Genomic DNA, 56741 nt, shown 5'->3' with positions numbered 1-56741 from the left:
GTTGGAACCGTGCATTCAATCATTCATGATGTGCTGAATTATTGCAAAACATGTTCAAGATGGGTATCAAGACAGTTTGATTCAAGCTCATAAAGACACCCAGATTTATATTTGTTCTGCGCTCAAAGAACGGTTTGAAGCAGAAGATAACTTTTTACATAAGAAACATGGATATATCATTTCGAGCCCAAATCCAAATGGCAAATGCTTGAGCAGAAATATCCGGATTTACCCACCAAAAACCAATTCAAAACTCATACATCAGCCGGTAAAATGATGTTGACGGTCTTCTGGAACTCGCAAGGCCCAATCTTTAGTGAATACTTAGAAGAATAACGAACCATGAATAGTGAGTACTATTCTAACATGCTCCAACAGAGAGTGGGACCTGCGATAAGGCACAAATATCAGGGCACTCTCTCAAAAGGTGATTCTCTTGCATGACAACTCACATCCCCACATCACTCAGAGAACAGGAGAAATGCTCAAGAAGTTGAGTTGGGAGATGTTGCCACATCCTCCTTACAGCTGAGACCTCGCCCCACACAATTATCAAAGACTTTTTATGTGGTAAGAAGTTTGATGACAACGAAGCGGTCAAAAAAGCTGAATGCGAGTGGTTCAAACAGTAAGGTAATAGACTTCTATGCTGCGGGAATCAGAAAGCTCACAGAACGGTGAGATAAGTGTCTAAATTTTGCTGGAGACTATGTTGAAAAGTAGTGTAAATTTTATTGTCACTGAATAAATGTACAACAATTTGTCTCGTTAATTATTGAATGTCCCTTGTATAAAACTTGCACCTGGTTTATTATCATGTTTATGTTTTGAAAATATCATATCTTTTTATAATATAAATAAAGTGTAAAACTAATAATTAGTGGTTTTGTAAAAAAATAAATAAATAAAAGAATAGTTTGCAACAGGTAAGAAATATACAAATATATAAAAACCATTATTTTCGATTCAATATAGTTCTTAATTCACATGATAATTTTCCCACAATTTGCTTTTATTTAATATTAATTAAGAATAATGTCATTATTAATGTAAATAATAAATTCATTGTAAAAGTGCAAAACTGCCATTTTTCTCATGGTTGAATAATATTAAAAAACTTAACAGGTTAAAAAGCACCTACACATAAAAAAACAATTCTGAACCCTCACCAAATTATTGGAAAACAACAATCCATTTTATAATGATGTACACTGATGCAAACATTTTGTAAAAGAAAAAAATAAAGTTTTCTTTCTCTTTCATCACACTATATATTAAAACTACAAAATACTATTTACACTAAAAACTTCGGCCAAAATTTCTAAGCAATTACAATTATCATCATCATCATCATATACAAAATATCATCATACTGCACATACATTCATATAAATGCTTGAATTATAATTATACTGCAAATTACAACTTACTATGTATAATTATAACAATAATTTAGTGTAAAAATAAAAGCATTAATATTAGTTCTTTTTGTTTTCATACATTAAAAATACACTAAATACGCTAATTTACAAATTATTTCCTTGATATCCATGCACTACTTAAAAAACTTATTATTAATAAAGCATAATTTTTAAAGCATACACAATTTTTTTACAACCTAAGTATAATATAAAAAATTAAGCACCGTACTTTTATTTTTACAAAACTAAACCGTTACAATACAAACAATAAGGTAATGAATTAAAATTTTAACATACAATATGCCTGAATAAAAAAAAGTAATAATATGATCTTTATACAAATCAAGTTATAAAATAACTGAAGAATAAAAAACAGTAAATAAACACAAAATTATACTTCATTATCTTAAAATTCTGCAATTCAGTTAAAGTACAAAACAAAAAATACCAATTACTTTATAACCCAATATTACATTACATAAAATTTTGAATAACTTCTAATTTAAATAATCCAATGATACCATACAATACAGCAAATTACATCCTTACAACCTTATATTTCTACAGTTGCCTGTTATATCTGAGGAAGTTTCGTCTTAAAGACAAGTAGACAAGAAGTAAAGCAAGAATTATACATTTGAAAATCGGTATATAGCTAGTATTAATATTACAAGTTAATTTGCACGAGATAAACAAGAAACTTCATTCAGATGAATAAAATTGTTTAGGATGATGTGTGGACTTAATTCAAAGAACAGTTCCTTTCATAAAAATGACATAGCTCATACAAAGACATCAGAATAACTTCTTCTTTACAGCAATGTACACAAGGAATTATATGTAATTAAAGCACCACAGACAACTTTATATTACATCCCGATGTCAAAGAATTTGATAGTTGAGTACTATGACAAAAGAAGTTAACTAACATAAATAAAAAAACAACAAAAAGAAGGTAAAAATCTACCTAAAATAAAAATGAATTGTACAATTTTTTTTTTCTTTCAATAAGTGTTTTCCAGGACAACCGACAGTACTTGAGTAAATTAATCACAGTAATGAATAGTACCTTAAAAAAGAGCCAAAACTGATTTCACAGAACTTAGTCTATAAATAAATAATGGCGTGTATGTGTGTGCATATATTATTTTGAACTTTACCTGAGTAAGCAGAAATAATAAAATAATGTTTACAATGTATGAATTAATTATTTGATGATGTAAAACTATAATTTAAGGATTTTAAAATTTTTTATAATATTTTATTTAAAAAAATGAAAACAAAAAAATATACAATTTTTTTCCCCTTTTTTACAGTCCAATAATTGTAAAAATGTTGTAATCGACTGTATTAAACACATTTATGATATATTGCTAATTAGATTCTTCACATAATAAACAAAAATAGTAAAAGATTACTAAAAGCAATTTTTTGTATTTTTACTTTTTGTAAAATACTAATAACACTAATTTGTTTTTTTTTCAGTTATATTACTTCTGGAATCACATGTAAATAACACATTTAACATTATATGATAAAGCACTGTTTAAAAACACATCTTTTTTCTACTACAGAATAAAAAAAGAAGGTAATTCCACCAATTATTTATTTACTTTTTGAATCCTATGCATATTTTGTAATGAATATAATTTATTTATTTATACATAAGTCTTCACACTGCAAAGGCACATTAGAACGAACTGGTAGGTGTGTATTTCCTTCAAATATTATATCAACAATACATAATTTAACTTCATTGGAATGCATGACACATAAATATTTATTATATTTCTCAAAAACTAAATCAGTAAATAAAAAAAAAATAAAAAAAACAATAACAACAGAAGCAATAAGTATATAAAGCGAATATACATGCTACTTTTAAAAAACAAATATACACAGATGAGAATAATATAAAAATACAACAATCAATGTCACATTCAACTGTCTTCAGCTGAATGCTGCTAAAATAAAACAAAAAAATTACAAAAAAAACAAAACAGATAAATTATACAAGCAAACAATACATTAAACAAACAGGCACAGAGTAAAAAAGAACTACTTCATTAATTGGTGAATTTCAACAGAAAAAAGATTTATATACAAACTAAAATCTTACATTTAATAAACCCTTTTACTATAGAATTCTTGGAATAAAAATTGAGAAATTAAACAGATTACTTTAATCTTTGAAATAACTGTTATTATTCTACTACCCACTTTTGGTACTAGAAATAAGCAATGCCCATATTAAGAAAAAAATACTATATAATTGTTTTTAAGCTGCTGACATAAAAATTGTTTTTAAGCTGCTGACATATTTGCATTCATGTATAATTGTTGACCAGTTTCTATTTAATCTGCAATTTACCAAATTGCAATACACATTCTGCAAATGTGTACTGTAAAAAAATTCCTTCAATTTTAAGTTACAAGACATTTATTATAGTAGTGATTTTAATAAAAAAATTATAATAAAAAAAGCTTAATTTATTTAGACAAATTTATAATAGGTGTCACGGTTACAACTTACTACAAATAGACCCACTAGAGTATTATAGTGTAAAATTGAAATAAAACAATTTTTTTTTTTAGTGCCTATAATGAAAAAAGATAAAAGCAAATCAATTAAAAAAAAAGAAGATTTATTTCATGTCATACTTAGAACAGATTATTAATATTATTCTTAATTTATTTACGGAAAAAAGCTTATAAAATTTATGATGATAATTAAATATAAATATATGATACTTCTTAAAGGTGGTTGCATACAAGAAAAGCAACAAAGCGTACTATAAACTTACAAATAACTAACAGAAAAAAATACAGAAAGGGTTCTAGTTCTATGTCCAACAACATCATAAATTTAATGTTAATGAGATAGACAAAAAAATATAAAAACATTGAATTAATTTCAATAGAAAATTTAAAAATAATCTACAGCATGAAAACCTTATCATGTGATTCACTTTAAACTGTAAAGATAAGAGTAAAATAACTACATTTCAAAATGTTAAAAATTTTGAAGTCAATTTAAACACTATAAAACCTCTCTTACAAATACATAAATAATTTGAGACAAGAATTATTTATTAAGTAAAAGGGTTTAAATATTTTTATAATACAAATTAGAAATATATGATTAACTATAAAAAAATTAAAAAAACAGTAATATAAAAAATAATAATAAATAACATAATTTAAAAACAACTTATCACACAATAAATGGCAAGAATAAGAAGACATTACACAATTTTAATAATTGAACAATTTCACTGAGAAATAAAATAGGCACATAAAATAAACAATATAAATTATTTTTAAAAGTAAACATATACCTATAAAAACATATAAATGCAAAAAAATCAATATAATAACTATAGAAAATTTAAATAAAAATATAACAGAGATAAAATTAATATCATAAAAAATAACAGTATTAAAAATACTAGAGTATAAATAACTAAAATTCAGCAACATGATAAAAAATGAATAAAAAAAGCACATAATTTATAGATGAAAATAAACCTATGAAAAAATATTAATAAAAATTTTATTACATCGATAATAAAATAAAATCTACAATTTACTGTTATAAAGAATTCTAATTAACTGTTAACTCCTTATTAGACTATCAAACATTAAAAATTATTTCCTTTGATCTGAAGCTAAAAGTTAAAGCAAAAGTCATATAATATACAGTCAAGATCACTTTCTGAACTAGTCCTAGTAAAAATCCAGTTAATTATAGTACTTTAAACTAGATTTGACTGCCTGTGATATCAGTGTACTCTGCTTATTCACGATAAGAGTCCACTTAAAGGGATTGTTTTAAGAATGATCATTTAAAAGTGAATAAAACTGTCTTTAAGTTACAGTCTGTTGTGAGGCAGCTTTATTATTAATAATTTGATCTCTACTGTGTAGCCTACTTCTGAGTGAAAGGAATAATCTCTATAAAATTTCTCTATCCATTTCTCTATAAAATTTGTCTCAATACACATCATCGATAGTTCCCAAGGTTTAAAAAATAGACAAGGATGAAACCAACATAGAGGCAGAAAACTTAATTCAATAAAAAATTACAAAGAATCACAGATTTGTAATTACATGAATGAAGTCTGTATTAAGAAAAAAAAAACTTCATGAGGGGATAGCTTTGGAAGCATAATTTCATCCATTACGTGAAGAAAAAATTCTGTTCCATTTAGAAGTTTTAATTCTGATCATTAATAACACCGAATGATCACTATAAAATCAATAGCAGATATTGTGCCAGCTGGGTGAAGAATCATAATAAATAGAACTACATTAAACGTTTCTAGATCTTTTAAATGGTTATATACGTAGCAGTTAATAGTTTATTCATCTTATCACTGGCAAGTTCGAACAATTTTTTTCTAACAATTAATGAAACAAGTGTTTACCACAGGTTAAATACTAAATCGATGAACCACTAAGATTAAATATCAATCAAAGTAAAGCAGAATTAAAAGAATGTGCTGATAATATTATACCTTTCATAATTAAATTAATAAAAATAGTAAAAAAACAAAAAGAAAGTAAAATAAATTTTTATCGCTGATAAAAGTGTAAAATATATATTACTTCATAACTCAAACACAGAAGTTTTATAAAACAACTTTCACAGAAAATCATGGACTTGAAACATCTTTCACTATAAAGACTACCTCTAGCCATTCTGTAATCCATTTTTGCATTGGTCCTTTTTCCTTTAAGCCAAGATTACTAGAAATATGATGGGATAAATAGATATTTCCCAAAATATCTTTCGGGGTTCATTAACTTTTAAAAGTAGAAAAACCTATAGCTTCACAAGAAACAAACTAATCGACAAATATCCTGAAAATTTGTTATATCACTGGGCAATGTAAAATATATAGTTCTAAACTGAAAAATTGCAATTATCTAAAAAAAAGTCAACATTTAGTTTAACATAAAATAGCTACAGTAATGATATTTTATAGATTGCACTATTATTTACATATTTATTAAATAAAAGAGCAAGTATGTCAAATAACAAATCTTTACAACAGTAAATTAGAGTATAAAAAAATTAAGAATATCTAAATTAACTTTAAGAATAATAAAATAAACCATACTAAACACTTCAGCTGCTACGTAAAAAAAAATAAAAAATAAAAATAAATGAGCGATTTTCAAAAAGTAGAAGCTATAATTAAAGAGAAAGCAACATGTTAGAGAGCCAAAGTCCACAGACTTATATATATTATTAACAACAATTACCGTAATTACATTTATTTCCATCTTTTTATTAAATAAGACAGGTAATAATATATACATCTGTGTTTGTGTATAAAATTACACAGTGAACACATTTAATAACCTCATTTTCTTGTGTTCATTTCAAAAATTTCATAGATAAAAAAAAATTAAATCTTGAAACGATGGTGTAATAAAAGTTGTAAATGATGTGTCAACTTTTTAATTCCACCTTAGGTCGGTCGACTGGTGTAATCGGTTTGTCAATGGTCAAACTCTGAATGGTCTGATTACTGTGTTGTTGTTCAACCGGATACTTGTCGTATCGTTGGAGTTCTCGTCCGGTTCCCTCCATTCTATGTGTGTGTCGTCGTGATAACCCGGATTCAATATTATATTCGGTACCAACTCCAGTATTTCCTGGTCGTCCGAGTGCACTGAAAAATAGTAATTTCAGTTCAAAAAGAATGCAGCCCACTTAAAATTAACTTAAAAAAGAAAAACAAAATAAAAAAAACCACTCGTAATCCAAAAATACATTTAATCTTTCAAGAAGCAAAAATTTCAGTTGTAACACAAGAGTTTAAGATTGCAACAGTTTAAGATGGTAGCATTACAACCTTAATGATATTAGAAGTTTCTATTTTTGCACAACTTTTACTGGTGTCAGTGCATCCAATATAATTTGGTATTGCTGAAATGAGCACAGGCTTGTAATAATACTAATTATCTTTATATTTCATTAAACTGCATTAACCCCAACGATCAGTATTATCCAAATACAGTAGAACCTCTGTTAACCAAAAGAAAGGGGGAAGGTGGTTTCAGCTAATTAAAATTTTGGGTAAAAACTAAGATTTCATTTATTAAAGCTTAAAGTAAAATAACAGAGGGCAATTCACAATATTATCAAATTATTTTAATAAGAATTAAACTGTTTACATATAATTTTTTAACCCTAGTTTTATGATTTTTCTTGGAAAAAATCAATCTCTTTTGTTTTTTCTTATCACATCGTTTTCTTGCAGCAATATCTTGTCATCTCTTCATTAGGAGAAGAGTGGGCTTTGATTATTCAGTCGACAAAACGAAATGCAACTTGATAATATGAATAAACTAAAATACCACCTGCTGATAATATGATAACTAAATAAAGACTCCTACCTCTAAGGCAGTAGTGTTTCACAACCTGGATGACAGTGATATGAAAGGGGGTCATGAAATTAGCCTATAACTTTACACGTAAATAATAATGAAATCATATAATGAGAAAAAAGATATTTATTATAAACATTTTACATACTTTTTCAAGTACACATTTAAAGAGAAAAAATAATAAATAAATAACGAGATGGCAGCATTTGTTTTTCATTTAAAAATATCTCCATACGTGAATATGTTAGAAACGCACAAAAGCAAATTATATAAAGACTATTCTTCATATATTTAGTTTTTAGCAAAGCCATAGATGAAAAACCTTTTTTATAGAGGTAAAAAATGCAAAAGGGATTAATATTTTCAATACTTCTTTTCCATATTCACTTTGACAAGCAAGCCAAAACGTATCTAAATCTTCAGATATGAATTGTAATTTTAATGTTTTATTGGCAAACATTTCAATGAGCTGGTTGTGAATTTCAACTGGTTATTAGCAGATGCAAGAACGCTTCCACTAAATGGATTCAGTACCTGTCTCTTCGAGAAATCATTTGCCAACTGAATTTTTAACTCATGCAAATGTATCTTCATGCTATCCTAACTGTGTCTACTTCATCCAAATTTTTCTCAATATAATCGGAAGTTAGTGGAAATGTATCAAAATTTTTGTTTTGAAGGCGAATAATCCAACTTCTTAATGAAAGCATGAACTCTGTCTATCATTAATAAAATGTTTTTATCACGTCCTTGTAAATTCACATTCAAGTCTACATGTGAAAATACATCAGCTAAGTAGGTCAACATATACTCATTACTCTGTAAAAACATTGATAATGGTATTTGTTTATCCTGGAAAAATATTATTAGTTCATCTCGCAATTCCAATAACCAGGTTAACACTTTCCCTCTGCGATAACCATCTGACTTCCATAACGTAAAGAAGAGATTTTTTTTCAACCATTTCATCGCACCAGTTTAGCAAACAGCCTATTCTGTAATAGTTGACTGTAAAAAAATAATTTTTATAACTTTACAAAGAATTTGTTTGAGATTTTCCCGCATATTTTTTGTGGCAAAACTGTGAAGGAAGCAGTGTGTCCATTCCACCCTTGGTGTAAGACGATTTTTTAATTTTTCAGAAATCCACTGTTCTTTCCTGTTATAGCCTTTGCACCATTATTACATACTGCAATACATTTTGTCGAATCTATGTTAGTTTTTAGTAGCTTCATAAAAAACATCAAAAAGACATTGTCCTCTTGATCGACTGATTTTCAAAACAACATATTTTCTTTAATTGATCTGTGCCTTATCGCATTCATATCTCATAAAACATAAGAACTGAAAAAATGTTTGTCACATTTGTTGAATCATAAAATTGAATACTAAAACATTCACTTGAACTCACTCGCTGAATTATCTGATCACGAACACTGGCAGCCATGTCATCGTTTCACCTTGATGCTGTGTTAGAAAGCAGAATTTTTTTGCTTCTTCTACACCTATTAAAACACTCACCATATCCATTGCAGCAGGCAATATGAGGTTTTCTGCAATTGTGACTATTTTTAAAGGTATGAGAAAGATGCTTCAAGTGTACTTTTATCAGTATGGCTTGATTTACAAATAGAAACTTGTTGATTTCTCAAAGTATGTAATTCTCTCTTGAAAAATTCCAAGGGCTTGCTTTTATGTTCTGGATGTTTAGTTTCCAAGGGTCAGATTAATTCTGAAGGCTTCATGCTTTCATCAGTGAGGACTTGAAAGCAAACAATGCACTGTGGCTTTCCATCCTATAAGGTAAAACCATAATTTAAATAACTGTCATTATACAATCTTGTCTTTTTACCAATTGATTCACTGGATGTAGATGACTCACTTTGTTTTTTCACAAATTTATTCATTTTGCATAAGAATCTAACTGGAAAAAAAAGAAAAAGAAAACAGTTATACCGCTTCACCACACAGTAAAAAACCAAATCTCAATTATTATTTTCAATGAGACTATGCTTTTAAAAACTTAAATAAAGGCATCAGATACACACTTTACATTTGAAACTAAACTGACGTCCTGCAATCTCTTACGCCTTTTATACTGCTGAGAGCACGGCGTGTTCAAACATATTATAAGCATGTTTGAACATGCTCTCAGTGTATATTATGCAAGCAGACCAAATTACAAAGAGCACATACACATCAAGTTGGAATGTGTAAACTGCTCATTTGTACACTTCATACATGCATGTTCATACCCATCGCCACCAATGCAATTAGTTAAATTACTTACTGCAGCTTGGTTAATTCCTTCACATCCTGGTGTTTCCAATAACGCCTGAAGATTTTCGTCTCTTTTAAACTCATCTTCAATTAATGAAAAAGTTTGCTCCAATATTTTTGCTACGTGGATGATGTTATTTTTTCCCAGGATTGAACACATCAGTAAATAATGTATTTTATGTTAATCGTTTTCAAGACTTCAGATACACTCATTTACAGTAGTCATTTGTAACTTGTAACAGAGAGTTCAAAAAGGATGCCTGGTAATGCCTTTTTAAGCACTCTATCATCCGTCGGTCTAAAGGTTGGATCAAACTTGTTGTATTTGATAACTTGACAATTATGTCTCTGTTATACAGATTCTGAGGATCTATTGGTGCATTATCAATGAGCAACGGTCTTTCTACAAAGGGCTTAAAACAAAACTAAACATGGGGACAAACTCATTGTCGAGCCATTCAATGAAAAAGCTAGTGGGTATCCGGAACATTTTTGGTTTTAGTATTAGACGGGAAGATCATTTTCTGTGATATCCTTCAAAATCCTGGATTTTTGAGATTTGCCTATGCACACCGGGTGCAGTCAAGAAGTTTCTGCAGAATTACAACAAAACAAAATTGTCACTCTTTGTTTGCTCATCTTGTGCCCAGAAGCAGCATCCTTTTCATCGCTTGAAGCAAATGACTTTTTTGGTAATATTTTTAAATTTGGCCTGCTTTCATAGATCTAATCTTTTATATATCCTTGAAAAAGTCAGTTCATACAAGGTATCACCAAAAGCCACAAACACGATTACCTAGCACAGACCACTAGTCCGGTACTGAGCCGACGAAATGAACTACTGAAAGTACCAAAACATCTTGACTTGGGCAGCAAGCCTGTTGTCCTTCCCCTTTGTCTAAAAGGGTCTAAGATAAAGTTGACCTGACAGTGACCATCTATGCTTGCTTTATACTTCAAACTAAAGAAATCTGTGGTATTAATCAGAGCTATGACAAATCACACTATAAACAATGTTTATTACATTAATTTTTGTTTTACATCAAGAAAACAAACTGAGGAATACATCATTTTTTGTCGGTTGTTTCGGTTAAACAGTATTTTGGTTAACAGAAGTTCTACTGTACCTGCTAACAATATGTAATGAAATCACTCTCAACATTTAAGTTTACATTAACTCCTCATTCCCTCATTATGATGGCAATTTGACATCCAAGTCATCATTCTAAAATTTCTTTACTAAGTATCAATAATGTTTATTGCCAACTAAATATTTAGCAATTCTATATTAAGATACAAGGTTTTACCTTTATTTATTTTTACTTTTCACAGAATACATGAATATTTTCATACATCTTTTATCATTCTTATTTGCCTAAGTGATTTTGATTCGATTGTCTTTTTGTTTATTTGGGATCATAAGTATCAAAATTATGAAACTTAATTATATATAATAAAAATAGTTTTAGAGAAATTCTGAAGTAAGTCACAGAAGGAAAACTCACTTCAGGCTTTATTTTCAATGTTACTTTTTAATGTGCAAGTGCATGAATAATAATAAATCAAATCCACTGTCATGAATATTAACTTCCAAACACTATCATAAAAATTATATAGATGTTAAAAATGGTTGTAAATGGAAATGGTTGTGTTAAAAATGGATGTTTAAAAAGTAAACAAATTCAATGTAATACTATGCTAAAAGTGATAACTACGTGCAAATTTAAACTAATACAATTTAAATTTTACTACATGCAAAATTAAATTATATTTTATGACCAGGTTATGACAAAAAAAGAATCATATAAATGGGTTATGTTTTAAACAACCATTTTTTTTTTTTTTTTTTAAATAAACATCTACATTTCTAAAAGTAAATATAACATTCAGAATAACAAAAGAATTTACAGATATCTAGTAACTTGAACTGGAGAAAACTGCTTAACATAAACTAAAACTGAAAAACAGCCTATTCTTCGGAAAATTACATTTAATTTGATAAATATTAAATTTAGATAAAATTTTTTTGCTAATTTTATAATTCCCTTTACATGTATACATATAAAGATATTCTGGCTTCGCTCAGAACCTAAGCCCCAAGTCATTCTTTTGTATACTCATCAGTTAGAAAATAGACCCATCCCCACCAAAAGCCACAAATACAAAATGTGCAGTAATTGAACAGGTTCCCACAACTTTAACAGTAAACATAAACCTGGCCAAAACCCACACAACATCACCAAGCAGGAAAGGATAGAGGAAAAATAACTCACAGGTAAGTAATGCACAAAAAGAACATCTATCTACATAGTAATCATGAAATGAGTGCTGACAGAGTCAAAAAACTTGATGAAACAAATTGCTTCAACTTAAGTATTAAGAGCCCTTTGGGAACACATGGTAACTCCTGACAATCCCTAAAATTGTAAGATGTTAGAAATATTAAACTGAATTGTTAATAATTCATCCAGATCCCCATTACTGGAAGATTTAAACTCCCACGTCCCCTTCTCCAAAAAAAAATTGGTGCCTGAGAAATTAATATTATTAACAGTAAAATAAAAACTTATATAGCTTTTAAAACTTATGACAGCTTACTCTAAGTTGCTTAAAACTTATGATAGCTTTTTTCGATTTTTGGGAAAGGAGGAGAATTTGGGGCCATTTATTTTTAAATGGTAAGATAAGCATGTATGCATGTACTGAGCTTAATATAAAAACGGGGGTTATGATTGCAAAATTATGAGAAAAGTGACCCTAAAGAAACTATCTATTCCACCTCCTGGAGATATTGACCCCAAACTTTTATCAACAAACTGAACTAGTTCGTTTTATCAGTAGTAGTTTTTACTAGTAGTTTTATCATATGCACTAGTTTCTGTACTAAATTTCAAGAAAATTGGTTTATCCAGTCAAAAGTTATTAAGCTTCAAAACACACCAACACATACATACATACAAACATTACCCCCCTCCAACTTTATTTTGGGTACCTGGGTTATGAAACACTGAGAAATGGATGTTTTTCATGTCCAAAAACACTTTCTTCTGTCAAGAAAAGCCCATAAACCATTTTTTTGACTGATTACCATACTTTCCTTCTTGCAGCACAGCTTTAGAGATATGATGGAAGGAAAGTAAAAACAAACTAAGAATAAACATAAATTAATTAAAAATACATAATACAGCATGATAACTTTGGAGGGCTCAAAACCTACATGTAATCAAGGAAGCAAAATATTAATAAGAATTATTACTTTTACTGTAGCGAATGTTTCATTTTAACGAGAAAACAATAAAAAAATTATTTTGTTCAAAATATTAATACAAACCATGTAAGATAATATATGACTTAATGTAAGTAAGTTAATTTTAAACTCATCTTAGTTTCAAATACAGTAACAATAAAACAAAGCATGTTTCCAGATAATTTTTTTGTCTTTTAAAACTTTATTAAACCATATACTACAAAAAAAGGACAATGATTTAGTATAATAATGAATAAAGTTGTATTTCTCCTAGTGATGATATATGAAATGTGATAGAGCAGTTATCAACTAATTCCTACTTTCAAACTTTCTACTTTCTATCCCTTTAAAAATGACCAGAACAATGAAATCCCAGTCAAGGCAGTAAATTTGCAAACATTATTGAGTTATTTATTATTAGCTTAAAATTAGCTTCAATTTTGAAAGTTTTTACTAAATTTTATAGTGATTTTATTAGATATGTAAAAAAAACTGTCATTTTAACTAACGTTTTTATTTTACTGGGATCACAGCTCTACAGCTACGTTGCAAATATGGTAACCAGTAAAAAAATAGGGTATGGGTTTTTTTTCATTTCTTGACATTTCATGATCCAAGGATCACTAAAAAAGTAGGGGGGTAATGTTTGTACTTATGTATGTGTGTTAGCATGTTAGAAGATTTAATTTTGTTCATGTTGTTTAACTTTTGGCTGAGTGAACAGAATTTCATAAAATTTGTACAGAGACTCGTGTATGTGGAGCAATTTGTTGGTAAAATTATGTGATCAATATATCCAGAGGGTGGGGGTAGATAGTTATTTTGGGGTTAATTTTCTCAACATAATCCCAATTTATATTAGTACAGTACACATGCACGTGCTTATCTTACAATTTTTAAAAAGATTTGGCCCAAAATTCCCCATTCCCCAAAAATATCTTGAATTTTTTAAAACTTTTTTTGGTTTATTTTCATGTATCATTATTTTTTCAATATATAAGAATAAATAACCAATGCCAGGAGAGTATTATAACCTTGCTGTCAACATTTTTTCCATTGATTTTAATGCTCGTCAAATTTACCCACAGTTTTTGGCATGAGAAATATCCTGCTCATATTAAATTTCTTTTACCAATCCAGCTTCTACTGTCTTCAGTACTCAGACATTATGTGCACATTTGAAATTAAGAATCACCAGAAAGAAAGTCTTCTTAACACAATATGATAATTTAAGCAATAACTACGATACTTAATTACTTACACTTACTTAAAATAATATATTTATATAAAAGTTGTTCTAAAACAAATTAAGAATAGCATATCTGTGTTTTATTTAATTCTAACACATGCTGTACTTGCAAGGTGGTAGGGAGATGATATTAGACATATAAAAAAATAAACTCTCAACTGGAGAGCTATGAGCAGCCTCACATCGAATACCTTGCAAATTCAGCAGCCAGTAATGAACAAATCAGTTAAGACTTCTGTATCTAATAAAAATATAAATTCAGATATATGAAATTATATAATGAAATCTTCTCTTTACAATGACAATTTTTTTTTAAATAGAAAAATATGCATAAGAATATATTTCTTCTCCTTTTTCCTTTTTCCAAAATCTTAGGTCAACAGATGACTCTTATACAGGGTGTCCCATATAAAACGCAACCCATCAATCACTCATCCATGAAATTTCAAATGTCAAGCTTACTCCCCTACTCGTTACTGAAATGGACTCGTCCAACATCTGAACATCTCAGCGACGCAGTAGAACACTACCGATAATAACAACAATGCAATCATAATGTTCAGTGTATTGCTAGACAAGATAGGGTTTTTGCTAGATGAACGTGTTTTCATTGTTGAGTCCTTAAGTATTAAGAAATCAGTGGTTGCAGTGCAAGATTTGTTTCGCCATAAGGACCCAGATAAACCAGCTCCTAACAAAATCAGTATTAAGGTTAGTTGCAAAATTTAGAGAGACTGGTTCTGTTAATAACAAGGAACACAAAAGATCTGCGACAGTGTTGAATACAGATACAGTCACCGAAATCAAAGACTGATTACTCGCCTCGCCAAATAAATCGATCAGATGTTTGTCTGCTGAAATTAATTTGTCTAAATCAACTGTTCATTGGGCGACCAAACCATTACAATTACGACCTTATCGCATTCAAACGGCTACAATATTGTCAATGGTTCAGTCGATTTCTGTGTGAGGGAATTAATGTTATGGATTTGTTGTTTCACAGATGAAGCACTGTTTCATTTGGATGGCTATGTAAACAGCCAAAACAGTAGAATTTGGAGTGCTGAAAATCCCCACGTTTATCACGAAAAACAATTACACCTGCAGAAGTTGGGCGTATGGTGCGTGATATCACGGAAGAAAATAATCGGTCCTATTTTTTTCGAGTACACCATTAATGCAGAACAATATCAGAATATTTTATTTCAGTTCATTGGACTCTTGGAAGAGGAAGACAGACACTGCTGGCTACAACATGACGGTGCGACATCGCATTACGCAGGTTCAACTTCTGATTTCGTTGAGGAATTCTTTGGTAATTGTGTTATCGGTCGAGGCTTGTGGCCACCAAGATCTCCAGATTTGACTGCGGCGGATTTTTTTCTACGGGGTTACCTCAAAGAAAAAGCCTACAGCAACAAACCACGAACACTTGAACAATTGAAAGTCAATATTGAACAAGATGTATTAAATATCCAGCCACAAACTTTGAAAAAAGTTGCAAGAAACGCTGTAAAAAGAATTGAAGCTTGTATTCAAGAAGATGGTGGCCACTTCCAACATTTACTCTAAATGTAAGGTAATGGATGGTAATAATAAAAATTACATTTACACATGCCTTTTTATTATTTCAATACCTACCAATATAAGGTTGGGTTGCGTTTTATATGGGACACCCTGTATATTATCCCTACTCCACATTCTTTCCTTTCTTTCCTTTTTATCTTCCTCAATTTATATTTTCTTTGACCTTTCTCTAAATATCCTCTATTTACTATCCAATTCAACATTTACAATGCTATTCTTTCTTCCATCATTCTCATAGTATGATCAACCATCTGACTGATCACTGACCCCACTACCTGATGGTTTTACCATAACCATAAACCTATCTGGAGTCTCTTTCTATTCTAATGTTCTTTAGTGTCCTTTTCAATACAATGGTATTATGTACTCTGACACTTGCACTACCCTTTTCAAATCTGTCTTTTCAGCTTCTCTCAGGTAACTCTTATTCCTTTCAATTAACTATTTTTGATAGATTCTTTATACAGTGGGTAGTGGCTAAAATACCCTTAAAATCAACACTTCTTATTTTGGTAAAAACAGTCTATCAATCCTTTTGATTTTTTCAACCACCATTAACAAATTCTTATGACATACAATTTTTCTGGATGTAAACCAGAACGATTTTAGACTTAATCTCATGGTCAAAAAAATTTCATTGAGGTTGGAAATAATGGACAAACGAGTTCTGTCATCCAATAATGCTAGAAACAAACAATTAGAAAGTGAAACGTTTAACTCACAGTATCAAAAATCAACAACAAAAGTTACACAGACTTTGTTATTTTCTAGTTTCTCGTTTTTAATTTAGTTTAGTTTTGTTTCTCATTTATTCAAATTTCTTATTTTCTTGTTTCCATCATTTTCAAGCCACTTTCTAGATAGGCTTTATAAATATTTATTTTGAAAATTATGAAGTAATTTCATGTAGTCAGTAAATTATTGATTATGAATGGACATTAATATTCAGATATTGAAGTTATTTTATAATGAAAATAATAGAACAGTTTATCACACATTAACCACATCAAACTGAACAGCAGTATGTTAATTCAAGTTTCTGGGAGTGACATCAATCGCATACTTAATTTTCTCATAAACCAAAATAATACTTGGATCATACTCACTTATCTTTTAAATAGATATATTTCTCAAAATCTTTGCATAATTTTTTTTTTTTTTTGTCTTCAGTCATTTGACTGGTTTGATGCAGCTCTCCAAGATTCCCTATCTAGTGCTAGTCGTTTCATTTCAGTATACCCTCTACATCCTACATCCCTAACAATTTGTTTTACATACTCCAAGCGTGGCCTGCCTACACAATTTTTCCCTTCTACCTGTCCTTCCAATATTAAAGCGACTATTCCAGGATGCCTTAGTATGTGGCCTATAAGTCTGTCTCTTCTTTTAACTATATTTTTCCAAATGCTTCTTTCTTCATCTATTTGCCGCAATACCTCTTCATTTGTCACTTTATCCACCCATCTGATTTTTAACATTCTCCTATAGCACCACATTTCAAAAGCTTCTAATCTTTTCTTCTCAGATACTCCGATTGTCCAAGTTTCACTTCCATATAAAGCGACACTCCAAACATACACTTTCAAAAATCTTTTCCTGAGATTTAAATTAATTTTTGATGTAAACAAATTATATTTCTTACTGAAGGCTCGTTTAGCTTGTGCTATTCGGCATTTTATATCGCTCCTGCTTCGTCCATCTTTAGTAATTTTACTTCCCAAATAACAAAATTCTTCTACCTCCATAATCTTTTCTCCTCCTATTTTCACATTCAGTGGTCCATCTTTGTTATTTCTACTACATTTCATTACTTTTGTTTTGTTCTTGTTTATTTTCATGCAATAGTTCTTGCGTAGGACTTCATCTATGCCGTTCATTGTTTCTTCTAAATCCTTTTTACTCTCGGCTAGAATTACTATATCATCAGCAAATCGTAGCATCTTTATCTTTTCACCTTGTACTGTTACTCCGAATCTAAATTGTTCTTTAACATCATTAACTGCTAGTTCCATGTAAAGATTAAAAAGTAACGGAGATAGGGAACATCCTTGTCGGACTCCCTTTCTTATTAGGGCTTCTTTCTTATGTTCTTCAATTGTTATTGTTGCTGTTTGGTTCCTGTACATGTTAGCAATTGTTCTTCTATCTCTGTATTTGAACCCTAATTTTTTTAAAATGCTGAACATTTTATTCCAATCTATGTTATCGAAAGCCTTTTCTAGGTCTATAAACGCCAAGTATGTTGGTTTGTTTTTCTTTAATCTTTCTTCTACTATTAATCTGAGGCCTAAAATTGCTTCCCTTGTCCCTATACTTTTCCTGAAACCAAATTGGTCTTCTCCTAACACTTCTTCCACTCTCCTCTCAATTCTTCTGTATAAAATTCTAGTTAAGATTTTTGATGCATGACTAGTTAAACTAATTGTTCTATATTCTTCACATTTTTCTGCCCCTGCTTTCTTCGGTATCATAACTATAACACTTTTTTTGAAGTCTGACGGAAATTCCCCTTTTTCATAAATATTACACACCAGTTTGTATAATCTATCAATCGCTTCCTCACCTGCACTGCGCAGTAATTCTACAGGTATTCCGTCTATTCCAGGAGCCTTTCTGCCATTTAAATCTTTTAATGCTCTCTTAAATTCAGATCTCAGTATTGTTTCTCCCATTTCATCCTCCTCAACTTCCTCTTCTTCCTCTATAACACCATTTTCTAATTCATTTCCACCGTATAACTCTTCAATATATTCCACCCATCTATCGACTTTACCTTTCGTATTATATATTGGTGTACCATCTTTGTTTAACACATTATTAGATTTTAATTTATGTACCCCAAAATTTTCCTTAACTTTCCTGTATGCTCCGTCTATTTTACCAATGTTCATTTCTCTTTCCACTTCTGAACACTTTTCTTTAATCCACTCTTCTTTCGCCAGTTTGCACTTCCTATTTATAGCATTTCTTAATTGCCGATAGTTCCTTTTACTTTCTTCATCATTAGCATTCTTATATTTTCTACGTTCATCCATCAGCTGCAATATATCGTCTGAAACCCAAGGTTTTCTACCGGTTCTCTTTATTCCGCCTAAGTTTGCTTCTGCTGATTTAAGAATTTCCTTTTTAACATTCTCCCATTCTTCTTCTACATTTTCTACCTTATCTTTTTTACTCAGACCTCTTGCGATGTCCTCCTCGAAAATCTTCTTTACCTCCTCTTCCTCAAGCTTCTCTAAATTCCACCGATTCATCTGACAACTTTTCTTCAGGTTTTTAAACCCCAATCTACATTTCATTATCACCAAATTATGGTCGCTATCAATGTCTGCTCCAGGGTAAGTTTTGCAGTCAACGAGTTGATTTCTAAATCTTTGCTTAACCATGATATAATCTATCTGATACCTTGCAGTATCGCCTGGCTTTTTCCAAGTGTATATTCTTCTATTATGATTTTTAAATTGGGTGTTTGCATAAACGGCATATTTGCATAAACGGTTCAATTTTAACCTAAAAATTGAGAATTCATCTCAACGTTTTTGATTACTTAGTCTATCAATAAATGAAGCATCCTAAAAGCATCCACTTCTCCAAACTCAATTGAAATAAACATGTTGAGTAAATAATTAACACAAAGTATTTCATTTCTTAATGATTTAATTTTATTTCTTAGTTTTTTCAATCTTTTTTTTTAATTGAGCGATGTTGTCATTCATTGTCTAAGTTGATGATCTTCTCTGCCATGATCATCAACAATATGCAGTGACTCATTTTGCGATACATATACACCACTTTGTAATCATCGGATGTCAAACTGAATTGCTGCCATTTATTTCTATTAATTGGTAATGAATTTGAATCTTCACCCAAAAATTTAAGTCACAGCATGAATTTCTATTGTGGATGCTACTCACAATAGGCAAGCCATCTTATCACCAAACAGATTAACTGGAACAGCCATTTCAACAATCCCAAACAAAATACACATTTTGTTTCCTCCTTTTATAATCGACTATAATGTATTTGCTATGATAAATAAAGCATTAGCTACCTGCATGCAGATCATTGCAATCATAAAAAATTTCCCATTTTTTTGCCTTTTCTTATGTTCAGAAATCTAGCTCTTGTACAATATGTATTAATTGCCACAACTTTAACACTTTTATCTGATCACCACAAAAAGTCACTCCAAAAAATGATTTAGGCATTTCAAAGTATAACAGGTCCTGCTTATTACAGAAAGTGAGGAATGAAATAGTCTCTATACTGAAGTAGTAGCTAGTACAGAGTCAAATATAACATTTATTTAAGTTTAATGAAATGACAGTGATATTCAGCCCTAAAAGTGACAACTTCTTTCTGTTCACCAAAGGAACTGGCTGTATAATGAACATAAATTATTCCTGGAGAAATCAATATCAGATTAATCATCACTTGTAGCACAGATCTTTACACGAGTCATACTCATAATGGTGACTGTATGCCAGCTATCAATAAATGTAATCTTTTCAGCTGTGAAATAATGAATAGTAGATGTTATAAATATAACAAAAACTTAAAAGGTAAGCAACAATTGCACTAGTTATTAAACACACTTTACTGATATAAAAAGTGTATATTTATTTGCTTTCAGTAATGAAGAGTGTAAAACATGTATAAAATAAAAGTAAAGAAAGTTAATTATGAGCTGGAAAAAAAAATTAACAGAGGTAACCAGTCGACAGAGGAAAAAAATAATGAAATGGAATGATAATGGTGTATGTATGGTGGCCTTACACAGTGGTACACTCAGGTAGTACGTGGATCGCTTACTCAATGGAATGTGGCATTCGCTGTATAGAGCGTAGCAAGTGCCCAGCGCAAGAACAACCAGTGTGCCCATAACGACTGCAACTGCTGCAACCCATATACGTGTATCAAATGTCTGTGCACCTTCCAAAAGATGGCCTAGTTCTAAAATAAGAAAAAAATTACATTATTAAAAAATTTATTCTGTTAATGTTTTGTTTTTAATGTAATATGGCAGGACCATAAACATTAAAACAATACTTAGCAAGCATTTTTTCTTTTACGTTAACATCAGTGAAGGTATATACTGACAAAATAAATATAATTAATTAATTATTAATATAGTAGGGGACATGAAATCTGAAGCTTGTTGTCAAGGAGCTAATATGCCGTACATCAATGACTCGACAAACATTTCTTCTATCAGTGTTTATAATGACACACATTTAAGTTTATATGTAATATCATCAAGGCATCAAATTATTGTTCCTAACTCTTCTATATAATCATAAACAAATATGAACTAAATAAATTATATATAAAAAATATAAGTTTAAATAAACATCTTAGATTAACTTTTTTTCCTTCAGAGTAGGCACAAAAATTTTATTTGTAAATGTTGTTATAACATATGAGATAGTGAATGTAATTCTTTATTACTAATTTTTATACTACTTTTTTGAAATAAATTTTAAATGGTATCAACTGATAAAACTATTAACCACTAATAAATGAATACATGTGGTTAAACAACACCCAATGTTTAATTTCAGTGACTACAGGAAATGGTTAACTAAATACAGTCAAAGCTGTTGGAATTTTACCTTATTCACACCCTTTAATTTCCAATATAATTACCCAAGATGTTCCAGATGTTTCGGAACCATTAGGTAGTAAGACCAGGATCTCACAATAAGTTTATATAAAATAAAGTAATTTTTTGGGAATTCTCATTTGTTTCATGTAAATAAATAAACCTCTGCAAAATTCAATAAATAAGCTTCCCAGTAAGTAAATTTATTACTGCCACTTCTATAGTTAAATGTTTTAACTGCTTTTGCAAACCGCATTAAATACATTCACTTGTTTAAATGTGTTTTGTGAAAATCTGAATAAATAAACTCAAATTTTAGTTCCATACAATAATACATTCATGTATAAAATAAAACTAAAAAATTATTATTAACATACTAAAGTAAAAAAAAGTAATATCAATAAAATAAATAACAATAAATTTATCAGTGATTAGGTACAATTAGTAACTAAATATGAAAAGCAAACGCTTGATGAATTAAAAACCCTGGATTACAGAATATCAGAAAATGTAGAAATTTTAAGCGCTTAATTTTAGCATTAACTGAAATCAATCAGTACATGGCCAAAATATAATAAGTGATCAATGGAATTTCTTTTCTAATCAAAAAGAAAATATTTTTGATCATCTACACAAAATGTGTTTTCAGCATTCCAGATTATTATCATTCATAAAAAAAATTCAATTTTATTCCTGTTTTACTTACTAGGATCCTATCCTAATTTAAATTCATTTCAAAAAGTCATTTTTTTATGAGTAAAATAGTTATAACTAATGTTAACAACATTTCCCCCCCCCCCCCCTGGACGTACAATGAGGTGTTGTAGGGATCTAGGATAGCATAGTAAGTAGAAAGGTGTTTTGAATCACAGATTCAAGAGCATCTTCATGATCAATAGACAAGCTACCTTGGTGAAAACTGCATTGTTCAGGAACAATAATGAAATTTCTCTCAAGGTACCACACTAGACAATGTTTTACCATTCGTTCCATCAACTTGCACACAGTACTGGTTAAGGAGATAAGACGATAACTTGAATCAAGTTATCATCATGTATGACCAGGTTTCAGTACAGGAGAATCACCAATACTTCTGACCAAGAATCTGGAAAAACCTTATCAAATATTTTATTGTAGATACACAAATGTTGTAATCCAGTATCCAGGAGATGTGATAATATACTAAATCTGAATTTACCATTTCTAGGGGAAGTGTCACACGAATTATTCAAGGCATACTTTAGCTCATCATTAAGAAAAAGGACATGTTTAATTCACTTCACGGGTCTCCAGTCACAAATGGGATATTTTTCTACCTGCAACTTATACCTCATAAACTTAAGAGCAGTAAGATGATGTGGGTGAAACTGACCTACACAAATTTCCAAACATGTCAGTTACATCAACTGGCATAGTGAAAAGGATGCTGTTGTTTTCCACTCCAATCAACTAAGGAGATTGTTGTGATCCACATACGGCTCAAACTTTTCTCCATACAACAGACGATGGTGTTGACTGTGAAATGGATTCGACATAATTTGGCTATGATTTCCATTTAGCACACTGAAACACTCGACGACAAACAGCCCTCGCATTGAACAATTCAGAGCAATTCAGTTGTAGGCCTTCGATTGAAATTATGCAAAGCCCTGCGATGATCTCTTAGTGCATGCCTGCAGTCTTCATCCCACCAAGGAACAGCAGACAACCTTGGCTTTCCAGATGTTAGAAGGATAAATTCATTTGTGCTATTGAAATTATCTGTAAGCTTGGCAAGCTGTTGGACTGCACTACCAGTTTTGTCAAAAACTGTACTGTCAAAAACTTGTATTCGATCCAGACAGCTTTCTGAACCACCCATCTGTGTGGCTGACTCTGAGGCAAATCACTATTATCGAATGAGGTAACAACCAATCTATGATGACTTCCAAAGAAGTTTTTGGAAATGCACCAGTAAGATGTGGAAGTAAGGTTGCTGAACACAAGAATAGATTAATGCATGAAAATGTACCTGATGAAGATGACATAAATACATACGAACCATTGTTCAACAAGCAGATATCTAAGTTCTACCTCAGTCAATCAACTACAGTCCCTCGGGAAGAACATGATGATGCCCCAAGAACATGATGAGTGTTGGGTAAAGGAATCTGGGAAAACAGAGTGGACAAATCATCCTCACTGAAATCAGAATTTGGAGGAAGATATAAGTTGCAGATATTAATTTTGAATGGTGTCAATATCACCTTTCACAAACATATCTGTGAAAGGACACATCATTCTGGAGACAAATGTGAGTCTCCTGCAGACACAATAATAAAGGATTTTCTTCCTCTACTAGGACTTCAATATCCTCATGGTGATTTCATGGTAATTCACAACCACAGCTAGAAGACTAGGCACAGGCGGCTTTGTCAACCGCAAAGGGCTGGACAGACATGCAAAATTTAAAGATTTCTGTGCCTAAGATTAAGTTTGTGCTTCTCAAGGGTGCAGACAAATTATCGTACAGTCATAACCCCCATATTAAGTATAAAGGCTGTGTAATCAGCCATGTTAGAATTCATAAGTACCTAGGTGTTTTGTTTAATGAGAAGTTGCTGTTTAGCAACCACAAGCGAGTGGTGTAGGGCACCACACTTATTCTGCTCATGCAGTTAGGTAAGCTCTAGGAGCTAATTAAGATACTGGATGCTAAACTGTTTTGAGGCACAGACATTCGATCTTATGCTTTAGGGCAATCAAATGGGTGGTGGGAGAAATGTCAGACAAACCAATCCTCACAGCTAGAACGGAATTACAAACATTCCAATGAATAACATTAGTACCCATAATACTCTTTTCCAGTTACATACAGAACTGCCTGCAGATTATTTCTCAAATACCATCCATTTTTCTTTTTTCTATTAATAATTTTTAGAAAGTCCGTTGCTTCTTCAGGCACTTCATCGACCTCCATTTTCTCGAAGAGACCTCGAGGTGGTGGTAGGGACTTGGAAGCTTGGGAGGACAGGGATACCATACCAAGTGGCAATTTTTTTTGTAGATCCTTTCATTGGGATCTTAGTAGTTTGCTGTGTCGTGGTGCAGTTTTATTTGGTGGTGAACCAACTGAAGTGGTTTTCAGTACAGCATTGTCAGTCTTTCTACCAAAACTATCATTCTTCTAGCCAGTACTCAACACTGCAATAGTTAGAGGTGAGAGATTTTACTCGGTCTGATAAAGCCTGGACCAATTTGGTTAGTTCTTTGCATGATGTGCACTCTCTATTATTTTGCACATTGTTACGGAGAGCCTGGATTACACCAACACACCGGGCATTACTGGATTTCTCATGATGAGGGATTTTTTATATCCTGACGAGCCATAGGAAAGGATACTTTTTGCTCAATACAAATTCTTGATATAGCCCGTTTCTTAAAAACAGGCCATTGCGATCTCACTGAATGCAAACACTTACAGTTAATACACTTTTCAGCTTCTGTGCATGCGCTATACAGCTACAACACACCCAAACTTGTACCTTGGTGCAACCAATTTTGTTGTAACCAAAACCCTGACACTGAAAGCAGCATCTCAGGTTAGTTATGTACAGTCGCACATGGACAGAAAGAGCCAATTCTTATTCTCTTAGGAACAGCTGGAGCAGAATAGGTTAGAATAGGTGAGGATGTTGACACATCAACACCATTCTCCTTCCTCATAATCCTCTACACAGAAATGACAGCTCTTCTGAGATCACAGATACTTGAATATCAGCCAAGTCACAGCAAAAGATCATTCCCTTGCTGGAATTTAGTTATGTGGCTCCACTAATACTTCATCCTTCCCTATGGACCTAAATCTATGGATCCTTCCAATTCTGTTCGTCATTATTTACCTCGATTAGGGCACCATTCCTAAGTTTTTAATAGACTTCAAGAGAGCCACAAACTGCTACAACACACTTGTTTATTAGGATTGGAGAATCCTTCGTCAAGGATCAGTTTTCTTGGTTACACTTCATTACAAGAAAACGAATATTAAATAACTTGGCACTCTTTGTTTCTAGTTTCCTTATTGCTCTATACATCTTTGGCTGACAACATCGGTTGAAGTCTTTTCCAACTTCTTGGTTTTTGTTGTTTTTTTCAAATAGACCAACAACCACCAATGTATTATTAATTGGGACTGATGTACAGTTCCCACAAGTACCAGAAATATGATGGACCTCTCTAGCAAAGTGCATGTGTACTGGAGCTAGGGCTTCATATAATCTGATGCACTGAACACATTGTTATAGAGCTATCCACCCAACAACACAAGATTCCATTTTGTGTTACGGTTGTGTTTCGTAAGGTGTCACAACATCACTGAGTGTAAGTGTAATAAGAAACAGTTTCGGATATTGTTGTGTAGATGTGTAAGGGTATATGTTGTAATTTGTGTATTATTCTTGGTGAAGTATATTTGAACAGCGTAGAGTTCAGCAGCTCAGGTTGTAGCAGCAAGAATAACTGCATAGGCTAGAACCGTGGGGTCAAAGAGTCTTTAAGAGACTCAAAGTCTTTAAGAGTAAGACTCCCTGTTGGGGAACAACATACTCTTAAATATGATTACACAAATAATAATTTTATAGAACATCAATCTGTTACCTATTTCTTGTACATCATGTTGCGTACAGGCTTCTAATATAACTGCTTCTCCTTCACCCAGCTTATTGTTAGCCCATACTTGAAACTGATATGTCGAGTTCGGCTCTAAACGATAAACATCAATCTGAGTCTAAACATAATAAAAAAAAAAATTTATTTATTTCATTATTTAATAAAAAAAATTAATACTTTTTTCAACGAAAAGAATAATTATGGATACAGATGACATTACCTGAATAACAGGTAGACATATTATGAAATGCAATAACATGTATAATGTAACATCAATACACAAATGGTATTCAGTAAACTAATATAATATTTTGGGGGGGAGAATAAATGATGTGGAAACAGAAAATAAATCAAGAGATTGCCCTTCCACCAGAACGTAACAATACATGTTGACAATTAAAGGTCAGCAGAGAACAAAAATTTAAGGACAGTGTAGCAGGACTCTGCCTCTTTCTGACAAAGACACATTTACACCAGAAAATATTTAAATGATCAAGGAGTAAGGTAGAAAAAAGCCTGATTAGAACATTTTGTATGAATACTTGAAGAAAGTATTAGAAGGTCTGTCTACTTGACAAGCACTTCAGTAATTCGAGTATTTTTTAAAGCTAACTGACAAGAAACAAAGAACTTGGACTGATAGATAGATAAAGACATGCCTACTAAGCCACATAAATACCAAAAATACAATAAGTGTGCTGACTAGCTGATTCCCTACATCTCAAGCTAACACTCAGCAGAAGATAAGTGAAAAACTAGAGGTAAGAGATTCCAATATCATACTGGAACCAAGCAAGGAACAATTTACTTAAAGAGGAACTGAAAAGCAAATAAACCCACCTGAAGTGGGTGCTTCAGGTCCTTTTCAGAGAGTGGACATCCATTCTACCCTAATAGTTCAAATCAAGTTAAAACTTGGATGACAGCAGCACTTTTGTGAGCAATAGTTTTGCATTTACTGGCAAAATGTAATCTGCAACAAACTGCTTTTCTTTCAGATATTGATAAACAAGCTAAAGCTTTCTTTAAGAATAATCTTCATCTATCTATAGAATCGTACACCATAAACAATTATTAGATAGATATATCTGTGTCGTATACCAGAAGACACAGAATATTTTAATGTAACTGGCATGCTGTGTTAGAATTACAGGAATCTACAGAAGGAAGGCATAAAGTTGTTTAATATACAAAATATTTTATTTAAAACAAAATTTCATTTAATGTTATAATAACTGCTTAGAAAATTTTAAGCTTAAAAAACAACTTTTTAAAGACATATTGAAATCCCAGAAATCTAGAAATTCCTCTAATCTAAACCAGCATAAAATATGTTATGGCATCTATCCTACGTAAGAATATGGCTTATCATACAAAATATTAATTCCATTCCTTACTGGAACAATAAAACAAATTAAAAATTGAACATGACACTAAATTATAACAAAATATAAATTATCAACACAAAAATTTAGCAATAAATAAGTTACCCAAGAGTGAAACCAAATCATTATTATATAAACTGAAAGTACATAAATGATTATAAAATAAAAGTTTATCTGATACAATGAGCAGCTAGCAAACCAAAGACAGCATACTTAAAATATAAATAACTGTTAAACAATATTAACTATGGTTTGATAATTGTAAAAAGTAAAACCTTAACTTTAATTGAAAATATATCTCTTCTAATACCAGGTTATCCTTAACAAACAAAAATTATTCTAGCCTTCTACATATAACATACAAGAATAATAATAACAATAAAAATGACTATGGTATGAGGAACAAGTTCCTCAAACATCCAAATTAGCAAGTTACTCTCTGGACTGATCAACCCGTCTTCACTTACCTCACTTTCATTATCACAGATTCCTTCTTCCCCAAACAAAAACTCCAGGAAATGAATTGGCTGCTTTTGCGGCTGAACACATTCCTACAATTCATCAGTCTTCAAAAACTGAATGGAAAGCATTTATAAGTAAGAAGATGGACAGAATAATTTAATGAGATTCTTAATGAACTTTATGGTTCTTCTTGAACACCATCAACCGATCACATGGAAAGGAATGATACAGACTATAAGTAATTCAAATTAAAAGTTTATATAACAACACCTTATGCTCACTGGAGTCCCATATTTATAGATTGTTGAAGCTAACTGAAAATATCTCATTACATCACCTCTACAAACATATACAAAAGAGAAGGAAAGATTTAGCACATTATTTCTATTGGAAGTTGAAAGCACAGCTTACTTTTTCAAAAACCATTCAATGAATGGCATTTTCAAATGCCATTCAGTACTTTTTTCAAAAGTACTAAATGGCATGAAAATTTACCAGTAAGATGCCAAAATACTGTAACATCAGCAGATAACACTATCTTCTCTAAGTAGAGAGGAGCATACCGACAGAATTACTGGAATCTGAAGAAATCATAAATACTGCTTGTTACATTAAAATGCAAAGAAAACTTTACTGTGCTAACAGAAAAGAAAATACTTAAAATTAAGAAAACTAAATGAGAATTTGTAACAATCATCATTTAGTAAGAATGGTGTTCTAATTTATAAGTTTTTAAGTAACTTGCAAAATAAAATGTGTACAACAAATAAATGCACCATGTGTTCAGTTCATTCTTTAATTTTAAAAGACTAATAAATCATCCTTACAGCATATCCTTTTTTTGTTTGGGCCTTGTGTTCTCCCAGTACTTTTTCATATGTTCCGATCTGGTGCCCTTTCTGGTATTGAAAAGTGTTTTGAGTTTCTTTCTTGTGAGTGTGAAGCGAATGTTTTTGTCCTTGAATCTTAATTTATCCTTTCTTTCTGTTTAATTTTTTGTTTTTATTTATCTCGTCCATGGTGTCTTTTGGTGTAAGGTCAATTTCCTTCAGGTCTTCTCTTAATTTTCTGATCCATCTGCATCCTGTCTTAGTGTTTTTCGAGTCAAGATTGTACTGTACCAGCTGTTTCAGAAGTCTAGAATCTTACATTCTCATGATGTAGCCAAAGAATCCTAGTCTCTGCTTACGTATGGTATCAGTAATGGGTTCTAACTCTTTATACATGACTGTTGAGCATGATCCATCACTGCCCATATTTCTGGTACTTTTTGATAAAGATTCTTCTAATTCTTCTTTCAATTTTCTGAAGTCTGTTGGTCTTTGTTCGTTCAGGTGGAAGAGTGTTTCTGCTGCATATGTGACTTCCAGCTTTATAACTGTGTTGTAGTGTCTTATTTTTGTGTTTATGAATAGATATTTTTTACTGTAGGTGTACCAGGGCTAATTTTTGTGTTTTAGTTTGTTCTTATATGGATTGAGATTTTTTTTCATTTAGACTGTTTGTTATTATTTTTCTAAGGTATTTAAATTGGGTTACTACTTTGATTTTATTACCATTTACGCTTACTTCTTTTAATTGTGTATGTTTTTGGGGCAAATTTTCTGCATTTTCAAATGATATTTTGAGGCCAATTTTATTTGCAATCTTTTGAAGTTCTAATATCTGTGTTTTAGCTTCATCAATGTCATTTGCTAACAGTGTCAAGTCATTGGTGAAACCAAGGCAGTTTGTTTTGATTTTTCGCCTTATTTTTATTTTTGGGAGGCATTTTGTAAGCCATTCCCTCATTACCATTTCCAGGGTGCAGTTGAATAATAATAATGAGAGCCAATTGCCTTGATCTCAAATTGATATCCTGAAACCTAGAGTCCTGTTTTGATCTCAAATGGTTCCAAGATTTTACCTCTGAATTTCACTTTTGACTTCATGTTTGTAAGTCAGTTTTATCAATCATGTTTATTAATTTGGGATGTAGTCTGAGGTATCTTAGAATTTTTAGTAGGGATTCTCTGTGAATTGCAACTGGATGCTTTCTTGAAGTCCACAAACGTTATCTCCATGTCTCTGTTTCTTTTTCTGTTGTAATCTATTATTAGCTTGAGACATGATCTGGTCTGGACAAAACCTCCAGGATTTGAAACCTCTCTGGTATTCTCCTAGTTCTTTCTTGAGTTGTAAACCAATCCTGTTGAGCATATTCTTGAATTTTGTATGTTGTGTCTAGGAGTGAGATTTTTCTGTAGTTTTAGGGTCTGCTTTGTCCGCTTTTTGTGTAGCGGAAGGATGTTGTCCAGTGTTCTGGTAGTTCTTTGATCCAGATGTTGACAAGCTGTTGAAGGGTGATTTTTGCTATCTTCCAGCATGTTTCTAGATCTCTAAAAAAGACTGACCCCTATGTAATTCTTCATCTCACCAAGTGCTTGGTACACTTCTTTCATTGTGGGAGAGTTGATGTTTTCCAGTGGTGTTGTTATTGAGGTGCTAGTACAAAGTTTAAGAGTTTTGTCAGTTCTTTGCAATTTAGTAGTTTGTTGAAATATTTAGCTAGGATTTCCATGTCTTTATTGTTATGGGTCCAATTATGATTTTCAGGGTTTGTATTTTTGGAGTTGTGTTTTGAAGGTGTCTTGACTGCGTTTTGTTGAATTCTTCTTCTATTGATTTCAGTGTGTCTTTTTGGTTTTGTCTTTTTACTTTCCTTAGGGTTCAAATGGTTTCTTTTCTCTGATTTACTATATTTTGGTAGGATGTTTCTGATTTTTGGGATTGGTATAATAGCCATACTTGATGTCTCTCCTCCACTGTTTGTCACATTTGCTGTTCCATCATTGATGCTTTTTATTTTACAAAGTTTAATTGGGACCAACTCTGCAATTTGTTTAAACTTGTTAACTAGGTATTAGAATTTATCCGTGACTGTTATTTTTTCGGTTGCTTTTTGGTAATTTTCATTCTTGATTTGTTGGGTAAGGTCTGTTTTTCTTTTACTTTTAGGGGCTTGGTTTTGTTGCTTCCTTAGGAGAGTGACTTAATTTTAATTTTGACTACGTAGTGATTTCGGCCAGTGTCTAGTCCTCGTATGACTTTTACATTGCAGATCTCTTTGAGGTGGTGTTTGTCCACGAAGACACGATCTAGTTGCACTTATCCTTTAATGTAGTCAGTACTATATTTTTCTTATTCAGTGTACCTTTACTTTTACTATTGCTTATTAAATCTGTTATGAACAGCTTCTTTTAAAACAAACTACTCCTTACATCATTCCCCTATTTTATATTAAAAGTAATTCTCAGTTTATTACTACAAAATTTTGTAAGTTTCACTTATTGACAGTACAATCTACTGAAAAATACTTATTTTTTTGAGACATTGCAGTTTTCTAGAGTAAAGTTAAATATGACATAAATAGATAAATATATTTTAACTTTAAATCCATTTTTTTTTAAAGTATGATCTCTTTACAATTTTGTTATGTTGTAGGCTGAAGTCAATTAAATGTTCTTCTCAATGATTGCTTCACAAAGTTTTGGAAAATTTGCTATTCCAGTAAGTTATTGCTTTTATTCAATCTTAAAATCATTGGATAGCTGCTACAGGAAGCTCTTCCAAGGGAAAAATGCTGTTCATATGCAGGCTCTTCTGCATATGAATTCCCTGAATTGATAAATTCAGGGAATTTATCAAAGCCCAGAAGACAATTTTCTATACCATATCGTATGTGAACTAACATTTTCCACTATATTACTTACTGTGTAAATCTTACTGTATAGAATGCACTGCTTTGCATCAGTTTTTGTATACTTCATGGCGCAGTTTTTGGATTTAGTCATGTTAATAAGCTGTTGTCACATTTGTTCTACAAGAACAACATGTTCTACTTATCAGCACTCTACAGTTATCATAATTGATTATTATATGTTCAACTTTTAATTATGCTTATCAAAATTTTATTGGTTACAAAGGATTCACTCATTTGGCTATAATTCCAACTCTCTTCAAAGTCTAACCTGCATTTTATCAACAGTAGTAATTGGGCACAGGTATGTAAAATCTTCTATGACAAATCTTTTTTTTCAATTCCACACAATTCTGCTACTTGGAGGTCAAGATGTAAGAAATCCATCGGGCCAAAATGTTTTTTGTTCCTAGTCATCTTTTAAAATATGATATATTGTAACTGAAATCCCAGCAGCTTGTAAAATTGTCTCACCATGTTGCTCAATGATATTCATGAAAGTGTGATTCAATTTTCACACTTAATTCATTTATTAATAATTAATGTTTACAGTCTTGCTGGTTTAATTTTTACAACTTCTTCACGAAAACAAGTAGTCCAAAATAAATTTAACCACAGCTAGCTTATTACAATTAAAAAGTTCATCCCATGAGTTTCTTTACAATTGGCTCTGAAATTCTAGTGTAAAGACTGACAAAAAAATATATATATAACAAACTGAGCTTATTTGTTGTATCCATTCAATATGAGATGTAAAGATATAAAAAAATATATTATAAGGAATGTAAAATCAATATTTCAATTTTATAATCATATTAATTTTAGTTAATTAATAATTTTTAACTGATAAATGTTATTAAAACAATAAAACAAAAAAAAAGGCAAGGAAATTACTTACAGCAGATGGATCAATCCGAGGAGGTAAAACAGGATGCCAAGGATCAGGTGGCTGACCGGGTGGAGAATGGGCTAGGCGATATTTGGCAGTGAAATGCGTAATCGGATAACCACCATTATCTTCAACATCCCAACGTAATAAAGCTAAGATCGTAGAAGGATGAACAGTAACATTAACAAGTGGAGGAGGGTGACCTGTACAAAGAAATTTATTTGTGTAAACATAATTTAATAAGCAAATTTAAGATAAAGCAAATAAATATATGGCATAAATAAAAATAGGTTTTGGTTCACACAGTCTTGTATGTATTGTTACATTAGTTATTACAACCTACCTTTATAAACATTAATGGTTTGTGTGTATGTGTGTGTGTACTGGTATCTTGAGGAGAATGGCATCTCACTAACAGAGTAATATGGGTGTACAAAAAAGAACATCGGAATTTAATTTAGAATAACTCTTGAAAGAGATGTACAGTGTTCATTTAAGGCTAGAATCAAAGAGTCAAAAGGGCAGTTTCAGTTACACACATGGCCATAGACTGATTCCTTATCTTTCCACTTGACAGCAGCACCACTAGCAAAGATGGAGACTCCTAAACGGAAAGTCTTCTGTGTTTTACAATTAGCTAAATGTGAATCTATAGTTACTGTTCAATGTGCATTCCATAGAAAATTTAATTGCCAAGTTTCAAGTGATAATAACATTCATTCATGGCATATAAGTTTGAAATAACCAGATGTCTGTATAAAGGGAAGAAAACAAAATGACTGAGGATGTCAGAAGAAATTGTTGAACTTGTCAGGGAGTCTTTCCAAAGTAATCCTATAAATCTTTAAGAAAGTCTGGCCAAGAACACGCAATGCCAGTATGCAATCTTTTAATGAAATGCTTACATATATGTGCATACCATTTACAGCTGTTACCAGCTTTTAAACCTATCCGACTATGATGTGCATCCCGACTTCGCAATGGAAATGCTGTTGCATGAAGATGAACTTTCTTGATTGTAATCTGTTTAGTGATGAGTCAGTATTTCTTCTTAGTAGAAAAGTTACCATACATAATGTCCATATATGGGATCAAAAATTCTAATAAAATGCAAAAGGAACTTCCCAAAATTAAATGTTTTCTGTGAGATATCCTAATGGCAACTTAACAAGCTGTTTTCTTTCCCCCCCCCCCACTTAAACAAGCATAATAAGATTTACTTATCTGGATAAGCTGCATACATGACTCTTTCCTCGACTACACGATAGATCAGAGAATTTTATTTGGGAACAAGATGGCATGCCTCCTCACTAGCATAAACTATATATGGTGTTGGCTGAATGACATTTTCCCCAACCACTGGATTGGTCAGCATGGAACCACAGAGCTTGTTTGGGTCAACCTTAAAAAGTTGACCTTTTTTTAAGGTCAACTGATCTGATCCAATGTGATTTTTTCCTTTGGGTTTTATAAAGGATCTTGTGTATCTCCCTCCACTTCCTACTAATATACGCAATTTGAGGCAAAGGACTAAAGCAGCTGTTGCTTCCACCACTCCAGACAAGCTGATTAAAGTCTCTCTTATCAGTTGGATGCATGCTTGTAATGAAAGGTACTCACATTGAATAATTGCAGGGAAAAACTGTAAACGAATTAGTGTTTTATTTATGAATCATTATTTTAAATCAAAGTTAAGATATATTACAGCTTTAAAAACATAATATTATTTTTTGTGGACCCTGTACAATGATGATTTCTATATGCTGTACATAATAAAAATAAATAGAAAATAATGGATTGGAGATAATTTAATAATTAGCACATTACTATTCATAGTAGATAGCAAAAAATTTTAAACAGAAACAAAATTGATTCCATTAATCGTACACTGTAACCATCATAAAATAAATATTTTATTTATATTCATATCAGCACATAATTATATGCTACTGGCTTAATCAGGAGTAATTAGATATATGTACTACGGAAAACATTTCCCTAGCAAATCAATATCAAAAAATAGGGATATGCTTTGATCCAAGTGCCGTCATCCAATAAAATAAGTATGACAGAAACTTACATTTCACAAATGTGAGAAAATAATAAATTATAAAAAATTAAAGAATAAAATAATTAATTACAAAAAAGTATTTAAATAAAATGTTAAAGAATGATACAGAACATTCAGATTTATTTAATAGGTATATTATTTTAAAATTCTTAACAAGAAAAATGTGTTTATGTAAATTGAAATATTTAATTAAACAAATTGGTCAGAAAATCTTTAATATAGTTATGTCATTTATTAAAAATGGTAAGGGAACCATAAAAAGGATCTTTTTTGTTGACCTAATGCATTATCCTAAATAACACAAAAATAAGAATAGAATACTTTACAAAATTTTACATAGTGTACACATCTTTAAAATTGTTAATTAGTTTTAAAAAATGTACATTTTAATTTTAATCACGTAAAAGGTTTTTCACCAAAATGCAGTCTTGGCTAGTAGACAATAAAAAGTCATGCCAAAGGAGTGTTGTGTTGCATTATTTTCACACGTCCTGAGTGCATAAATGTCAAACTAGATTTTCAACACAGAGTAGACTACAGACAAATACTTCAAATAAAGAAACAACCGACATGACTAAGAATTCATGCCTATAACACAATCGTTCAGTAGGTTCTGTTAAAACAGGAAATGGTTATTCAAGTATAAGGAAATGACAAAAAATTAAGTAATTGAAATAAAAGTCCTTTTAAGAGAAAGCACGTAAGAAGAATACAAATTTAATCTCTTATGGGCAGCAAAATTTCCTTTTTTGCAGATAGTGCTGATTATAAGAAGTTAAGTAGGTCACCTTCCTACAAAAGAATGATAATGAAAAAGCTAATGATTTACCAGATTTTGAGAAATTAAATAAAATAAAAAATTAAGTCTATTTCCTAAATGTCATTAGTATTAACCATACAGCTAGCTATCTCTTGGAAATCATGATTCAGACACAATCTTAATGCATTACAACTCAAAAAATGATGCTAATAAATGTACTACTGCACAGGACATATTATAACTGTACTATTAAGTTTTAATACTTGTTTTTTATATATGTTATCAATTAACAAAGAACTACACCCATTTTTAGATGCAATTTGCTTTATAGTATTTATTTCTATGTTTAATTTTTCTTTGTTATTTTGTGTATAATGGATAGCTCTATTAGTCATATTTGTGTATGTTAATTTTATTAGACCAAATATGATCTGATTTTTTATGAATTGTTTTACTGGCTATATGTTTTCTTTATACCAAAGTTATAATATGATTATTTTTGTTAATTTCAATACTAACATCTAGAAAATTATTTATTCTATTTACATCTATTTCAAAAGTAAATTTTAAATCGTTATGATATAGTACAATAACTTTAAAACAAATACATAATACACAAAATGTTGATAACGTTTACTTAAAATATTCATATACCAATAATATTGTTGAAAATATTACCAACGTTTATGACAAGGATAAATTTAAACCTGCATACAAAACTTAACAACCACAAAATAAATTATTTAAAAACAATAATAACACTGGTTTACACAATTTATGTGGTGTTTATAAGCTAAAATGTAATGATTGTGAGGATATTTATATAGGTAAAACCAATAGATCGTTTAAAGCAAGATTTTATGAACATTTTAGGCATTATAAAAACAAAAAATTGGGCTTTTCTAATGTTGTGGATCATTTTATAAGCAATAAACATTCTATCTCTGATGTTAATACCAATTTAGAAATATTGGAAATTAAAAAAGGTAATATAGATACAAATTTAGATATTTTAGAAAAATATTATATATATATATATATACATAAATGCAGGCAAAGATTCAACTTTATCAACCTACAGACAGATTTTGAAGGAGATATGCCTATGAAAGCTGCAATAGACAGTAGCACTTTCATAGATATTATACAGATTATTAATTTACTTAATAGTATCAGCATTGTGTTTGGCTATCCACATGCATGTTATCCAACTGATTCCATACATGCCTTGCATATGTGTTTGTATTTTAATTAGTTTTAATTTTTTAATATGCAATTACTTTAATATGCAAAAAGTTTTTTTAGATACAACTGATGATGCGGGATCCTGCAAAAGTACTCTTGTAGAAAAATAAGATAAGATATTTCTTAATTCTGTACTTGGGTGGATCAAGTTGATTTACATTATATATATATATAAAATAAGTTTATTTAGAAACACAAGTCTCCTAATACTTCTGCAAACTATATGGAAAAACAGAATAATCTAAAAGTTTTTAATTAATTTTTATTTTTCATCATATGTATCCAAAAAGCCATTCTAAAAGGATGTTAAAACATGTATATTTGTAAATTTGAAGTAAAGAATTGAGATGTATGATGTGATTACATAAATCTACCAATAGGCAGCTCTAATAAAGTACAAGTGTTGGAAACTTTTACTCTGACAACAGTGATGTTAGTCACAATTAGGATGTTAACAATAACCCACCAGGTTGGTCTAGTGGTGAACACATTCGCAAATCAGCTGAATTGGCAGTCGAGAGTTCCAGCATTCAAGTCCAAGTAAAGTCAGTTATTTTACACGGATTTGAATACTAGATCGTCGATACCAGTATTCTTTGGTGGTTGGGTTTCAATTACCCAAACATCTCAGGAATGGTCAAACTGAGACTGTACAAGACACTTCATTTACACTCATATATATCATCCTCATTCGTCCTCTGAAGTATTATCTGAAAGGTAATTACTGGAGGCTAAACAGGAAAAAAAAGAAAGGATGTTAACAATAAAATAATATTCTGAGAAAGGCTTTGTGAATGTCTCCACTTGCTGATGTATACAAGGAAGTCACTTACCAGTAAACATACTAGTTAAGAAGAAAAAGGCTTACCGTGAAAAGTCAAAAGTACCCTAAAGGACATACAAAGTTGTTTTAACACAATCAGTCATGTACAGTGTGTTATAAAAATTCACTTTAACATCAATAAATATTCTGAAAATTCTCAGAACCAAACTCTGAAAAACAGATGGAAAAATATTAAATATGTAACAGACAAATACATACAGAGCAAACAGAGCAAATGATAATCAAACTATGTTCTTCACCAACATAACAATGAAAAGAGAATGATGAATGATATATATTTACAGAAAGGGCCAAATTAATCCAGATCATTAATCCAAAAGAACATAACTGATCAAAATTATAACATAAAACTAATCGCATAACTTGTAACGACTGTGTTATTGTTTAATTAAGAAATACATTCTATGTGTATAACAAGCAGCTGATGCTTACTAAAACAAATAAACATCAGTCTTATATAGTTCTATGATTTAACAAAATAGAAACTATCACATCAAAATTAATAAAATTGCAAATAAAGTCTTTTATAAATGCACATAATGTTTTAAGGTATATAAGCATTTATTCATGAAATTATTAAATGAATAAGCAAAATCTAATCAATTTTTCTCATAATTTAATTTATAGCTTCATAAAAAATGTTAAATTATTCATTGCATCTTTGATTTTTTTCTACAATATTTTGCGAACAGCAAATATGGCAATAATGAATGAAAGTTAAAAGCTAATGATGACAATAATTTTAAAGAAAATATATATTACAACGAATATATATAAATATTCTTTAAAATTAAATATATATAATATATTTTAAATTATATATATATATGTTACTTACTTTTAACTTCTAATAAAATTTTTTTATGTTTTTGCATTTGATCATCAGAGGTGCTATCAATAATATCACATTTGTATATACCAGAGTCATGTCTTTTAAGATTTATTAACTGTAAAGTACCATCTTCTCTAGTCGTCATATGTTCATTTCTTGATTCTCTAATCCATTCAACCACGGTTCCCAGGGGTGTTTCTCCGGGGCATTTTAATGTTAAATTAGAGCCTTCATCAACATCTAACTTTTCATGTATTTCATCGCTTTCATTAATTTCATTTGCATAGCAGCCACCTAAACAATTAAGAAATAAGAATTTAATATAATTAAGAGATATCATAGTATCAAATTTCCAGTAATTTATTAATAACTTTATGGTACTCACATGAGGGTCAATTTATTTGAAGCGACCCAAGAGTGGTTGCTTAACAAATTCAAAAAAATTGAAACTTAACCCACTTGTTTCCTACATCCCAAAACCTTAAAACTATTTTTTTTAAATTTTCTATTTAACCAGATTACCTGTGGCGGCCATTTTTGCAACACACCTATTTTTATGATTGTAAGGGTTTACGGAAAATATCGTAACTAAAAAACTATTGGTCCTGGAAGGATGAAACAAGAAGCAATTTAATCATATTTTCTCAAGGTAAAAGATTGGTTCAGTGGTTTATTTACTTATCTCTTTTTTCTATGAGAAAATTACCAATAAAGTTGAACATGAAAAACTGTGAAATTTAACTTTTGGTAATATTTTTCAAGAGGCAGGGATACACAGATAGGCACACACAGTTTGAATTATTTTTTATATTTAGGTATATGTTAGTAGTTTTACCATAAATAATATTAATGGTGATATACTTGCCCCTAAATTTTCATAAATTTTTGAAAACTAATTTATTTTTTAAATTCAAATTTTGGCTTCAAATAATTCTGATGAGGCTGGTGATAAAAATCTCAAACTTGCTCAACTAAAATTTTTATGGCAAATAAAAAATTTTCTTGTGTGTAGTACTAATAAAAAATTTATAACCTCTCAAAAATCATGAAAAACCTACTAAAAGTGATACCATCTTGATTCACTAAATAAGTGCTCCAAGGGGGTTTCTTGTCTTCTTGGCACTTTAATATTTTTATACTAATTACTATAGTTGAAATAAACTTGTTTGAACCATTCAACTGCAGTGTTCATGTTATAACAAGCACTTTAAGTCATTTCCAGTCATCAGGAAAATTCATATTGCAACATGCTCATTTATGCTTCTGCATCATTTAGCTTTGTAGTTACAGACTGGTCAGTTTGACACTAGTCAATAACCTGTTCACATCTTTATTAAGTGTCTCAAATCTCATCCTGTGTTTGGAAGTGTTTATTATTACATAAATAAGTTTTACTTAATAATATTATATTTGCAAATTTTAAAATCAGTTACATTTTTACATTATTTTAAAGTAATTTCACATAAAACAATGGAAGAACAATGTTCCATAGCAATTTATGTGAATGAAGTGTCACAAAACAGTGTATGGTACAGTGCTATAAGAACTCATTAAAATTTGTGAATTTAGTGATGAAAACCAGCAACTTATTTTTTTACATGTTAATTCAGATTTCACTAGTGTTGTAAATATCATGAAAAAGGGTTTTTATCAAAACTCAATCACCTGTATGGACAGTTCTGTTGTGACCCTTTGAGAACTCATAAAAAAAACTTAAGAAAAATAACAACATTAGAACAAGCTCTTAAAGAAAACATTTTTCCAAATTTAAATTTAGTTCCTGGAAAGTCTCTTTGTGTTAACTGTTTGGAAAGTATTTTTTCTCAGCAGAACAATTAACTATATGAATGCGAAGACCAAGAGCAATACATTGCCCCTCATCACAATATTGAACAATTGGATGATGCTTGTAGCATTTTGAGTGTATCAACTCCATCAAAATTGAAAACACTAGGCACACAGCAAAGGCCATCATCATTAAAATAAATAAGGTATCTAAAAAATTAAAAAAGAATCTTGAATTCTGTTTTGACTCAAAAGTCTCTGAAAATGAAAATCCAGCACTATCTTCTTCACATGAATATGATGATCTTGTTTTAAAACTAGAAGAAAAATGTGTTCTTGCTTCTAAAGAAGATAAGGTTAAAATGTGTTTACTTCCCCAATGTTGGACCAAATCTAAAATAATATCAGAATTCAATGTGTCCGAGCGTTTGGTTAGATTTACTAGAGAATTAGTTAATGAGCAAGGCATTCTACCAGAGTTAGGTGAAAGATATAAAACAGGAATTAGTAACGACTTAATTAAAAAAGTTGTTATTTTATGAAGATGAAAATAATAGCTGCCCGTGTTCTGGTAAAAAGGATTGTGCTAGCACACAGCACACATGTTGATGGTGTCAAAGTGCATAAGTACAAGCCTGTAAAAAGATGTACGCTACTCAATGAAATCTGAAATCTTGATTCAAGCATTCTTGAATCAAAATTGTATTAGGTTACTGGTGTTGGTTAAGTTATCATTAAATTAACATCTCTCATTAATAATTAAAAAAAAACTATTTTATAAATATTGAAAATGTCAACTTCAACAACATAGGGGCCAAATATAAAAAAGTATATAAAAAATATAAACTGCAAACAAGACAAGAAACCTCCTTACAGCACTTATTTAGTGAGTCAATGGTATCGCTTTTTTCATGATTTCTGGGAGGTTATAACTTTGTTATTAGTACAATAGACAAGAAACTTTTTTATTTGCCATAAACATCTACAAAAGCATTGCAAGTTGTGCAAATTTGAGATTTTTATCACCAACCCTATCAGAGTTATTTGAAGCCAAAATTTGAATTTAAAAAAAAAAAATTAATTTTCAAAAATTCATAAAACTTTAGTGGTAAGTATATCACCATTATTAATATTTATGGTAAAACTACTAACATATACCTACCTATAATAAAATAATTCAAACTGTGTAGACCATCCCTGCCTCTTGAAAAAAAATGATCAAATGTTAAATTTCAGTTTATCATGTTCAACTTTATTGGTAAAAATTTTCTCATAGAAAGATGAGAGATGGTAAATAAACCACTGGACCAATCTTTTATCTTGAGAAAATATGATTAAATTGCTTTTTGTTTCATCCTTCCAAGACCAATATGTTTTTGATATTTTTCACAAAAATAGGTGTGCATACCATAACAAAAATGGTTGCCACAGGTAAACTGCTTAAATAAAAGATTTAAAAAAATAGATTTAAGGTCCTGAAACATGTCGGAAACAAGAGGAAGTTTCAAAATTTTTTTGGAATTGGTCAAGCAACCAACTTATGTTTTTCTGGGACACTTCAAATGGATTGACTCAAGACTATTTATAAGAGATTTTAAAAGATGGATGTTAATTGTTTTTCTCTTTGTAAGTAAAAATTGTGTAAACTCATATTAGGAAAATTGAAAATGCTTACTCTCATTTTGTTTATATTTACGAATGTGCAATCTTTGCACAAATTAATAATCATTACTGACTAATTTTTGGCAAGTTCGAAGCGTGGTTTTTAATGATGCTGCTGCAAGTTAGAACACTGGCATTTCTTTATCTGTGATATCTATTGTTAGCAATATTGTTGGCATATAAGATAGCACTACCTACTTTGAGGGTCATTACATGTTTAAGTGGGGCAAATGGTAACAAAAAAGGTCTTTTTGCATGGAAATGCACAAGATTTTTTTTTTAATTTATCAGTGTATAACAGTTAAGTGAAATAATATTTTTTTATAAGAATTGTACTTTAAACCTACAACCTTGAAAAAACATATTTTTGTTCATGCTTTCTTAAACCTACTATCTTTTAGTTTCATATATTCTTTAAGACACTTACTATAAACCAGACTTATATAAGAACATAAAAAATGTCATTCTGTTTCTTATTAAGATCTTGAAAACAACTTAAAGGGAAAAGTACAAAAATAATCCTGAAAGCTTATTTGCAAAAAAATATATAAAAAAAATAAAATGTAATATTGTTTTTTTGTAAAATTTCAGTAAATTTTTTTACACTTTTCCAAACAAAATGTGTAGCAAGACTGTTATTTTAAGGCTTTTACAGACTGATTTTTTCTATTAATTTCAAAGAATGATTAATTCATACAAAAATGAATTAAAATAACTTGCTACGCTAAAAAGCTGCACGGAAAAATCGGTGAGTAAAACAAAAATATATAATGACAATAAATGTCATTATCAAAAGGGTTTAATTTAAAGACTACAACAGAACCTTCCTAAACAACAAGCAGTCAGCATGAATAATCTAACAAAGGCACTGCAGAATAATAACTGTACTACTGGTTGTGCACAAACAGGAAACATACGTGATCAAAAATAATAAAATGCCATCAACGAATTTATGGAATACTTCAGGTTAAGCATAAGTAAAACTAGTATGTAATCTATAACGAGGTAGCAAATACTTCCATACAAAAAATTTGTAATGTTACATTAACATTTTACTTGCCTTCAATAAGAAATGAAACTACAAGGAAGTTAAGTATCACTTTAGTAGCCATATTTCCATTACAAATGAAAATTACTGTACAGCGAATAAAAATTGCTGAACATGTTTATAAATTAGTTCAATTTCATTAAAAATATATTTATTTAGCCATTATGTATAAACACACCCATAAACAAATTAAACACTTTGACATAAACCACCATTTTGAATCCAGTATGTATATTACAAAGAGAAAATTTCCCAGCGCTTGTATACTCAAGGCCATAGCACTCAACCTTGATTTTTTTTCTTTTAAATTATGAGAATAAGATCTTAGCATATGCGCTGTCATTCGTACAAATAATTTTCATGATTGATTGTATTTCTTTTAAAACAAGTATTGTATTTGTATTTCTTTTAGCTCATCAAAAACAAAGAGCAAAATATCATTGTACTTAATGAGTCTAGAAACGTTTTGTATTAAGCTATTTCAGGAAAGTCAATTTTTTTTTGAAAGATTGGTGCACTAAAACAGCAACGCTAGTAGAAAAAATATTCCATATCATTATTGTTTAATAACAATTCTATGTGTTTGTTAGACACCTAGGTTAAAGTGGTCTGTTAAATATTATTCTACATTCTAGACACAGGAACAAATCTTTGACTTCGCGCTAATCACCTTTTGTTTGAAATTAAAGCCCTTTCGCCAACTCGTTGCACGCGATAATATTTCACACATATTGATTTTGCAAAATAACTTCAGTTTTTAAGGCGTTCTTATTATTTTCAAGCCTGATGAATAAATAATGAAATTTATATTCAAACCTTTATTTTTTCTAATATGTTCTACCGAAGATTAGTAAAAATTTTAAATTAATTGCGTTAACGAAATTTGGATCGTCTTGAATTTCAGGTTTTCTAATCCTCTTTAATTATTGTAATATTCAATTCATTTTTTATCAAAGCATCCTACTTCTATTACTAAGTAAAAAATTTGTATAGAATGTTTGATCTCTGTTGTACATTTAGCTATCCCAAGCCCTCTCTTCATTAATGGAATTATTGAAGTATGGTGATATTCAAACTATTCCTTTTTTATAATACTCTCTAGTATCAATAACATAAAAACTTAATGGATCAAAGAGATTTGGGATCTTTGTCTCTCCAGTGTTACATGACCCCTTTTAATTAATGAAGACTGCAACCATGATATTCTAACCACTTTTTTTTTAAATTTGAGCTGAGTAAAAACACTCAATGGTGTTGTGTACTAGGGATTTCACAGCAAAATCGTTGTCAGATGATTGTGAACTCCTAAGGAAAGATGAAAAATTGTACTTTGAAGCCGTCGTTATAGGAATAGTCAACAAGTTAACAGCAATAGCGTAGTATTTAGGTATAACTTTTACAACTATATTGTCAATGGGGAAATATTATTAAAGAAAAGCCCTCAACAGTGAAATTAGCTTTAAATAGCATGAGAAAAATTATTTTATTTTATTAAAAAGATATAAGAATTTGAATGTATTAAATGGAGCATATAAAAGGATCTTCTTATTTGGTGAACAGGTTTGGGGGAATACCCACAGTGTTGGTATAGTGATGAACACGTTGTTGCAAATCAGCTGATTTTGAAGTCCTGAGTTCTAAGGTTCAAATCCTAGTAAAGGCAGTTACTTTTATATAGATTTGAATACTAGACCGTGGATATTGGTGTTCTTTGGTGGTTGGGTTTCAATTAACCCCACATCTCAGGAATGGTTTACCTGCGACTGTACAGGACTGCACTTCTTCATTTACACTCATACATATCATCCTCATTCATGCTCTGAAGTAATACCTTACATGGTTCCAGAGGCTAAAACAGAAAAAGAAAGAAGGTTTGAGGGTAAAAATTACATTATGAATTAGAAAATTGTACACGTTATTCTTAAAATAGATTTTCTGACTCCCCAGTAACACACCTAATTACACATTTTATTTGGAATATAACACAAAACTTAAACAGCACAAGACTTGGGTAATAATTTTAAATATATGCTGAAAGGGCTTGATATGGCAGATAACAGGTTTCCCAATCAATTAGCTAAATGTAGTATTGAAAATAAGATATGGGTGGTTTAATAAGTCATAGGCTATGTTTTAAACAACTAATTTGGGTACAAATTTTACAGTAGGTGGTAGAAATGAATGGAAGAATTATTTAAAAACATTATTGAAATATTAAGTGATGAAGTGCATGATCAGCAGGTAGAAATGGTAAATAGAACATAACTTTCATAATTTGTATTTTGTACTTAATTTTAATTTAGGAGATAATATGTATAACAAAAAATAGCAGTAGCAGGGATTACAACAATCATCTCCTAATTGTAAATCCAAAGGGAAATAAACAATAGACTCTGTTCCTTTTGTAACAGTAGTAAGAATAGAATGTATTTGATGTTGATAGATAACCTATGCTATTAGAGATTTAGAAATAAGGTTTTGGATAGCCACTAAGTAATGCATTTGTTAAATAGAGTAAATAAGCCTGTCTTGATGAACTATGTAAGGAATGCATTAAGATATAGCCAGTGTTTAATTATTAATGAATTTAATTTTTGAAATCATTATTGTTTTACACGATATAAGGTATGACAAATTTGTTCAGAGAGAAATTGATAAATTTAATCAATTTTTTTAGTGTTCTCTCAAGATTTTTTTGTTATTTAGTTTTCTTTTTTGGTTATACATAATGTATCTGTATGTATATGTACTTGTGCATGTACTATTCATCAATCTATGTAGTGCTGTTTACTGTATCAAATTGGTTTGCTATTTTTTTTTTTTTTTTTTTTAAAGTTATGATTATGTGATAATAGTACATCAAGGCTACTTATTAATTGTTGAACCTACCAATCTAGAAGATCTTATGGACATGTTAACTTGTACAGATTAAATTTGAACATAAAGAAAAAGAGTTTTATTTAAATTGAATTTAAGTAAACAAATTACAATGAATTTTATCTTTTAACTTAAGTTTTTTTTCAAAAGTATGTTGGATTCAAATAGGACCGTGTCAAAGTCCAAAGCTCTAAAGAAATTTGTGTTTACTCTGTTTCAGAAAAAACAATTTTTTATTGTTAATAAAAAATGCACTATAAGATGGTAAGGCTGAGTCCTGCTTAAAATATAAAAATTTAATAATGAAAGCATATTAATAATTATTACATACTACAACTGTATTTGCAATGAGCATTTTTTTAAATTGTTACAGACACAAAATTGGATTCTAAATATTTAACTAATAAAGATTTTTCATAATATATGTCTATGTATTACTCCTCACCAAGTGGACCAATTTTGGTAATTTTTTAAAATTACTATACTGAAATTAATCTTTTTAAGGTTCATATTATTCTTATGTGCTGTTAAATTATATGAATATAAACCACCTAGTACAAAATATTGATTGAGATAAGACAAACATATTAAGATAAGACACATCAGCTTAATTTTACCAGGAAACTACTTTTGCGGTATCCTGCATTCTCAGCCAGGATTGAAATATTTAATTAAACTGCAAATTAAAAATACTAAAATAATGAAAATTGTCATTTCATGATCAAGATCTTTTAGACTTTTTCTTCAACTTCCAATTCAATAGATTTGGACCAACAATGTTTTAACTTTCAATATCCTCAGTATAATGTGATTTGTCCAGTTCTGTAAAATACGTGATTGTCTCAGCTTTGAGCTCATCATTTGAACTAAATTTTCTTTCAGTGAGTCATTACATCAGGTTTGGGAAGAGAAATAGTTGATAGGAGCCAAATCTAGCAAACACAGAAGACTTCAAACAATATATCATGCAGTTTTTCAACAAAACCCAAGATGTGTGTGCAGTTTCATTATCATGACGAAAGAGAACTTTCTTTTTAGCCAGATGAGTGTTTAGCCTGAACAGTCAGTAATCAGTCCAGTAGTGAAGTGTAATACTCCCTGATGATCGTCCTGCCTTTTTCGGTTGAAGCACCACACCACAAAAGTTCCAAAAAACTGGAGCCATGACTATTCATCCAGATGGAACTGTCTTTGCTTTCTTTGATGCACTTTCACTTGCTCCCACCTGCTGGTGGTCTCTGGCATGTAACTGTGAATCCGTTTTATCTGTTATTAAACACTGAAGAAACTCAGCATAATTGTGTCAAGTCTAAACACCCTCAAAAAGTGTTCAGTCAAACAAATGGTTGACTGTTAATAAATGTGGCACCCATCGAGCGGAAAGCTTTTTCATATCTAAAACATTGTGTAAAATGTAGTGGTCACAGTCTATCAAGATTTTGCAATGTCAGCAAGCTTGCACACCTTCAATTGGTAATCATTTAATACAGCATTCTGGATTTTGGGTGTCCTGACCATTCACCATCTTGATGGTTGTACAACCAAATTTAAATTTAGCATTCCACATTTTTATTAGTGAAAACAAAGGGAAGAATCCTTTAAAGTAAAATCTAACTCTTTGTATATCTGTTGGGGTTAAATATTCTAAAACAAAGTACTTTATAACAGCTCAAATTTCAATTTTATCCATTTTTCAGAAAATGTCATAACTTGTTTGCTTTACTCAATCGCCACAAACAAGCAACTAAATGCAAACATCTGAAACTTTGCACTACACCATCATTATCATTGTCATTGGTCTTATATGCACAATTTCTGTTTCAGGCTGAGAATTTCCCAAATGGCCCTCATACATATTTTCTAAATCAATACACATTCAACAATTAAAAAAAAAAAAACTGGTGACAAGATAAGGGAATCCTTGTTGGTAAGCAGTATTTGACGTCATAATTAAAGTTTTTTCTCTTAGATAGCTTAAATTGTTTTAAAACAATTTATAGGTCAGTAGTATAAAAATGAATTTTGCAACTATGTCATGCAAGAAAAGTCACTTTATGAGAATTTGCTACAGCTGAGTTTAAAGTACCTTTATTAAAAAAAAAAAAAAAAAAAAATTGAAAAAGCATATAACAATTTCTTTTTTACAAAGGATTATATTGGTGATATATAGTACAGTTTCAGCTGCAATAATTTCAATATTTTTAGATTATTCAAAATGTTGTAAACCTAAAACTTGTAATTTAAATGTTGAATTTGTGCTTCTTATTTTTATATACCTTATTTTAAATTTCCATTTTTCAATAAAAAAAGGATATAACAGTTAATTTTAATTATTGATTTTACTAGTTTCTAGAAATTACACAGTTACAAGCTACAATAGCCAATTTTAATTGATTGTACAAGGTACTTTACTACGGAAAACAAGACATTAGCAAAGTCATGTCTGAAAAAAAATAAGTCTCAAAAACACCTCTAATAGCAGAATAGCACAACCAAACAGTAACTTTCTCAGAATCCAGAGAGTTATTATGGAAGTTTATGGGCTTATATTTGACTAATAATACAAAATTCTGGAATAAAACTGTTAAATACCCTATTGTGCCATTTCATTAAATTAATCCAAAACATATTTAAACACAATAAGTAATAAAACTTAACCTCAATTCCTATTAAATAATTGGTGTTTTGTAGTACCAAACTGGAAATTCATCACAATTGCTCAAATATTTTTTATAATAAAATTATTTTATTCAATTCTCCGAGATCTATTACCATTTCAATGTTTATTTTTTCTCCTTCCATGTGCAATTGATCTCAATGAAGCTTAAACTTCTGTGTATACAATTACATAATCCTGTGATGGTTTTGTTTTTTAGTTTTTGATAACACTGGGAACAATAAAGAATCTTTTTTTGTCTCATCAAGAAAAATATGTTATTCTGATAGTATTTTTTTCTCCTGAATTCAAATGTGATATCAGTTTTTCCCAATCACAAAAGGTTTCTGAGAGACAGCATTTATAATTTCAAACATTTTAATACTTTCGGCAAAAAAACAACAATACTTTGTGTATACAAACTGCAGACCAAGAATAAGTGCAATTAACTTCAAATCACCATAAATATTCCATTCATATACTGCATATTGAAGCTTTTCTAATAAAAATTTAAAGTTTTCATATGCTTCTTTCATACTAGCAGAGTGAGCCACAGATACTGATGGGAATTTATTGCCGTTATGCAGAAGCACAGCTTTTAAACTAATTTGAGAGGAATCAATAAACAAGTGCTATTCTGTCTGGTTATGTTTATTACAAAGTGTCTCTGTAAGAGAAGAAATGTCATTACAAAACACTAAGCTATTTTCTTCAGAAAAATAGTATATAAATTCAGAATGGTAATTATAATAAGTACACATATCTTTGTATTCTTTTGAAGAAGATTCCATTCTTTCAACCAGGAAGCAATTCAAACTGTTTTTTGGATAACTTTAAATCTAGTATTAGATCGGTAAGATTTTCTTGAGTCGGTAAATGAGGATCAGATGAACTGCTTTTTTTCAAAAGTTGTATCTGTTTCCTTTTCTTCCTTACTTCAATCAGACTCTGAGCTTTCTTCATCTAATTTCACATGTTCTGGAGGCTTTTTGGTATGGGCAATTCTTCGAGTGTGGAACTGGTCTCATTGCAGATTGCAAGTTAGGGTATACCACTGTATGTTTTGATTTTGACGTAATCCCTTTAATGTTTGTTAATCAGAAATAAGTAAGAAGAGTGATCTTTGGATTCCCTCCAATTCATAGGAATAGCAAATGGCATGTGCCATTTTTTCATGCAATGAGAAGCCTACAAAACGATAAACAATAGATATGTGGGGCCCAGGCCCTTCTTTGGCCCCTGACTTTACACCCAAAATAAAGTTCATAACACTTTTTTAGTAATGGAGTAAGTAATCGGGACTTCAGCATCACTTCACCACATATATAACAAAAATTGTTAGGATTATTTAAACAAACTTTAGGCATTTTGTAACTATGACTAATTAAAAGAAATAAAGTTGTAAATACATAATACACAATAATTTCGACACACAAAGCACTCACAATGACGTGTTTACTGGTTCACTACTATCTCACAACTGGCATCATTCTGATGAATGTATGCTACACTAGATCATGTTTGAACATGTCTGAACCTGCACAACAGTAGCAACACTACCCTTTGAGTTAGCTCATTTGGTTCCATCATATTTACAATGCTCTGAAAGATTTTACTTGACAATGGACAAATGGACGAAAATGCACTTTAAAATATTTAAACAAATTAAAATAACAAAAAAAACTGTTATTGATGGAGAAATACATATTTGAAAACAGGATAAAAAACTGCCTTAGTTACACCTATTGGTATAACATATGCAGTCTATGAGCATGTGGTGCACAGATGCGGCAGTTGCATCGTGTGCATAGGGGTGCGTGTCCTCCTGACATTAGGTATTCGTGTGTGATCCTCGTATGTCCTATCCGCATCAGCAGAGGACTACTTTTTCACGTCAAGTTTTTCTGAAAGAGGAGTTCCAGGGCAACACAGAATCTTTAATCTGCCGGAGTTTATTATCAACGCTAGTCATCCAGTCACCTTGCCACCTTGCTCTCAGTGATTGCTTTACATGATTAATAAAATCAGAGGTAGTAACTCAGCTGGTGAAAGGATACTGAATACATGCTTCCTTGGCAGCATAATCTGCATGTTCATTACCGGGAATCGCTACGTGGCTAGGGACCCAGCAAAAACTTACTTCTGTGTTGTGATTATTCAACTCAGCAATTGCATTGTAAATTTCAATGACAATAGGATGTTTGGAATAAAAATTTTCTGTAATGTGGAGAGCACTACATGAGTCACTGCAAATAAGAATGTTTCTATATTTAGGGCTAATGATATTTAGAGCCTTATTTAAAGCATGTAGTTCAGCGATGAACACACTTGTAATACCGGGTAAACCAAACATATAAGTTCTCTCACTGACAACAAAAGCACAACCAAGAGTATTGTTTTGTTTTGATCCATCAGTGTATACCACTGCATCTGGGTTCATCTTGGAGAGAACACACTGGAACATTTTAGGAAGACAGTAGGTAGTATTGATTGTTTATTGTATGTCGTAAGGTCAAAAGTAAAATTTACAAGGTTTATTCTCTACGGAGGATATGATGGAAAGAATGATGGAGTGTCAACATTTATATACTGCAACAGACGTCTGGTACGGACAGCTACAGGTGCAGTACAATGCGGACGGTCCTCATACTTTCCTAAATTAGGATTTCTAAGAACTGAGTCAAAAGCCGAGTGATTTGGCTGTCCTTTGAGACGAGCAAAATAAGATGACAAAAGCTAGTCTCGTCTATCCCAAAGTGATGGTTCACCACAGTCTACAAGTAAGCTTGCGACAGGGCTTAACCTAAATGCACCTGTGGCAAGCCGAAGAAAAGCATGATGTATACCAACCAGCATTTTAAGCAGGGTTTGACGAGCTGAAGAATAGGTGAAACAACCATAATCTAAATGGAAATGTACAAGGGAATAGTAAAAACTTATCATACATGACCGATCAGCTCCCCAATTGGTGTTACTAAGGACCTGCATCATATCTAAAAGTTTGGAACATTTTGTCTTTAATTCCTTTGTATGTTTGACCCAAGTAAGACGGCTATCAAAAAAAAAACCTAGAAACTTGACGTAAGGAGAGATAGCAATAAGCTCTCTGTTCAGAAAAACTTGCAGAATAGAAGGGTTTCGTAGCTGAGAAAAGATTACACATTTTGTTTTGTCGGATGAAAATGTGAAACCAGTAGTCCTAGACCAAGCCTCAAGGCGAAATATAGGGTTCTGTAGTAGTCACTCTGCTGTGGGTGTTGAACGGCTCGCAATGTAAATAACAAAATCACCAACAAATAGAGAACACAAGACAGTAGCCTGTACACAATTGGTAATACTGTTTATGGCCACAGAAAATATGGTGGCACTTAATACACTAACTTGAGGACTCCATTCTCTAAGATGACACTATCTGAGCGTGAATCGTCCACACGAACATGAAACGTTCAGTGATTTAAGAATCCCCAGATAAAAGCAAGCATATTGCTCTTGATTCCCCATCCCTGGAGGGTGTTAAGAATACCACGTCGCCAGGCCGTGTCATACGCCATTTTTATATAGAATAAGATAGCAACGAGGTGCTGGCAGTTTAGGAAAGTGTTTTGTATGGCTGTTTCCATTGACACTAAGTGGTCAATGGAAGATCGTCCTTGTCGGAAACCACACTGTTCCGAAGATAGAAAGCCATGTTTCTCCAAGTACCATGTAAGCCTGTGGTTTACCATTCTCTCCATTATTTTACACAAAATGCTTGTTAAAGAAATAGGGTGGTAAGTTGAGGGGTCGGTTTTGTCTTTACCAGGTTTTAGTACGGTATAATAAATGTTCCTAACCAGCCGGGCGGAAAGACTTGTTCCTTGATATCTCCTTTCCATTTCTTTCATGTCCTGATGAAATCCCTCACTCATCTCTTCACTAACAGCACCCAGATTTTCTGAAAAATAGTCCACATGTGAATTTAGGAAGTGAACCTTCAAACTCATGGAACAGCCTAAATATTTGTTCTTCTGCAGCATGCTCAATAATTGATTTGAAGTTCGGATCCTTCTTATTGCCCAGATACTTGGTTACTACATCTTTAAAGGCTCCCCAGGCTTCTTTTTTCCCGAACTTCAATTTTTTTCCCAAAATCATCTTTGAGAAGTTTTCTAATGTCAGGACCAGTACAGATACCCTCTTTTAGTTTTGCGGTTGTTAAGACTAAAAATTTGTCACAGATTTATTTAAAACATTTACCTTCTTTTGGTTAGGCTTTGACAAATTGCTTCATCAAGCCTAACTTGATGTGCAGAGGTGGAAGGAGAACTTTATTTTGATCTATGAGAGCTTTATGGCTTTGTCTCTGCTATCCCACTCACACAATAAACAAAGAAACTTTGTGTATCCTCCTTGTCCTAAGAGCATCGATATTATTTTGAGATCACCACATATAATCCACTTATGATTGTTGCGTTTAATTTTATTGAGAACAATTTCCAAATTAGTGCAACCCTCTTTTAAGTGAACAGAATGTCTGATGGGTATTGACTGATACGTATTCCCATTGTGAAGATAGACAACTTTGAGGCTTCTTTTGATGAATCTATGAACAGTCCATTCTCCAATCGGTACTTTAGTATGGAATTTAAATCCAGTCAACAGTCCATGTACATCAGTGCTGAAGACTAAACTTCTTCCAAAAAATATGGAAGAAAATCCTTTTCTCTGTACCTGAACCAGGAAAATGAGGTGCCAGCTTCTTCTCTAAGCCTTGAACCAGGCAATTTTGAATTTTCTTCGGTCAGATGTAAGTCTCAAACCAAATCATTTTGTTCAGACTGTAATTAAAGCTCTGGTGCACAACTATCTCCAGGTTCGTACTCTTCAATGTTATCTTTATTAAATCACTTGTGGAACCGTCTATATTTCAGGTAAATTTTTTGGTGGAATTGGCACTGGTACATCTGGACCATGAGGAACCAGGCAAAAAGTGGATGGGTGATTCTGTTTTTATTCTTCAAATTGAAACTGAACACCAGTCACACATTGGTGTGATTTCATGTCTCTTGCCACACCATTGGAACTTCAAATCTGAACACATCTTGTTTACCCTTTGACCTTGATCAAGTTTTGTCTTGATCTCCTACTTTCACTCTGAAACACGTGAGATAGGTACACTTGTTATATTTCTTTTTTCCTTTCTACCATAACTCACCTCAAAGGTAACAAAAAAAATCTGCAGAATTTTTGAAGCCATTTTATAAACAGAAAGTTTGCTTTATGGGCTGAAAATATATTTTCCACCGACAAAAACACATTTGATCAAAGAGGGTGGAAAAAACTCACACACACTGATGGTTGAGACAGCAGTGATAGTAATTGCACAGTGGCATGGATAGCTGCCAATAAACATGTTAAGTCTTGTCACAACCTGTCCACCAAGCTCTCCCATCCTCTCGTCATCTTCAATCCAATCACCCACCCACCCATCAAACCACTCAACTGTTTAGCTATAAGAATGCATAATATCAGCAAAAAAAAAGTGAATATATTACATTAATTTATTAAAAAAATAAACGTTTTATGTCTATTTTATAGTATCACATTTTTGAAATTTTTGACCATTTAACAAATTTTAAAATTTGTGATTTGTGAAAACTCCAGACATGATGGAAAAAAATGAATGTTATTTTCGGATTCAGGGCTAAAAAATACATCAATTATCAAAATTAAAAAAATATTCCACAACCCAAATTTTGCAGTATTGTGTTATTTCACTTAAGTATGGTATTCAAAGATAGATTGAATTTTCATTTCAAACAGATTTATGTTTGTACAATATCTACAATCCTAGAATAAGTAGACCTGACTTAATCCAGCAGGCAGTTTACGCTTTCACCTTATTGTGCTGCAACCAGGCAGGAAACAAGTCTCCAAATTAGTCTGCAGGAACATTTCCCACAGATCACACCTGAGGTGTTTTGGATCTACAGATCACAGCAAGGATCTAGCAGAACCTAATTAATACCCACAGAAATTCAAATTAGGAAGAAAGGGTAAAAATATTCACTGGATGGTAAGAAAGGACAATATAGTCGTGGACAAATCATAGCTCTAAAACTCATCCATACAATAATTCAACTTTCTTCCATAGAGCAGGTGATAATTCTACCAAAATCCCTCCAGGTAATTTTTACTCATGATCTCTGGTAAGAATGCCCAGGAATTCTTTAGTGGATCAACAACATGGGAGCAGCAAATTATTAATCAATTATTTTGCTCTGACCAGAAAAATATATGCTGCAATAAAAATTCCTTTTCCTTGAGAAATTAGTCATCTGAGAACAGAATCAGGGTTCTTAAGGAAACTTCCCCATCCCCAGAATTGTATTGGATGTAGAAGTATATTTCTGTCTGAACTAGAGGGTGGAGCAGAGGAAATGCATGTTCTTTAAACTGCTAGTACTCAGTGGCGAGTGGGGGTATTGACCTTCAGCCACCTCTGGCGGACATCTCAGACTACTCAGTTTCAGTCGCTATGGAGCATAGAACGTTGTTGTTCGCTGTCGAGTGGTTTTTAGAAACAACGATTCTGTGGTCACGGTTCAACATCTTTTCCGTCTGGAAAATGTAAACAGAGTGAGAAGGGCAGTTCTTGCTAGTCTGAAACAATCTGCTAGGCGATAGGCTGTAGCGCTGGGTATGTCACGTCGTTCGCTTCATCGCATCTTAAATGGTGATCTCAAATTTCATCCATACAAAATAATGATCATCCAGCAGCTAACTGAAAGGGATTTTGTGCATAATGAACGCCATTTTTACAGAAGATGCAAATGCCCTAATAATGATAAGTGACGAAGCACACTTCCATCTGAATAGCTATGTTAGTGTACAGAACTGTTGGTACTGGGCGTCAGAGAACCTACGTGAACTACACCACAACTCAAAATTAACAGTGTGGTGCAGTGTCTCTAAGACGAGGATTGCTGGTCCTTACTTTTTTGAAGAGGGGGAACCACAGTTACAGTGACATCAGCACGTTACATCGACATGTTAAACAACTTCCGGCATCCAGAACTGGAAAGGCATTGGGTGAACATGAGAGAAATGTGGTTGCAACATGATGGTGCCACAGCTCACACGGTGGGAGCATTGAAACAAGTGGTTTGACAAATGTTTCGTGGACATGTCATTTCATGATTCAGCGATGTTTTTTGGTTCCCACACTCTACCAATTTGCGACTTCTTTTTGTGGGGCTACCTGAAATCAAGAGTGTACGTAAACAAGCCACACACAATCGAAGACCTGAAAATTTCCATTTGTCAAGAAATTGAAGCTGTGTTGAATGAAATGTTGGAGAAAGCCATGCAGGGCTTTGAGGAGAGGCTCCAAATTTGCATCCGAAAAGAAGGACATCATCTTAGACATTATTTTCTGAACCTAATTAAGGTAAGTTGATTTAAAAAATGCAATTAAAATATTATTATTTAATGTAAAACCTTTTTTTAATAATTAAAACAACCAAAGTTATTCAGTAGTGAAAAACATGCGTTTTCCAGATGAAACGCATGTTTTTTACTACTGAATAACTTATAAAGGGTGGAGTAGACTCCACCCTTCATAAACCTTTCATTAGATTCCTACTGGAAGATCTAAGAGAAGTACTTGTACAACATAAGAATACTGTGTTCATAAAAAAAGCTTTTGGCTATCGAAATTTTGGTCAGGGGTTTTCTTGCTAATTAGCTCACATAGAGCAATCACTACATTTGTGAAGTGTTTGTAAGGTGGTTGCAATTTTGCATTTATTTTTTTGCAACTGCAACATTAACAATATATCATTAACTGAATATAAAATGTTTAATTCATATCATTACAGAGGTTTGTTTGTTACAAATCTGTCAATCAAATAAATAAAGACACATTTATTAAAAGTCTTATCATTTCTTTACAGCTGTTACAGAGACTAAACATATAATACAAATGGATCTGAGAAATTAGAGGACAAGTACATGGAAAGCAGTTGCAGAGTAAAAAATAAAATATTTAAAAAACTATTTATTTAACTTTTACA

General features: G+C 31.2%; 1 protein-coding gene across 3 annotated transcripts; it reads right to left on the bottom strand.

Annotated features, from left to right (window-relative positions):
• Positions 1–4867: 4867 nt before the first annotated feature.
• On the bottom strand, positions 4868–43342 carry LOC142324050 (protein sidekick-1). Of its 3 annotated transcripts, none has more exons than XM_075364648.1 (6): positions 43167–43342; positions 38666–38953; positions 32917–33110; positions 26421–26550; positions 20960–21136; positions 4868–7102 (listed from the first exon to the last, which is right to left on the bottom strand). In XM_075364648.1, exons 1-6 carry the CDS (start codon positions 43216–43218, stop codon positions 6936–6938), a joined length of 1008 nt encoding a protein of 335 aa, XP_075220763.1. In that variant the 5' UTR covers positions 43219–43342; the 3' UTR covers positions 4868–6935. The 3 variants fall into 3 exon arrangements, with proteins under 3 accessions (XP_075220763.1, XP_075220764.1, XP_075220762.1); XM_075364649.1 differs by having other exon boundaries at positions 20996–21136; XM_075364647.1 differs by having other exon boundaries at positions 4868–7085; positions 20996–21136.
• Positions 43343–56741: the final 13399 nt, after the last annotated feature.

The sequence above is a fragment of the Lycorma delicatula genome, chromosome 4 (assembly GCF_047948215.1).
Source record: "Lycorma delicatula isolate Av1 chromosome 4, ASM4794821v1, whole genome shotgun sequence".
NCBI lineage: Eukaryota > Metazoa > Arthropoda > Insecta > Hemiptera > Fulgoridae > Lycorma > Lycorma delicatula.
This window is presented reverse-complemented; position numbering and strand designations above follow the sequence as displayed.

Bases quoted from the DNA above. Each gene is read 5' to 3' on its own strand.
- LOC142324050 (XM_075364647.1), bottom strand. From the start codon at position 43,218: ATGGCTACTAAAGTGATACTTAACTTCCTTGTAGTTTCATTTCTTATT. The intron at 33,111-38,665 runs GTAAGTAACATA...TTCTTTGTACAG, and splicing joins AATTTTATTAGAAGTTAAAA to GTCACCCTCCTCCACTTGTT. The intron at 21,137-26,420 runs GTAACAGATTGA...TTCTTATTTTAG, and splicing joins ACATGATGTACAAGAAATAG to AACTAGGCCATCTTTTGGAA.